This window comes from Anolis sagrei, chromosome 4, assembly GCF_037176765.1.
Source record: "Anolis sagrei isolate rAnoSag1 chromosome 4, rAnoSag1.mat, whole genome shotgun sequence".
Classification (NCBI taxonomy): Eukaryota; Metazoa; Chordata; class Lepidosauria; order Squamata; family Dactyloidae; genus Anolis; species Anolis sagrei.
Genome location: NC_090024.1, coordinates 6,103,608 through 6,175,696, shown reverse-complemented (window position 1 = coordinate 6,175,696; position 72,089 = coordinate 6,103,608). Strand labels below are relative to the sequence as shown.

The following is a 72,089-nucleotide window of genomic DNA, read 5'->3' as shown; positions in this document are numbered from 1 at the left end:
TGTTTTGGTGTGGTGAGATGTGTTCCACACTGGGCATGCATACTCAGCAGCAGAGTAGCACAGCGCAAGGGCAGATGTCTTCACTGTATCTGGTTGTGATCCCCAGGTTGTGCCAGTCAGCTTTCGTATGATATTGTTTCTAGCACCCACTTTTTGCTTGATGTTCAGGCAGTGCTTCTTGTAGAAGCACCCCACATAATATACACCCATTTATGTTTTGCAACGGCAACTTCTGGTGCTATACACCCCTGCCTTTAATAGTACTCTGAGCATCAGAAGACGTTGATTTGGCTCCTTGGGTGAAGCAATTGTAACAGTAATGCTTGGTGAGTTTCACCATGTTCCTCTGATCTTTCTTGGTCCTCAAAAGACCCTTTCCTGCAGGACCACCCACTCCAACCTGGAGGTGCTGGAGAACTGTACCTTCGTCTTCCTGGCCACCAAGCCTCACGTCCTCCCAACCGTCCTGGAAGAAATTGCCCCGGCGGTCACTCCCGAGCATGTCGTCATTTCCATGGCTGCCGGAGTTACGCTCGAGACCCTCGAAGAGGTGAGTCCCCCATCATCAAGGTCCCATTGATCTCTGATTGAAATTAGTAACGTGTACCTATATAAGCAACACTTGTACTGAACATACCCAACAGTCAGTGTCTTCTCTTTCTGTTGCTCCACAGGGTCTCCCTGCCGGGACCAAAGTGCTGCGGATCATCCCCAACCTCCCTTGCGTGGTCCAGTCGGGGGCCATCATTCTGTCCCGGGGAAGCTGTGTCGGGGAGAATGAGGTGGACGTCCTGAAGAAGCTCCTCTCTCCTTCGGGGCTCTGCGAAGAAGCTCCAGAGTCGTACATTGACATCCACACCGGTTTGAGTGGCAGTGGAGTGGCCTACGTGAGTGCCTTTTCCCTCTTGGGCCCTTGGTTGGCTTCTTGGAAATGGAAGAGACCAGGGACTTGGTGGAAACCATCTCATTCTGTGTTTGCTGTGCTTCCCAAACATTGGTCTTCAAGATGTTTTGAATTTCAACTCCCAGAAATTAAATAGTCTGGTTGCTGGAGAACCAGCTACTGGCTGCTAGAAATTGTGGGAGTTGATGTCCACAACACCTGGAGGACCGAAGTTTGCCCATGCCTGCTCTAAATCATAATCCAACTGTTGTGGGGGTAGAAGTAGAAGGGAGAGTAAAATACACACAACATCCCTGCCAGGTAAGCACATGAAATCCTCCTCTCACATCCTCCTCCAACTGTGTAGTGGGACAGACTGTCTCAAAGGCAAGCAGTTAATTCCAGTACAAAACACAGCAGAGTCCTAGTCACAGTTAGCAGAGATTTTATAGCCCAGTATAACGACAGGAACCACCTAAAATATAACGTGGCTCACCAAAAATATAAAGTTGTCAAAAGGAAGAGGGAGTATGGTTGGAAAACAGTTGTATGGATTTGAATTTCTCTTTAAATTAGTTGTTGAAATATATCCCACTGAAATATAACAATATCAGGGGAAATTAGATCAGAGAAGGGAATTTTTTTAGTAATTTAAAAGGTAGAAACTGGGAAATACTAAAACTGAGAGACTTTAAAATGATTCTTCAAATGAATTCCGCTGCTATCATTCCACTAATAATCAGGCTGAGGTAATATTGTGAGTTTGTTCTTTAACACACACTGGGCCACTATAGTTTCTTAGTGGCAGCTGTGAAACTGACTTTAATAATACTTTGACCACAAAGGTACACACACTGAGGCTGGTATAAGTTAATAACAGAACAAGAATGTTTATTGAACAAGCTTGAAATAATTCAGGTACAAATGCTTAATTGTTTCAGAAAGTTTCTGGCATGAAAAGCTTGTGGTTGCGTTAGAGTAAAAATCTTAAATACTTCTGGGTAACAAGTCTTCAAAGTTCCACCACAGAAAAGTACTTCAGGAAATTAATCTCTGACAGTAACTCCCAAAACTGAGCCTTAGGAATCTAGCCAAAAATACCCTGAACTAGACTTCCCTTGGAATTGAACAGTCTCCACAACACTGCTCCACAACAGTATTCTAGCTATCTACTAATAGTTCTTGTGGGTTTTTTCGGGCTATATGGCCATGTTCTAGAGGCATTTCTCCTGACGTTTCGCCTGCATCTATGGCAAGCATCTTCAGAGGGTGAGGTCTGCTGGAGCTGGGAAAAGAGGGGTTTATATATCTGTGGAATGACCAGGGTGAGACAAAAGGCTTTTGTAAGTGGGCTAGGTGTGAATCTTTTCAATTGACCACCTTGATTAGCATACAATGGGCTGACTGTGCCTGGAGCAAACTCTTCTTGAAAGGTGATTAGATGTCCCTGCCTGTTTTTCTCTCTGCTGTTTTAATTTTAGAATTTTTTAATACTGGTAGCCAGACTTTGTTCATTTTCATGGTTTCTTCCTTTCTGTTGAAATTGTCCACATGTTTGTGGATTTCAATGGCTTCTCTGTGTAGCCTGACATGGTGGTTGTGAGAGTGGTCCAGCATTTTTGTGTTCTCAAATAAAATGCTGTGTCCAGGTTGGTTCATCAGGTGCTCTGCTATGGCTGATTTCTCTGGTTGGAGTAGTCTGTAGTGCCTTTCATGTTCCTTGATGCGTGTCTGGGCGCTGCGTTTGGTGGTCCCTATGTAGACTTGTCCACAGCTGCATGGTATACGGTAGACTCCTGCAGAGGTGAGAGGATCCCTCTTGTCCTTTGCTGAACGGAGCATTTGTTGGATTTTCTTGGTGGGTTTGTAGATTGTTTGTATGTTGTGTTTCCTCATCAGCTTCCCTATGCGGTCAGTGGTTCCCTTGATGTATGGCAGGAACACTTTTCCTCTGGGTGGATCTTCATCTTTACTCTTGTGGCTTGTTCTTGGTCTTGCAGCTCTTCTGATGTCTGAGGTGGAGTCTCCAGTGGCCTGGAGAGCCCAGTTGAGGTGGTTCAGTTCCTCTTGGAGGAGGTGGGCTTCGCAGATTCTTTTTGCACGGTCTGCCAAGGCTTTAATGGTGCTTCTTTTTTGACTTGGGTGATGGTTGGAGTTTTTATGTAGATATCTATCTGTGTGTGTGGGTTTTCTGTAAACGGTGTGACCCAATTGTTGATCTGGTTTGCGGATGACTAGGACATCTAGAAAAGGCAGTCTTCCTTCCTTTTCTTTTTCCATGGTGAACTGGATGTTAGGGTGGATGCTGTTCAGATGTTCCAGGAACCTGTTGAGTTCTTCTTCTCCATGGCTCCAAATGGTGAAAGTGTCACCCATTTATGTTTTGCAAGGGCCTTTTGTCTCACCCTGGTCATTCCACAGATATATAAACCCCTCTTTTCCTAGTTCCAGCAGACCTCACTCTCTGAGGATGCTTGCCATAGATGCAGGCGAAACGTCAGGAGAAATGCCTCTAGAACATGGCCATATAGCCCGAAAAAACCCACAAGAACTGAGTGATTCCAGCCATGAAAGCCTTCGACAATATATCTACTAATAGCTACTCTGAATACCTCACAAAAGACTAACCCAATCTTCTTCTCAAAACCCATTCATTACACCAAGCCTCTGACCTTGTTCACGGTCTGAAAAAACATATTTGAGCTCTGGCTTTCATCCAGACTCCTTTGGTGGTTTATTCTTCAATTGTCCCATCAATATACAGAGATACTCGCAACCATAGCAAGACACTCACACAATGAGCATGGCAATGAATGCAGAGAGATCATAGCAAGCTATCTAAGATGGTTGGGAGCAATCATATGGCTAAGAGGACATTCACATACATGCCATTCTTCCTTCCAGGGAGGAAATAACTCAGCTGTCTCTTTAGAACTCTACAGTGGACTGTGCTGTGAGCACATGTCCTTTAGAATTGTATTTTTTCCACACACTGGAGATACATGCAATGCATTCCTTTCTAATACAGCATTTTTCTACCCGACACCAACATCCCCAACAAGTAAAACTCTGTTTTCATTGAAATTTTAGCTTTGACCATTTTTTCTTAACATTGTTGGGGTTCAGCCTGAGTTTGAACTTGAACCTGATTCTCTGTTTGTTCCTCCTGATGCTAATGAAAATATATTTACTGATGCTAGTGGAAATGTACCTCTTGATGCCAATGCTCCTGAAATTAGTGAGGAAGAAACTGCTGTAGGTTTGGAAAATGCCAATGTTCCTGAAATTAGTGAGGAAGGAACTTCTGTAGATTTGGGAAATGAAAGTACCAGTGTTCATGAGAATGTTTCAGAGGGAGACCTTGACCTTTCCCTCCCTTCTGCACCTGTTAACTGTAATGACAACAGAAGGGGCCAAATTTGGGAAGACAGAAGTAAATCACTCAGTTTGCGTTGATCCTCCCGAATTCAAGAATTAAAAACATTGGCTTCAAAACAGAAGGGTGGTTCATGGAACCAATTCTTGAGTTTTAATTGCAATACGCCGGGCTGATTGTCTCAGTTCAGGCATCGTTTCAGAATTGATGAAGACCTTGGCAGTTCTCCCGGTTCCCTGGCCATAGTTTAGGAAGATTTCTAGGATATCAAGTACGGTTAGTGGATTGCTAACAGGTTCCAGTATTTTCCCAGTGAGGCTTTTGGTTTTGCTTTGTCCATTTAAATTCATGTTTGCTGATTTGCTGTGGCTTTTGACTTGCATTTTTCCTTTATTTTGTAACCATTTTTCTTCAATAAAAAAGGATTGTTTTTCACAGCCAAGTGTGGTGGATAGTTATCTTAGGGCCTCGTTCCCTGCTCTGGATTGCAACAAACATATGTATTTGACTCCAGTATTTCTGGGCCTTTTTACAAGGTTTGTTCTCTGTTGTGCCGGAGTATAGAATGGGTTCTAAAGGTTTTAAGTTGCAGGAAGATAGATGTCAATTTAATTTTAAGAGCAACGTCTTGATAGTAAGAGTTGTTCAGCAATGGAACCAATTGACTATGAAGGTGGTGGGTCTCTTTCTCTGGACGTCATCCAGAATTGTCTGGGCATTTACTTGTTGGCGATACTGTGTGTTTTTATCAGTTTGTTGTGATTCTAGGAGGCTGAGTTCTCTCTCCCATTTTTGTCTCGTTCCATCCCAGGTTTACATGTTTGCCGAAGCGCTGGCAGAAGGTGCGGTGAAGATGGGAATGCCAGGTCAGCTGGCCAACAAGATTGCTGCTCAGACTCTCTTGGTACGATGCTCAAGTGGGGAGGGGATGATATTACTCAGATCCTTTTTCACATCTGCCTGATAGCTAGTCAATAATAAGTACCCAAGTCCCAAATTGTCAGAATAGCATTAGTAGCCTGCAGAATGCCTCAGCTCCTTTTACTCTCAGTGTGATAAAAACTCAAAAAATACACAAGTAATACACATCTAATCACCTCTCAACAAAAGATTGCTAATCAAGGTGGTCAGTTGAAACATTTACACCTAGCTCCAGCAGACAAGAGTCCTTTGTCCCACCCTAGTCATTCCACAGGTATATAAACCTTTTCCCTAGTTCCAACAGACCTCACTACTTCTGAGGATGCTTGCCATAGATGCAGGCAAAACGTCAGGAGAGAATGCTTCTAGAACATGGCCATATAGCCCGAAAAACCTACAACAACCCAGTGATTCCGGCCATGAAAGCCTTCAACAATACACAAGTATGTTGCTTTAAGTAGAAACAAAAATATAGTTCTATTCACTGTAGATCAAAAACACAAAGCAAAACAGAAGAATTGTTCTCACCAATACAACAGACATTATTTTTAGTGAGTCTTCTTCTTTATATGTCGATATGCAAACACATAACAAAATAATACAGTCTCTCTACTTATCAGTAGAATGTTCTTATCTTGCCACAAACAAGCAGTTTCCTTGGCACTCCAAACAGCTTCAGTCTTCAGTTTCAGGGCGTGCATAACCGCTCCCAGCAACAGCCAAAGGTGTCTTCTGCTCAAACAAGCCATCAAGTTAAGCCAAATGCAAAGGTCAAAGCGTGCAAACCTAGTGCCTTGTTATATGCTGAAGCAGATAGCACACCTAAATAACTTGTGGCAACTGTAACAGAAAAGGTTCAGATCCTCTCTGTGACTTAGAAAAAAAACCTGATGTAAACAAGCCCTATGAGGAGCAGCTTAAGGAGCTGGGCATGTCTAGCCTGAAGAAGAGAAGGCTGAGAGGGGATATGATAGCCATGTATAAATATGTGAGAGGAAGCCACAGGGAGGAGGGAGCAAGCTTGTTTTCTGCTTCCCTGGAGACTAGGACGCGAGGGAACAATGGCTTCAAACTACAAGAGAGGAGATTCCATCTGAACATGAGGAAGAACTTCCTGACTGTGAGAGCCGTTCAGCAGTGGAACTCTCTGCCCCGGAGTGTGGTGGAGGCTCCTTCTTTGGAAGCTTTTAAACAGAGGCTGGATGGCCATCTGTCAGGGGTGATTTGAATGCAATATTCCTGCTTCTTGGCAGAATGGGGATGGACTGGATGGCCCATGAGGTCTCTTCCAACTCTTTGATTCTATGATTCTATGAAACCTCTAATAGCAACAATCAACAGGGTAAGGGAGGGGGTGCCTTTATGTAGAATCACAGGCTTGTAAAACTAGAACTCCCACCGTTCTATTGCATTGAGCCATAATTCTCCAGTGTAGGTCAGGCATGGGCAAACTTTAGCCCTCCAGGTGTTTTGGACTTAAACTCCCACAATTCAAAAAACATAGTTTTATTCACTGTAGATCAAAAACACAAAGCAAAACAGAAGAATTGTTTTCACCAATACAACAAACATTATTTTTGGTGAGTCTTCTTCTTTACACGACGATATGCAAACACATAACAAAATAATACAGTCTCTCTACTTATCAGTAGAATGTCCTTATCTTGCCATAAACAAGCAGTTTCCTTGGCACTCCAAACAGCTTCAGTCTTTAGCTTCAGGACACTGCATAACCGCTCCCAGCAACAGCCAAAGGTGTCTTCCGCTCAAACAAGCCATCAAGTTAAGCCAAATGCAAAGGTCAAAGCTTGCAAACATAATAATAATAAATAATAATAAACTTTATTTATATCCCGCCACCATCTCCCCAATGGAGACTCAGGGCAGCTAACATGAGGCCAAGCCCAAGAATAATACACCAGAACAATTAAAAACAATTTTAAAAAAATTAAACACAAACAAAATACACCATGCAACAAAATGAAATAAACAATACAAAATAACAATAGAATGAATCACAGAGGGCGGGCCAAATGTACAGGATAAAATGTTAAAAACGTTAAAACCCTGGGTGAGGTAGGAAATAGGGAAAATGTAAAGGAGGAGCCCGAGACGGGGGAGCAGTGGGATTTTGGGCTTCATTGGGGTGGGGGAAAAGTGCATTGTGTAAGCAAACTGTAGATGGAAACTAACAAAAGGGTTGTGTGGTCACTCTCCGAAGGCACATCGGAAAAGCCAAGTTTTTTAACACTTTCTTAAAAGCTTCTAGGGTGGGAGCCTGCCTTGTTGTAACAGATAACACACCCAATTAACTTGTGGCAGCTGTAACGGAAAGGGTTCTCATCCTCCTTGATACATAGAAAAAGCCCGTTGTAAACCTCTAGTACCAATATAAATAGCTACTAGAGACAAGAGATCTCCCACCAAATTGGGAGGGATAGCCAATAGTCCAGAGGACAGGAGCAGAATTCAAAACGATCTTGACAGATTAGAGAGATGATTGGCCAAAACTAACAAAATGAAGTTCAACAGTGACAAATGCAAGATACTCCACTTTGGCAGAAAAAATGAAATGCAAAGATACAGAATGGGTGACGCCTGGCTCGAGAGCAGTACATGTGAAAAAGATCTTGGAGTCCTCGTGGACAACAAGTTAAACATGAGCCAACAATGTGATGTGGCGGCAAAAAAAGCCAATGGGATTTTGGCCTGCATCAATAGGAGCATAGTGTCTAGATCTAAGGAAGTAATGCTACCCCTCTATTCTGCTTTGGTTAGACCACACCTGGAATATTGTGTCCAATTCTGGGCACCACAATTCAAGAGAGATATTGACAAGCTGGAATGTGTCCATAGGAGGTCGACTAAAATGATCAAGGGTCTGGAGAACAAGCCCTATGAGGAGCGGCTTAAGGAGCTGGGCATGTTTAGCCTGAAGAAGAGAAGGCTCAGAGCAGATATGATAGCCATGTATAAATATGTGAGAGGAAGCCACAGGGAGGAGGGAGCAAGCTTGTTTTCTGCTTCCTTGGAGACTAGGACACAATGGAGCAATGGCTTCAAACTACAAGAGAGGAGATTCCATCTGAACATTAGGAAGAACTTCCTGACTGTGAGAGCCGTTCAGCAGTGGAACTCTCTGCCCCGGAGTGTGGTGGAGGCTCCTTCTTTGGAAGCTTTTAAGCAGAGGCTGGATGGCCATTTGTCAGGGGTGATTTGAATGCAATATTTCTGCTTCTTGGCAGAATGGGGTTGGACTGGATGGCCCATGAGGTCTCTTACAACTCTTTGATTCTATGATTCTATGATTATATTGAGTTTCTTGACCAGACAAACTGCACAGTGAGCACCCCACATTAGTCCAGCTTCTATTTTTAAGCTTTCATTTCCTGAGAATTTATTTTTATTTTTATTTTTTATTTATTTTATTTACGACTCAGAGCAGCTTACAAGATATATATACATATAATATATTACGTTATTAGCATAGTACAATATCAGTATTAAATATTACTATATTGTCCTATACCATTATATTGTAATATTATTAGTAATATTACATGTAATATAAAATATATAATTATAATATCATATTAGTAATAGTATCACTAATCTCAAGTCGCTCCTGACACGACCAAGTAGTAGTATTATATTGCATTACATTATCTATATAAATAAAAATGTAATGTTCGTTTGTGGGATTACCATAACTCAAAAACCACTGTATGAATTTCCGCCAAATTTGGCCACAAGACACCTACTAACCCAAGGAGTGACCATCACACACAAAAAATTAAATTTGTCATTTGGGAGTTGTAGTTGCTAGGATTTATAGTTCACCTATAATCAAAGATTATTCTGTACTCCACCAATGATGGAATTGAACCAAACTTGGCACACAGGCCTCCCATGACCACCAGAAAATACTAGCAGCATTTAGGGGGCATTGACCTTGAGTTTGGGAGTTGTAGTTCACCCACATCCAGAGAGCACTGTGGACTCAAACAATGATGGATCTGGACCAAACTTGGCACAAGCACTCAATACGCCTAAATATGAACACAGATGGAGTTTGGGGAAAATAGACCTTGACATTTGGGAGTTGTAGTCACTGGGATTCACAGTTCACCTAAAACCAAAGAGCTTTCTGAACCCCACAAACGACAGAATCGGGGCAAACTTCCCACACAGAACCCCCATGACCAACGGAAAATACTTAAGGCCATCCAATCCAACTCCCTTCACCAGGGCAAGAAAACGTAATCAAAGCCCTCCTGACAAAGAGCCATCCAGCCAGAGAAATAGATAGATAGATATAGATATATAGATATGATTCACACAAACACACAGATATAGTATCATAGATTTGAAAAGGGATTCCTAAAGAAGGACAATTATATGCTGCATATTCAGGAGTAGGCAAACCAGACACTCTCCACATCAACACTGAGAAAGAAACAACAAGAAATACTGTTTACTTACAAGCATAAAGGAATTACATATATTAGAAACCAACACTTTCTCATTATTTTATTCTCCAGATCACCAGACTGGGCCACAGCAACGCATGGCAGGGGACCGCTAGTATAATATATTATATGATTAGAGTAGTATAATATCAGTATTAAATATTACTATATTGTACTATACCATTATATTGTAATATTATTAGTAATATTACATGTAATATAAATATATAATAATGATAATTATGATATCATATTATTATTATTAGTAGTAGTTGTATTATATTGCATTACATTATAATATTATAAATATTATATGTATATACAATATATTAGAATAGCACAGGAGACAACTCTGGCCCAGGTTGCCATAAACCAGTGCTTCTCAACCTTCCTAATGCTGCGACCCCCGAATACAGTTCCCCATGTGGTGGTGACCCCCAACTATAACATTATTTTCATTACTATTTCATAACTGCAATTTTGCTACTGTTATGAACTGTTATGTAAATATCTGATATGCAGGATGTATTTTTATTCACTGGACAAAATTTGGCACAAATACCTGATATGCCCAAATTTGAACACTGGTGGGGCTGGGGAGGACTGATTTTGCCATTTGGGAGTTGTAGTTGCTGGGATCAAAGAGCATTCTGAACTCCACCAATGATGGAATTGAACCAAACTTGACACACAGAACTCCCTTGACAAGCAGAAAACAATGGAATGTGGGCATTGGCCTTGAGTTGTGGAGTTGTAGTTCATCTACATCCAGAGAGCACTGTGGACTCAAACAATGATGGATCTGGACCAAACTTGCCATGGATACTCAATATGCCCAAATGCAGAGTTTGGTAGAAATAGACTTTGACATTTGGGAAATGTACTTGCTGGGATTTATAGTTCACCTACAACCTAAGAGCATTCAGAACCCACCAATGATAGAATTGGGCCAAACTTCCCACACAGAACTCCCATGACCAACAGAAGATACTGTGTTTTCTGATGGTCTTTGGTGACCCCTCTGACACCTCGTGACCCCCCCAGGGGTCCCGACCCCCAGGTTGAGAAACACTGCCATAAACCATTAGCCCATTACATCATTATTTTATTGTGTGTCTTCAGATTCAGTACAGTTTCCAAGCTGCGTGCCATCCCTCACATGCCATTCAGGGTTTGCTTTTTTTACTTGCCGCATCACATTAACATTTATCTTTTCTTTCCTTCCAGGGAGCAGCCAAAATGATGCTTGAAACAGGGGAGCATCCGGCGGCTTTGAGGAGTGCGGTTTGCACGCCGGGAGGCACCACTATCCACGCTTTGCACGAATTGGAGAAAGGGGGTCTCCGAGCGACTGTCATGAATGCCGTGGAGGCGGCCACCAACCGGGCCCGTGAAATGGGCAAGCGATAAAGCGACAAGTGGCCACAACAAAACCATGTTAGCCTCCTGAGCATGAGATGGCCTCATTGTCAGTCCACCTTGCCTCCATGGCTCACATGGAACAAGAACTACTATAATTTCCTATGAAATGCAGCCTGGGGCAGGTGTTCTGATTCCATATTTCTTACAATATGGACTTTATAGGACTAGTTTCAACTCTTGGAGATCAGTTTGGATCCTCAACTCCCTGATTCTTGTTTATTTTGCAGGGAGTGAATTGTTCAACCAACTGCTTGTTATTAAATGCACCAATTTGTTAGGTGTTCACAATTTGAGCTTCCCTTTGTTTTGTTTTTTTATGTTATTTCATTTTCATACTTTTATGACATAAAGACAAAGGGAAAAAAGATGGGAAATAGTAAAAAATAATACGTTGTTCACGGAGTTTTGTTAGTAAATTAATTCTATACATGAGTCTGTTGTATCACTGGGTGTGTGAAGAGTGAGAGGGGGATTATACATATTCTTGACCATATGAAGGAGTTCCATCTATATAAATAAAAATGTAATGTTCGTTTGTGGGATTAACAGAACTCAAAAACCACTGGATGAATTATTATTATTTATTAAACTTTATTTGTACCCTGCTAGCATCTCCCGCATCTCGAAGCGGCTTACACAGGTGAGGCCTCAACAATACAACATAACAATACAACATAACTAGTCCAATGTGGGCTAGGCAAAACTACGGTGAGGTGGATCTGTAATTGGTTAAGTGGACGAACACAGAGAGTGCTCACTAATGCTTCCTCTTCATCTTGGAAAGAAGTGACAAGTGGAGTGCCATCAGCAGGGTTCCGTCCTGGGCCCGGTCCTGTTCAACATCTTTATTAATGACTTAGATGAAGGGCTAGAAGGCAGGATCATCAAGTTTGCAGACGACACCAAATTGGGAGGGATAGCCAATAGTCCAGAGGACAGGAGCAGAATTCAAAACGATCTTGACAGATTAGAGAGATGGGCCAAAACTAACAAAATGAAGTTCAACAGTGACAAATGCAAGATACTCCACTTTGGCAGAAAAAATGAAATGCAAAGATACAGAATGGGGGACAATGCCTGGCTCGAGAGCAGTACGTGTGAAAAAGATCTTGGAGTCCTCGTGGACAACAAGTTAAACATGAGCCAACAATGTGATGTGGCGGCAAAAAAAGCCAATGGGATTTTGGCCTGCATCAAGAGGAGCATAGTGTCTAGATCTAAGGAAGTAATGCTACCCCTCTATTCTGCTTTGGTTAGACCACATCTGGAATACTGTGTCCAATTCTGGGCACCACAATTCAAGAGAGATATTGACAAGCTGGAATGTGTCCAGAGGAGGGCGACTAAAATGACCAAGGGTCTGGAGAACAAGCCCTATGAGGAGCGGCTTAGGGAACTGGGCATGTTTAGCCTGAAGAAGAGAAGGCTGAGAGGAGATATGATAGCCATGTATAAATATGTGAGAGGAAGCCACAGGGAGGAGGGAGCAAGTTTTCTGCTTCCTTGGAGACTAGGACGCGGAACAATGGCTTCAAACTACAAGAGAGGAGATTCCATCTGAACATTAGGAAGAACTTCCTGACTGTGAGAGCCGTTCAGCAGTGGAACTCTCTGCCCCGGAGTGTGGTGGAGGCTCCTTCTTTAGAAGCTTTTAAACAGAGGCTGGATGGCCATCTGTCAGGGGTGATTTGAATGCAATATTCCTGCTTCTTGGCAGAATGGGGTTGGACTGGATGGCCCATGAGGTCTCTTCCAACTCTTTGATTCTATGATTCAAGCAAATCAAACAATTAAAACAAATTAAAGCAAAGTAAACAACAAGCACAGTACATTAAAACACAATACAACTGGGCCGGGCCAAAAGGTGGGTACAAGGATTAAAAGTGCTGATTTGACAGGAGGTGTATAAAGGGTTTCTAGGGCAAGTGCGATGTGCGGTGTGCAGCAATCATTGGTTCTGGTAAAGTGCTTGTGGGACTCGGTAGTGGAGATTTCCTAATCTGGGAAGGCGCATCGGAAAAGCCAGGTTTTTAAGTTCTTTCTGAAGATAGCCAATGAAGGGGCCTGTCTAAGGTCTCTGGGGAGGGTGTTCCAGAGTTGGGGGGCTACCACGAAGAAGGCCCTGTCCCGCGTCCCCACCAAGCGCGCTTGCGACGCCGGTGGGATCATGAACAAGGTCTCTTCAGATGACCGAAGAGAACGCGTGGGTTCGTAGATGGAAATGCGGTCACGCAGGTAGGCTGGTCCCAAACCGTTCAGGGCTTTGTAGGTAAGCACCTGCACCTTAAATTGGGCTCGGAATATAAACGGCAGCCAGTGGAGCTCCTTAAACAAGAGGGTTGACCTCTCTCTGTAAGGGGCCCCAGTTAGCATCCTGGCTGCTGATCGTTGGACCAGTTGGAGCTTCCGAGCTGTCTTCAAGGGCAGCCCCACGTAGAGCGCATTGCAGTAATCCAATCTGGAGGTGACCAAGGCATGGACCACTCCGGCCAGATCCGCCTTCGCGAGGTACGGTCGCAGTTGGCGCACAAGTCTCAGTTGTGCAAAGGCCCTCCCAGACGCCGCTAACACCTGAGCCTCAAGCGAGAGCGTTGAATCCAAGAGGACTCCCAAACTGCGGACCTGTGACTTCAGGGGGAGTGTTATCCCGTCCAGCACAGGTTGCCACCCTATACCCCGGTCAGGTTTACGATCGACCAGAAGGACCTCTGTCTTGTCGGGATTGATCTTCAACTTCAGAATTGACTCCAAATTTGGACACAAGACACCTAACAACCCAATGTATGTCCCTCACTTTAAAAAAATGATTTTGTCATTTCGGAGTTGTAGTTGCTGGGATTTATAGTTCACCTACAATCAAAGAACATTCGGAACCCCACCAACGATGGAATTGAACCAGACTTGGCACACAGAACTCCCCTGACAAACGGAATACTGGAAGGGTTTGGTGGGCAGTGTCCTTTGGTTTTGGAGTTGTAGTTCACCTACATCCAGAGATCACTATGGACTCAAACAATGATGGATCTGGACCAAACCTGGCAAGAATACTCAATCTGCTTAAATGTGAACACTGGTAGAGTTTGGGGAAATTAAACCTTGACACTTGAGAGTTGTAGTTGTTGGGATTTATAGTTCACCTACAATCAAAAAGCATTCTGAACTCCACCAACGATGGAATTGAACCAAACTTGGCACACAGGACTCCCATGGCCAAAAGAAAATACTGGAAAGGTTTGGTGGGCATTGACCTTGAGTTTGGGAGTTGTAGTTCACCTACATCCAGAGAGCACTGTGGACTCAAACAATGATGGATCTGGACCAAACTTGTCATGAATACTCAATATGCAATTCAGGGAGTAAACCATCATCCATAGGTGTCGCTATGCCATTCTCTGCATCAACAGGAGAAGTTCCAGCAGATTGGAGGAGGGCCAATGTGGTCCCAATCTTCAAGAAGGGAAAAAAGGATGACCCAAACAACTACCGTCCGGTCAGCCTCACATCAATAAGAGGCAAGATTCTGGAAAATATTGTTAAGGAAGTGGTCTGCAAACACTTAGAAACAAATGCGGTCATTGCTAATAGTCAACATGGATTTATCAAAGTCATGCCAGACTCATCTGATCTCTTTTTTCGATAGAGTTACAAGAGGCCTTCCTTCGACAAGGTCCCCCATGACCTTCTGGCAAGGAAACTAGTCCAATGTGGGCGAGGCAAAACTACGGTGAGGTGGATCTGGAATTGGTTAAATGGACGAACCCAGAGGGTGATTCTCCCCAAGGCTTCCTCTTCATCCTGGAAAGAAGTGACGAGTGGAGTGCCACAAGCAGGGTTCCGTCCTGGGCCCGGTCCTGTTCAACATCCTTATTAATGACTTAGATGAAGGGCTAGAAGGCAGGATCATCAAGTTTGCAGACGACACCAAATTGGGAGGGATAGCCAATACTCCAGAAGACAGGAGCAGGATTCAAAACGATCTTGACAGATTAGAGAGATGGGCCCAAACTAACAAAATGAAGTTCAACAGTGACAAATGCAAGATACTCCACTTTGGCAGGAAAAATGAAATGCAAAGATACAGAATGGGGGACAATGCCTGGCTCGAGAGCAGTACGTGTGAAAAAGATCTTGGAGTCCTCGTGGACAACAAGTTAAGCATGAGCCAACAATGTGATGTGGCGGCAAAAAAAGCCAATGGGATTTTGGCCTGCATCAAGAGGAGCCTAGTGTCTAGATCTAGGGAAGTCATGCTACCCGTCTATTCTGCTTTGGTTAGACCACACCTGGAATATTGTGTCCAATTCTGGGCACCACAATTCAAGAGAGATATTGACAAGCTGGAATGTGTCCAGAGGAGGGCGACTAAAATGATCAAGGGTCTGGAGAACAAGCCCTATGAGGAGCGGCTTAGGGAACTGGGCATGTTTAGCCTGAAGAAGAGAAGGCTGAGAGGAGACATGATAGCCATGTATAAATATGTGAGAGGAAGCCACAGGGAGGAGGAGGGAGCAAGCTTGTTTTCTGCTTCCTTGGAGACTAGGACGCAATGGAACAATGGCTTCAAACTACAAGAGAGGAGATTCCATCTGAACATGAGGAAGAACTTCCTGACTGTGAGAGCCGTTCAGCAGTGGAACTCTCTGCCCCGGAGTGTGGTGGAGGCTCCTTCTTTGGAGGCTTTTAAACAGAGGCTGGGTGGCCATCTGTCAGGGGTGATTTGAATGCAATATTCCTGCTTCTTGGCAGAATGGGGTTGGACTGGATGGCCCATGAGGTCTCTTCCAACTCTTTCATTCTATGATTCTATAACATCACTGACCAAACCATTGGTATCTTGAACCTCATTGACATCATTCCCCACATCCAAAGCACCCTGATCCTGAAACAATCACAGGCTGAATTCCCAACAGTAACAAATAAATAAATAAATAATGGACAAGCTTTGGACTAAGTCCCTGAATGCTTCTGCAAAGGTGTTTAGAGTGGATTGTACATCTTCTTCTGAATGCGCATAGACAACATTGTCATCAGTGTATTAGAGTTCTATGGTGAGGTGGTAACCCTCAGTGGGGTGAAGTCTCTGGATGCATAACTATCTCACAAAACTATCCCACAATTGATAAAGTGTTGAGCCATGGCAAATATGGTATCAATATGTTATCATTCACACTAGGATTTAGTTCCAGCTTTGAAGGAATCATGCAAAGATAGTCAACTAAACCCATCTTGCCTTCCCATTGGACATTCGATGCGCATGCTCTCTGTGGACTCTTAACCCCCCTCCCCTTTTATTGGAGTATTCCAGTCTATTGGACTCTTCCTGCCTTCCCATTGGACACTCACTGCGCATGCTCTTTGTGGACTCTTAACACCCCTCCCCGCGTTATTGGAGCATTCCATTCTATTGCCTTCTTCTTGCCATTCCATTGGATCGTTCCAAATAAACAAATCTAGAGGGGGGGAGTTGTTTTGCATTTTTACCTTTTAGATTCGTAAAAGCCAACGCCTTTTAATGAATTCCCTATTTAAATACTTATTCTACAACGCGAGGGAGGGATTCCGGTATTCTGGACGCGGGGACGTGTTCAGCTTAGATTTGTTCTCCCCCCTCCCATTGTTTTGGTCTCGCCCTTTCATGGGCGAGTCCATTATGAGGCAAAGAAAAAAGAAAACAGGATAAAATATAAAACCGGTACAAATGAATGTTATTATTTGAAATTGTTGATTTTTAGAGAAGCAAATAGGTTGTTTTAATGTCTCCCTCAGCGCCTAATCTTTCTCCTCCGCCTTTTTAAATATTCTGCCTCCCCTTTTTTTGAGTCAGAGATGGTTTCTCCCAAGAGGCCGCTTTTCCCAGAAGCCTTTGCGCGGCTCGTGCTGGCTCTCTTTCGCCTCAGGACCAGAAGCGGAGCGGTTCCCCTTCCTCATCTTCCCTCGTGTTATTATTTATCAGTGTTGTTGTTTTACAGACATCTCCTTTGCTGCTAACGCGTGAGTAGCGCCTTTCTCTTACTGAAGCCAAGGTTATATCTGGAAGGGAAAGAAAAAGTCTCTTAAAAGGGGCTTGGCCTTGTTCGCCCTCAAATGCAGGGGGACAGATAGAGGGACGCCCTTAAGTCATCGCCCTTTTAAGTCCACTTGATCAAATGGAATAGAGGGGTTTGGGGCTTTAGTGGGCCCCCCTGGCTCATAGTACACTTCAATTGTTAGTATTATATTGTATATAATATAATTGTATATAATATATTATATTGTATATAATATATTGTATATAATGTATATAATATAAGACCAGTTAGATATGATCTCACTAACATTCTTAGCAAATATACAGTGGAAGTGAAGAACAGATTTGAAGGACTAGATTTAGTAAACAGAGTCCCAGAAGAACTATGGACAGAAGTCCGAGACATTGTTCAGGAGGCGGCAACAAAGTACGTCCCAAAGAAAAAGAAAACCAAGAAGGCAAAATGGTTGTCTGCTGAGACACTGGAAGTAGCCCAAGAAAGGAGGAAAGCAAAAGGAAACAGTGATAAGGGGAGATATGCCCAGTTAAATGCGCAATTCCAGAGGTTAGCCAGAAGAGACAAGGAACTATTTTTAAATAAGCAATGCATGGAAGTGGAAGAAGACAACAGAATAGGAAGGACAAGAGACCTCTTCCAGAAAATTAGAAACATTGGAGGTAAATTTCAGGCAAAAATTGGTATGATAAGAAACAAAGATGGCAGGGACCTAACAGAAGCTGAAGAGATCAAGAGAAGATGGCGAGACTATACAGAAGATCTGTATAGGGAGGATAATAATATTGAGGATAGTTTTGATGGTGTGGTGAATGAATTAGAACCAGACATCCTGAGGAGTGAGGTTGAATGGGCCTTAAGAAGCATTGCTAACAACAAGGCAGCAGGAGACGACGGGATCCCAGCTGAACTGTTTAAAATCTTAAAAGATGATGCTGTCAAGGTGATGCATGCCATTTGCCAGCAAATATGGAAAACACAAGAATGGCCATCAGACTGGAAAAAATCAACTTATATCCCCATACCAAAAAAGGGAAATGCGAAAGACTGCTCCAACTTCCGTACAGTGGCCCTTATTTCTCATGCCAGTAAGGTAATGCTCAAGATCCTGCAAGGAAGACTCCAGCAATACATGGAGCGAGAGTTGCCAGATGTTCAAGCTGGGTTTAGAAAAGGCAGAGGAACCAGAGACCAGATTGCCAATATCCGGATGCTGGATAATGGAGAAAGGCAGGGAGTCTCAGAAAAACATCTATTTCTGCTTCATTGACTATTCTAAAGCCTTTGACTGTGTGGATCATAATAAATTATGGCAAGTTCTTGGTGGGATGAGCATCCCAAGCCCCCTTCCCTCTCTCCTGAGGAATCTGTACAAGGACCAAGTAGCAACAGTCAGAACTGACCACGGAACAACAGACGGGTTCAAGATTGGGAAAGGCGTCCGGCAAGGCTGCATACTCTCACCCAACCTTTTTAACGTGTATGCAGAACACATCATGCGAGGATGTGCGGGGCTTGAGGAATGCAAAGCTGGGGTGAAAATTGCTGGAAGAAACATTAACAACCTCAGATATGCAGATGACACCACTCTGATGGCCGAAAGCGAGGAGGAGCTGAGGAGCCTTCTAATCAAGGTGAAAGAAGAAAGCGCAAAAGCTGGGTTGCAGCTAAACGTCAAAAAAACCAAGATTATGGCCACAAGAATGATTGACAACTGGAAAATAGAGGGAGAAACCGTGGAGGCCGTGACAGACTTTGTATTTCTAGGTGCAAAGATTACTGCAGATGCAGACTGTGGCCAGGAAATCAGAAGACGCTTACTTCTTGGGAGGAGAGCAATATCCAGTCTCGACAAAATACTAAAGAGTAGAGACATCAGACTGGCAACAAAGATCCATTGCCTAGTCAAAGCCATGGTATTCCCTGTAGTAACCTGCGGATGTGAGAGCTGGACCTTAGGGAAGGCTGAGCGAAGGAAGAGAGATGCTTTTGAGCTGTGGTGCTGGAGGAAAGTGCTGAGAGTGCCTTGGACTGCGAGAAGATCCAACCAGTCCATCCTCCAGGAAATAAAGCCCGGCTGCTCATTGGAGGGAAGGAGACTAGAGACAAAGTTGAAGTCCTTTGGCCGCATCATGAGGAGACAGCAAAGCCTAGAGAAGACAATCATGCTGGGGAAAGTGGAAGGCAATATTGTATATATTGAGGGGCTCCCTACTGATTTTGCAGAAGACACGATTGAGCTGTTTCTTCCTAGCTCCCCTCTTCACTCTGTGGCCTGTATAAGTTCATTTATACCTGTAATGCATCTGGATGTGCCACTTTCATCTATAATGCACCTGGTTATTCCACCTATATCATACCTATGTGTGTCTCCTTTATAATACACTTGAGTGTGGTCTCTTGGCCCATTATGAACCTTTATGTAGCTCCTTTCTGTGCCTGGATATGTTATCTTTACCTACCATGCACCTCGATATGTCACTGTTACCTATCATGCACCTGGGTATGTTACCTCCGTCTATAATGCACTTGGATGCCAATCTATCAGGAGTGCTCCTCTCAACAGATGGGCCCCATCTACACTGATTACCTGCTTTAACTATCCAGATTACCTGCTTGGAACTGAGACCCCTTCCACACAGCTGAATAAAATCCACATTGAACTGGGTTATATGGCAGTGTGGACTCAAGGCCTTTCTACGCAACCATATAATCCATATAACCTAGAATATCTTGTTCTTGGTTTTGGTTTGTTTTTCCGCACTCCCACCTTTCTCCCTGGAAATACTCTTTGTACAATAAACTACAGAAATTACATTTGGAATATCAATCTTAATCTCGGTTTTTCCACTTCACATCTTAATACATTCTGTTAGTAATTCCTAACGGGATCTCACATACTCTTAATTATTATAACATTTTCTATTTTATCTATATTGTTCAGTTTGCAATTTATTATCTCCACATTTAACGTATTAACTATATAATTATACCAATTTGTCAGAATCTTTTTTTTTTTAATCTTTCCAACCTCTCAGCACACACTATTAATTGATCAAGTCCGGCTTCTTAAAGTACTTTCTGACTGTGGCCCCATCTGCACTGCCATATATAATCCAGATTATTTGCTTTGAACTGGAACATATTGCAATATAGACTCTCACAATCTAGTTCAAAGCAGATAATCTGGCAATGTAGAAGAGGCCTGAAATAGCTTTTCAGGAGTGTAAGTCTCTTTCCACACAGCTGTATACAATCAACATTGAACTGGATTATCTGGCTGTGTGGACTCAGATAATTCATTTCAGAGCAGTTATTGTGGATGATCTGACTTGATATTCTGCATTATATGACTGTGTGGAAAGGTCCTAATCTGCTGTTGCCTGGGTCTAAATATAGGTTGAGCATTCCTTAAGCAGGAATCCAAAGGTGATCCAAAATTGGAGCTCGGAAAGCATCACGTTTACTTTCTGAAGGTTCTGTGTAGACGAACTTTGCTTTATGCTCAGAGTTATTAAATATTGTGCATAAATTTAGTTTCAAGATACATTTATAAGGTACACAAGAAACAACCAAATTTAATCTTCAGATTTGGGTTCCACCTCCAAAATATTCTTTATGTACATACAAATATTCCAAAATCTAGAGGGGGGAGGCCTTCTGGTCCCAGGCATTTTAGGTTATTGCTATTCAACCTATATGGAAAAAGAAGAAGTGAAAGAGAAGCTGTGAAATTGCAGTGTAGTTCAGTGTAGACAAAATGCTGTCTCACAAATTTTGGCCCTCATCTGGCCTTTCTTATAGGGCTGATGTCAGACTTGGTGTAGTGTAATGCCATGCCGCAGCCTAATCCTTACTCAGCTGTTTGTGGAGGGTGGTAGCTGTATTATGTCTTCTGTCTGCAAAAGCAGCCTTTGGGCACTTCAAAGGGTATTATTACTATTATTAAACTTTGTTTATATCCTGCCACCATCTCCCCTCAGGGACTCGGGGCGGCTAACATGAGGCCAATCCCAACGAATACAGTAAACAAAATACATACAGCAAATAATAATTAAAATCAAAATCAAAATAAAAGTTTAAATAATGTACAGCAATAAAACAACATACAAACAATAAAAGGAAAATAACACAATGGAATATAACACAGAGTATGGAGTAAAATAAAATTAGGGATAAGGAGTTAATCAAAATGGGCTGGGCCAAGACAAAGATAAAAACGGGACATAGGACGGGATAGGATAACCTAAGTGATTTGACTGGTGGGAGGTATAGGAAGGACAAGCGATGGGGTTTAATTACTTGCTAGGAATAAGGTTCTATTTGGCACAAGCTGTTGTGTCCTGAAACCTCCATCTCAACTTGCTCTTTGTTAAGACATCACTGGGGAATTACTCATCAGTGTCCATATGTTTAATAATATTATTAATAATAATTCATTTCTAAGCTGCACCTCTTTCCCCGAAGGGACTTTTTTTTATTTCCCCACATCCTTCTCCCATTCTAATTACTGTGTAGTGTAAATAACAATAATAAATGTGTTTCTTAGCCATCTCCTAATGGCTCAAGGCTGAACACAACACTGTTGTATATTACCATCAATATATATATATATTACATATTACCATAAAATGCATACATGTGGTATGTGCCAATACAGGTAATGTGTCGAGCATTTGATGGACTGAACTCACCTTTCTCTGAACACAACACTGTTTTATATTACCATCAATATATATGTTACTTATTACCATATAATGCATACATTAAAATGCATTTCTGCAGTATGTGCCAATACAGGGAGCATTTGATGGACTGAACTCACCTTTCTCTGAACACAACACTGTTGTATATTACCATCAATATATATGTTACATATTACCATAAAATGCATACATTAAAACGCATTTATGTGGCATGTGCCAATACAGGTAATGTGTCGAGCATTACCTGTATTGAACTCACCTTTCTCTGAACACAACACTGTTTTCTATTACCATCAATATATATATTACATATTACCATAAAATGCATACATTAAACCACATTTCTGTGGTATTTGCCAATACAGGTGATGTGTCGAGCATTTGACGGACTGAAATCACCTTTCTCTGAACACAACACTGTTGTATATTACCATCAATATATATATTACATATTACCATAAAATGCATACATTAAAACGCATTTCCATGGTATGTGCCAATACAGGTAATGTGTCGAGCATTTGATGGACTGAACTCACCTTTCTCTGAACACAACACTGTTGTATATTACCATCAATATATATGTTACATATTACCATAAAATGCATACATTAAAACGCATTTATGTGGTATGTGTCGAGCATTTGACGGACTGGACTCACCTTTCTCTGCCAAACAAAACTTGTTAGTTCTGAACTAAGCCATCGAATTTACTGGATGATGTTTTTATTATAAATTAGCATACCTTAGCCTTTCCACTTTACATGTACAGTATGAATAAAAAGGGAAATGATACTGATACCGTATATGCTTTTTGCAGAATCAGTGGGACATTAACCTGATGTTTGGACCATTGATTTCCTAGAAAAGTACAGTGTAGATGCCAAGTTGTGGGTGGCCTTTATAGCTCTATACAGGACTCTGACTCAACTCTTCCTGCTCTAATTGTGACACTGCTGGCTTGTAGTCAAGTCTTTTCTGGATTGGTCTTTTCAGCAGATTTTGGAGCACAGCTTTGCTTAATCATCCCAAAAATGTACTAATTTCAGCAAAATTAGAAGCCAGTGATCTACCAGAAGCCTTTGTGATGCTCCCAAACAAGGCTTAGGGGCATTTAGTCATCAGCTGCATATTGTTTTACGGATAGCAGCTTTGTTCTCTACCATAATAGGCCTTTCCAGGATAGCCTTTCATGAATAATTTTAATCTTGGATTATATTGTATTTCATCCAGAAGACATATGTGAACTGTGTTTCAAGGGTTTTGTGTGCATTTATTTATTTATTTATTTGTTTGTTTACTGCGCTTATATACCGCAATTCTCAGCCCAGGGGCGACTCATTGCGGTGTACAACATAGAAAAACAAGTGCAAAATACAAGACATAGTGTAAAAATAATCCACAATTCATCATTATCAAAAACATCCTAATCAAAAACATCAACATTACTACAAAAGGCATTCCGTGTCGTCTCATCGTCAAACCCACAATCCGATATCATTTCTGTTGTTCCATTCCTATGGTCAAATTATAAATCATTGCACTTCTTGTTCAAATGCCTTCTTAAACAGCCAGGTCTTTAGTTTCCTGCGGAATATCAACAGGGAGGGAGCTAGCCTGATGACCACGGGAAGGGTGTTCCACAGCCGAGGCGCCACCACCGAGAAGGCCCTATCTCTCGTCCCCGCCAGCCGTGCCTGTGACGCAGGCGGGATCGAGAGCAGGGCCTCCCCGGAAGATCTCAAAGTCCTCATGGGCTCATAGGCCGAGAGGCGGTCAGTTAGGTATCTTGGGCCGGAACCGTTTAGGGCTTTATAGGCCAATGCCAGCACCTTGAATTGAGCCCGGTAGCAGATCGGCAGCCAGTGGAGCTGGTACAGCAGGGGGGTTGTATGCTCCCTGCGTCCCGCTCCTGTTAGTATCATGGCTGCCGCCCATTGGACCAGTTGGAGCTTCCGGGCCGTCTTCAAAGGCAAGCCCATGTAGAGAGCGTTGCAGTAGTCTAAACGGGATGTAACCAGAGCGTGTACTACCGTGGCCAAGTCAGACTTCCCGAGGTACGGGCGCAGCTGGCGCACAAGCCTAAGCTGTGCAAATGCTCCCCTGGTCACCGCCGAGACCTGGGGCTCCAGGCTCAGCGATGAATCCAGGATCACACCCAAGCTGCGAACCTGCGCCTTCAAGGGGAGTGCGACCCCATCCAGCACAGGCTGTAACCCTATACCCTGTTCGGCCTTGCGACTGACCAGGAGTACCTCTGTCTTGTCTGGTGTATGTATGCATATATAAGCACCAACTTCATTAGGTGGTCATTTGTGTACTCCCTGCAAGAGATGTTAGTGAAAGAAACTGAATCATTTTGAAGAAGCAGCCTTTGTTTATTGTACTGGCTTGCTGTGCATAATCTGCACAGTTTTTATTCTTACAATGACTGAAAGCCTGCTGTGGTCTTAACTCTTTATTCAATCTTGCTCCTCTAAAATCCAGCTTGTAAGTGATAATTGCGTGAGTGTATGTCAATAGTCTTGTGTTTATTTTTGCCCCATCTTTGTAATTCGAGTAGTTGCAGCATCTGTTGTGGCTATTAAAAAACTGCAGCATTGCTGCATTCCTTCCAGTCTAATCACAGAACCATTTTAAAGTATATGCAGTTTGTGCATATTTTCTGTTCTCCATTGTATGGTTTTGCTGTTGGTGCATCCTTTCGTCTTTTAAAGCTATACATTATTCTGTCTCTCTTCTCCACCAACCCTTTCCAGGTAATCTATTATAACTGACTCTTAATGTTGTATTATTTGATGCTTAAAGCCTTGAAAATGTGTGGGGTTGGGTATGTCTTTTCTTTCTCCTTCTGACAGGTGTTTTAATCTCACTGTGTTCTTTCTAGCTGCTTTTTAATCAGGACGAGAAAAATGAGAAGTGCTATGCTTACTTTTAAGCTCTTTTTTGTATTTATATTTGAATTACTGTATGTTACTTTTAAGCTTTTTTATTGTATTTCTATTTGAATTACTTCTAAGCTTGTTATTGTATTTATATTCGCATTATTATCTCATGTTTATTATTGTATGTTTAAATCGATATGTTAATTATTTAAATTCATATGTTATGTAGAATCATAGAATCCTAGAGTTGGAAGAGACCTCATGGGCCATCCAGTCCAACCCCCTGCCAAGAAGCAGGAATGTTGCATTCAAATCACCCCTGACAGATGGCCATCCAGCCTCTGTTTAAAAGCTTCCAAAGAAGGAGCTTCCACCACACTCCGGGGCAGAGAGTTCCACTGCTGAACGGCTCTCACAGTCAGGAAGTTCTTTCTCATGTTCAGATGGAATCTCCTTTCTTGTAGTTTGAAGCCATTGTTCCGTGTCCTAGTCTCCTGGGAAGCAGAGAACAAGCTTGCTCCCTCCTCCCTGTGGCTTCCTCTCACATATTTATACATGGCTATCATATCTCCTCTCAGCCTTCTCTTCTTCAGGCTAAACATGCCCAGCTCCTTAAGCCGCTACTCATAGGGCTTGTTCTCCAGACCCTGGATCATTTTAGTCGCCCTCCTCTGAACACATTCCAGCTTGTCAATATCTCTCTTGAATTGTGGTGCCCAGAATTGGACACAATATTCCACATTATTCCATATAATAATGTTTATTATTATATGTGTAATGCGGCATTGTATGCCATGGATTGTAAGCCACCCTGAGTCCCCCACTGGGGTGAGAAGGGTGGGGTATAAATGTAGTAGTAGAATAATAATAATAATAATAATAATAATATGTTCTCCCATATTATCACCTCCCATAGGAAGCCTCAGTGGTGCAATAGACTAAACCCTTGTGCCGGCACTTCCTTCCCACTAGGTCCAAAGTTTATCCCATTGAAAAGAATAGGGTTTACTCCTATCTGGTTTCATGTATCCACAAATAGTCTGGGAACATATTCCTAGGAAGTCATACTGTAATGTATTTCAAGTCTGCCAAAGAAGTCTGTAGTGCCAATGCAATAAGCCATATTTCATTGCATAATTGTCGCCATACATAATAGCCCCCCTTTTTGGCCTCCACAAATTGTTTTTTCCCCCTTTTCTTTCATTGGATAATAGTCACATTTAAAAAACACCCAGAAATAGATCCCTCTGGGTTCCTTCCCTCTTCCCAAGTCCTTGTCTCTCGAAGGTAAGACAGATGAAAAAAACAAACCCAAAAGCAGCAAAACTAAGGCACTTTTTTTTCATCATGTAATCAATGCAACTCCTCCCCCCTTTTTGGCTAAAAAGGGGGTATTTTGTGATGTTATACGGTATACCTTTTACTGTTGTATACCTTTCACTGTTGAGTTTTGCATACTTATGTGAAAAAGTTTAGTATGACACGCCAGATTTGCTGTGCCAGTCACCCATAATGTATTCCTAGAGGTTCACACATTCCAAAAGCTTGCATAATTTCTGTATGCATGAGCAGTCATCTCTTAACAGCTGTTTTCAGGCATGCATTTATGAGGACAGGCCTAACTAAGTGAACTATCAAGCATGGTAGCCAGCATTCATTTCTGAGATTTTGGGCTTGTTTATTTATTTATTTAAAAGTTTTGTATACCGACCTTCTCACCTGTCTTGAGGGACTCAGACCGGTTTCCAACCATAATATCACATACAATCAATAAAACATCATAATGCATATTACAATAAAACATTAAGACAGCAATTACAGTCAATAACTATAATGGTCAGTTGTCATACTAAAATCATTACTCATAATCCTCCATCCATATCTCAGGGTGTTGGCTCACTCGTCGAATGCCTGTCTCCATAACCAAGTCTTCACCTGTTTTCTAAATGTCAGGATAGAAGGGGCGGTTCTGATCTCCAGTGGGAGAGAGTTCCAGACTTGAGGGGCCACCACCGAGAAGGCCCTGTCCCTCATCCCCACCAGACGTGCTTGCGAGGCGGGTGGGACCGAGAGCAGGGCCTCTCCAGACGATCAACAAACATTTTGTGTGCAGCAGCTCTTTTGAGATCTCTTTTTAAAATCATGGCATGACTTATGAAATTTCACTTGCTAGACTTCAAAATTGCAAATAAGTCTTCAGCAATCCTTCTGGGCATCTAGCCATATTATCATAAATCTGTCATCCAGCTCTTTTTGCTTTAATTAAGAGCTGAAAGACAGCGTTTTGATAATAGGGCAATAGATTCTTTTGCTTTAACAGCCTGGTGAAAGAGAACTTAATAACTTACAGAGACAGCATAAAAAGACAAACGCCCCTTGACTTGAATTTTTAACATTTCAGTAGTAAATTTAAAAAGTAATGTTGAATTTAAATAATCGTCTCTTGTATTTATTTATTTATTTATTATTTACTTTACTTATATACCGCTGTTCTCAGCCTGAAGGCGACTCACAGCGGTTCACAACAAATAAGAACATTGTTATTATGCTACATGAAAGTAATCACAAATCTATATAAATAAAAATGTAATGTTTATTTATGGGATTAACATAACTCAAAAACCACTGGATGAATTGTCACCAAATTTGGACACAATACACCTATTAGGCCAACAAGTGACCATCACTCATAAAAACAGTGAAAAACATAGCAGAAGAGACTTAAAAACCCAAAAAGTACATTAAAACATAAGCGCAAAACCGCATATATACACAAACATACATATATACACATATACACAACCAAATTTGGACACAATACACCTATTAGGCCAACAAGTGACCATCACTCATAAAAACAGTGAAAAACACAGCAGAAGACACGTAAAAACCCCAAAATACATTAAAACGTAAGCGCAAAACCGCATATATACACAAACATACATATGTACACATATACACAACCAAATTTGGACACAATACACCTATTAGGCCATCACTCATAAAAACAGTGAAAAACATAGCAGAAGAAACTTAAAAACCCAAAAAGTACATTAAAATGTAAGCGCAAAACCGCATATATTCACAAACATACATATATACACATATACACGCACACATATACGCATGTATACGCACACAAAAGACATATAAACAGACTGGGCCACAGCAACACGTGGCAGGGGACTGCTAGTACAATATAAAATTATTAGTGTGTAAATGATATTTTTGACCCATGTGTGTGTTTGATGTTATTTCATAGCTAGATTGTTAGGAGTTGTAGTAATTCTAAATCTTCTAATAATAAACTATATATAACATTTTAGAAAAAACAATGCAAAGCCAGAGAGTGAAAACAAATAAAATATATTTACAAACAATTTTAATAATTACGTAACTATAGTTACTTTTTGAAACACATGGGTAAAAATAAACTTGATTTTACTAAAATTGATTTTAAAATTCTCAATCATTTCAAACTGCAAACAGAAAACTGTCCTTGAAGAATGATCAGATATGCTAATACTTTGCAACTGGACAGCAACATCTATGGCCTTTAATTATACGTTTAAGTTGAAACAGTGCCTTTACCATGTAAGGAAGTTAATAATTGCAAATTTTTTTGTAACTTCTCTACGCTGCAGGCAAGAGCCATCTTCTTGCATGACAGCTTATTCAGCAAGAAGAATGTGTATCAGCAGATTTTTCATGAGTTAAAAAGCACTTTCTTGAAGTGATATGATTGATTTCTGCTTCCTGCATTTTAATTAGCATTGTCTAGTTAAATTTTAAGGATCGGTATTGCTAAGTAGTAGAGTTTGGCCACTCCAGACCTTTGGGTGGTTTTACTCTTTGGATGGTGCATCTCTGTAAACAAAATGTTCTTACTTCGCTTATCTTTCTTTCTTTCTTAATGCTATCATAGGAACTAAAAAAGTAAGTACCTACTCTCAGAAATCTTTCTCTTTCTCGCTTGACCAGTTTGTAGTAAAAATTTGAGTCCTAAGATGAGTATTAGGTCTTGTTTGCAAAGCAATTCATATCTGTGTTAACTTGTACAGTTGGCCTTCCGTATCCATAAGTTCTGATTCACGGATTCAGCCAACTACGGCTCGAAATATATTCAGGAGGCAAAATGCAAACATCTCGTTCGAGATGTGAACCATTTTATGTAAGGACTTGAACATTCAGAAATTTAGGTATCCACATGGTGTCCTGGAACTCAACTTTAATGAATACAGAGGGCCCATTGTATGTATTAATCTTGCAATTATGCCAGATATATTGATGCTGAAGATGTTGGTATTTTTTCTTTTCTTGTCTGCCCCTTCCCAAGGGCTTGCAGCAGATTTAAAAACTACCTACAAAACAATCCTATGCTATCCTCTGAAAGTGTTCATCACCATAACTTAGGCAGTCCTCTAGTCCACTCTTACCTAGTAGTTACTGAATAGCCTCTAGACCAACGTCTGTAGAGTCTGGGAGGACACTGTGACTGGTATCATCAAAGGAGTAGGTAGGATTCAAACCTTAGGTGCCACTGAGCAAATGATGATTAAAACCTTTAAAACATAAGCTATTCAGTCAGCATCTTGGGATTAAAAACACTTGGAGTAGTGTGGGTTGCATTCTTAAAAATACGTTGGCTATTTCTCCTGGTACAAAATGCTGGCATCATTTAATACTACCCTTAGTTGACTATCTTAAACACACTGTACACTATCCTTTCAAAAAGTGGCTTGCCAGATACAGTAATACTAGTTGGCTTAAACTAAGGGCCCTTCCACGCAGTCCTATAACCCAGAATATCAAAGCAGAAAATCCCATAATATCTGTTTTGAACTGGGTTATCTTATTCCACACTACCGTATATTCGAGTTCAAAGCAGATAATGTGGGATTTTATTCAGCTGTGAAGAAGGGGCCTTATTCAAGCACTTAGTCCAGTTTGTCCCATCACAAAAAAAACATAAAGCATAAAAGCATAAATGTAGACTTCATTCTTACGGTCCCAAGCTTTTTCTTCCAGAGTTTGTAATACGGATATATTTTGCATGTAATGCAAAAAATTAATGGACAGAATCCAGTGCATTGTTGAGAAAATATTATTGCAAACCCCATTTTCTAATCTCAAAATGCTTTGCTGTAATGATCTGTCTTTCTAATATGGCCAGAACTGGATCATATAATAGAAGAATATAACTTATTCCTAGATGCAGTTAATTTGATGTGTTTGGAAGTGGTTAACATTGGTTAACATCCTACCTGTCTCTACTTGCTCTGCCAGAGATATGGTTTAAATCCTTAATATTTGAAATTATAATAATAATAAATAATAAAACTTTATTTATACCCTGCTACTATCTCCCCAAGGGACTCGGTGCAGCTTACATGAGGCCAAGCCCACAGTACATAATAACAAAAGCAATAACGAAAACAATCAATACAACACAATTAATATAAATCACATAAACAGTAAACAGTAACACACAAGTATTTAAAAACATATGGCTAGGCCAAATGTAATAGATTAAATTTTTTAAAAATAACGCTGGGCATGAACAAGGTAGGATATGACTGGTATAGGGCTTCCAAGGAGAGATGAGGGAACGCAGTCAGTCCTAAATCAGTGGTAAATTGCATTTAGAAGGCATATTACTGAGAGTTTTCCTTATTTTGGGAAGGCACACTGGAACAACCATGTTTTACTTTTAATTGTAAGCTGCTTTGAGTCTCCTTCAGGAGAGGTAAAGTTGGGTAATAATAATAATAATAATAATAATTATTATTATTATTATTATTCATCCAGCCTTGGTGTCCAAAATTCCCCAGTATCAATCTGTTCCCTAAACTTGGTTATTGTTCCTCATGCAAGTTTTTAATGCCTTGGACAGACTGTACTCCCTTTTAAATAATGCATTATTTAAAATATTTTCAAACTAGGAAATTGATGAGATAGTATACATGACAAGTGCTTAGCATGTCATGCTGAGACTGTGAATATTGCTTGCAGCTGTACTCACTGCATGCACAAGGGAATGGGCATAAAATAATCTGTAGTATTTATTTATTTATAGTATTTATATTCCGGCCTTCTCATCCCAAAGGGGACTAAGAGTGGATCACAATGCACACATACACGGCAAACATTCAATGCCGTTTGCAAACATATAGACAGGTAATTCAGCATTTTTTCCAACTTCGGCTCCTGGAGGTTGCTCAGTTCCGGCCACAGGGAGGAGCTGTCGCTTCATCCACTATGACACCGAGCTTTTGATCGTAGTATTTCCTCTTTACTCTTTGATCTCCAGCTTTTTTATGGTGTCATAAATTAACCTCCCCGCTTTAAACGGTCTCTAATTTCTCTACTCACAGCTCAGCTGTTTTTGAACTGCTTAGGTGAGCAGTAAGCTGGGCTATTAACAGTTGGGGAACTCAAACTCTACTCGGGTTTTAAACTTGCCACCTTCTGGTCAGCAGTGATTTATTGCTGCTAGTGATTAACCAGCTGTGCTACGGCCTGGCCCCAGTAGAACCAAGAAAGAATTCCTTTGTGTCACTCACATTCCTCCCGGTAGGTGACATTGTGATGTCATTTCTATTTGCTTGTGACAGTTCTTTGTAGATCTCACCCAAGGGCATCTCACAGGATCAAACTCATACAACTCCCAAGACTTCCAACACCTTAACTATGAATTCAGAATATGTAGGTTTTCAATGGGAGTAACACTGAGATTCAAGTAATTTCTTCCCAAATTTTTGAAAAAGTCACCAATCGTAAGTAAGGAAAAATTAATAAAATGCTTGTAAGAAAATGTAACATTTCCCTTAAAAACTTGCTTTGGAGGGTACATAGTTTCAGTTAATATTAGAATTTAATTTTAATGGTAATTACATATTCATTGTCTTCTTCTCTGATAACCACTAGAACTTAATACTGTAATCAATAACAAGTTTAAATGCTTAATTGAAGAAGGTATGTTTTATTATTAACATGTAAGTGGAAGCTTATTTCTCCTTAAAGGAGACAAGACTTAATTACACCAACCAGCCATTCACTCATATTTAAATTTAAGATCAGTTTTCTACCTTTGGAGGTTTACAGTTGCTAATAATTAATATTTATGTGCAGTACACTCTCTCAGAAGAATTATAAGACCCTTAAATTCTGAATTTATTATGTGATAACTACCGTATATACCCGAGTATAAGCCGACCCGAATATAAGCCGAGACACCTAATTTTACCACAAAAATCTGGGAGAATGTATTGACTCGAGTGTAAGCCGAGGGTGGGAAATGCAGCAGCTACTGGTAAATTTCAAAATAAAAATAGATACCAATAAAATTATATTAATTTAGGCATCAGTAGGTTAAATGTTTTTGAATATTTACATAAAACTGTAATTCAAGATAAGACTGTCCAACTCTGATTAAACCATTATTCTAACCATCTTCAATGTCAATATGCTTAGATGTCTTCCAATAATAATAGAGTAAAATAATAATAAAGTAAAATAATAAATGTAATAATAACGATATAGTAAAATAATAAATGTAACAATAATAAATAGAGTAAAATAATAAATGTAATAATAACAACAATAATAATAAAATAATAAATGTAATAATAATAAAAATAACAACAACAAAGTAAAATAATAAATAATATTGGCTCGAGTATAAGCCAGGGGAGACTTTTTCAGCCTAAAAAAGGACTGAAAAACTAGGCTCATACTCAAGTATATACAGTAAGTATGTTGACCAATTTAATTCTGATTCCGGTTGGATATTTGACAATACCTGCTAAACTGAAAACCACAAGAACCGATGAGGCATAATGTATTGTCGAAGGCTTTCATGGTTCATTTTCATTTTGTTCATTCCATGAAAATGAATAAAATCTGGCTACCAGTATTAAAAAACTCAAAAATTACAACAGCCAAAACAATAAAAAGTAAACAATCAGGCACATCTAATCACCTCTCAACAAAAGATTGCCCCAGGCACTACCAGGCCATCAAATGCCTGGCAGTGCCTGGTCAGTTGAAACATTCACACCTAGCTCCAACAGATAAGAGTCCTTTGTCCCACCCTGGTCATTCCACAGATATATAAACCCATTTTCCTGCTTCTAGCAGACCTCACTACCTCTGAGGATGCTTGCCATAGATGCAGGTGAAACGTCAGGAGAAAATGCCTCTAGAACATGGCCATATAACCTGAAAAAACCTACAACAACCCACTAATGAGGCATAATTTGAGCCTTTGGATAAAAGGTCTGTCAAATAACATTACAGAAGACAAGATGGTTCTGTTTAGGGTTTGGCCAATATCTATTGATACGTTAGGAAATCAGTGAGTTAAAATTTACATTGGCAGGGTTCGCATTAGCTTCTCACCCTAACTCTGGCTTGAAATAAGATATATTGCTTGGCAGACGATCTGATGGCATTCCATGTGTGCCAGTAAACAGGGATTTCCTATAGTCAGAGGCTTATATCCAGCTGTTCATTCTAATTAAAGTGGACACATTCAACTAAGGTTTGCTTTGTAAATCAGCATTTGCATAATTTCAGTATTTTGTCTTAGGGTGCATCCACACTGTAGAATTAATGAGTGTGACACTATTTTAACTGCCGTAGCTCAAATACAATTTGGAAGGCCAAAAACCTTGTAAAGCTATAACACTTATGATTCAGTAGCATTGAACTGTTGTTGGTGAACTGCATTAATTCTGCAGTGTAGATTCACCCTCAATAGGTTTTCTCTAATTGGGACCAACTTGGATTATGATAGGGAACACAAGCCACAATTCAGATTTCCTTATTAAATTTACTATAGTCTGCATTCCAAAATATATTTGCTAAATTATTCTATGGTCGTGGTTCTCAACCTGTGGGTCCCCAGGTGTTTTGGCCTACACCTCCCAGAAAGTCCACCAGTTAAGATTTCTGGGAGTTGAAGGCCAAAACATCTGGGAACCCACAGGTTGAGAACCACTGTTCTATGGTGATTAGATTTTTCCTTATTATGCAATTGCAGCAAAGCAGTTGTAATGTACTAGGCAGTGGAAAATAACAACTTCTTTGCTGTAGTTTGCAAAACAGCATAACCAAACCAGTTATGGTTCTTTGGTTTTAGGTTCTTTGCATCTCGCTAATTTTAATAGGGCTGTGAATAGAAGTAATTGAGGGAACCTGGGGGGTCTTGAAGTGGCTAATACCGACTTCATGTTATTCGTGTGTCTTAATTATTTCTGCATCTGTATTGTGCTTGTCTCTTAATGCTGCCTCCTGTTTGAAAGATGAGGACACGAAAGCTGCTTTATGCGACAGAGAAATTTTGGGTGGACAAGCATTTGTACGACGAGGCGGAGAGGCTCCACTATGAACGGGAAGCGACTTTAGCAGCCGCTGCTGCAGGAACGCACCAAGAGGTGGTGGCTGTGAATGGGTTTTGCCATGAAGAGACAGGTGAGGAAGACCTGAAAGAAGAGCCGCCAAGGGCAGGAAATAGGAGGAAGCAGAAGAAAAGGAAGTTCTCCCCCAAAGCCAAGCCTTCAGAGGCAAAAGTAGATTTTGTCCTGACTGGGTTGCTAGCTGACCGTGTGTGGTTCGAGAAACCTCTGTACGACCAGGCAGAAGCTACCTTTGGGAAGAAGCTGGCTGAAGCTTTTCCACAAGAACCTCCTGAGAAGCCACTTGCTGAACAGTCTGCTTTGGTCCCCTGGTCAGAAGCAGAGTTCATCCAAGGCATTGATGAGCCACAGAAAACCTTGGCTATCCTACGTTGCAATCATGGCAGTCTGATGGCCTGCCACCACATTATTCAGGACATTTGGGTCAATAAGTTCAACTTTGACGAAGCTGAGGAGAAGTTTGTCAAAGGATGCCAGACGCTGGCTCTGCCGCGCTTCCTAGAGCTTCCTTCTGTGCCTTCGCACACTATCATCGGACAGAAAACACCCGATGAAGGCTACGCAACGGGCCTACCTACGCCTTCAACGCCAGCCCAGTCCATGGATGTTGTGGCTCAACCTAACGCTTCCTTTGCTGCTCCAAGTTTCTCTGATGCTACAAACCAGACAGTGAATGGGAAACCACAGGTGTCAAGCTTGCAAGCCTTGGTCTCCGAAGTGTGGCTGGAGAAGCCGATCTACGATGATGCAGAGAGATGCTTCTATGCAAACATGTTTGATGGGCACCCTCCAGGAAAGGTGAGAGTGCAGGAGCGAGAGGGACCAGAGTCTTCGAAGAAATCCCGTAAAGACAAAAGGAGCCGTAACGTAGGGAAGCAGACAGGAAACAAAAGGGGGAACACAGCCACCTCTTCTATTACACCTCAAAATCCTCCCCTCTCCTCAGCTACCTGGTACTTCATGCACAAGGACAGCGAGTCTCCGTGGTTCAGCAAACCCACATACGATAATGCAGAAGCGCAGTACTATGCCTCCAAAGCATCAGAGCTGGCAAGTGAGCAAGCGAGCACCAGAATATCCGGAACGATGCTAGGAGAGTCGTCACAACATACTACCAAGGCTTCGAGTGAACCAGAGTCTAATATTAAGTAGGAAAAGTTTGTTCTGGGGTAAATTCTCAAACCTAATGGGCCAGAAAGAGGTGGACAAGTTTCTTTGTATGTGTGTGTGTTTCCATTATAGAAGGTAGCCAGCAAGTTAGAATATAAGCCCATGTTTTTGTATTCTTTGCCAGGATGAGAATGGGGAGATCCTTTTATTAATTGAGCTTTCTTGGTTGTCGTTAGGTCCTTAGTACCACTTCAGGTTAAAAAACCCATTGTTTGTGAAGGACATGTTTTATTGCACAGACTTTAGGAAAGCATGTTAAAACAGTGTTATCTTTACATTTGTTTACTTGTTTAAGAGGATTAGCACGTTTCTATTTAGGCAGTATTCTGTCAGTTCATGTATCCCTAGTCATCACAAACAGTTCTTAGTTATTTCGAGAAAAAGTATATTCAGAAGTGGTTCTCAAGTAAAGGATATTGTGTTTTTATAGTGGTTTTTTGAGTGGAAGATATGTTTTGCTAGTGTTAGATAAATTGTAAGGGTCTGAGTTATATGTGAATGAACGAAACCCATTCAGCTCTTTCTTAAATTTACTTGTTTTCTTTTTATTCTATGCTGCTGTTTTTCTAGTTTAAATTTTTCAGCAGCATATTTCAAGTCTTGGTGCTCCATGTCAGTTTCTCCTATTGTCCTCTTCAGTTCTTTTATGTGGTGAACCCTTTCATCCTCTTGATTGAAAGCAACCAGGTAGTCATCTGCTGCATTCTGTACGTCCCATTTCCAAGCTTGTGAAAGAGTATCATACATGCTCTTGACTATGAATTCATTGCTGCAACCAGGTTATAGGTGTCTTTACTTCCTTTCTTAGACCCAGAGGTTTGCTCCACAAGGATCTTGTGGTTTTCATTTGCTTGCTTTATCACCAACCATCACGTACCAGAATGAAGATCAGGGATTGGGTGGGGAGGGGTCTGTCATGCTTTTCTTTTGCAGTTCACCATGAAATTCACTCTGCATCTTGGTTTTGCATTACACTAAGCAAGGGAATACTGTTTTTCTTGGCAATTTTGGAATGCTTCCATAACCTTTGTTGCATACTTAGCCATGCAACATCGCTTGTGACATGCTGTCCCTAGACGTGGTATCAGTACTCTCTTCTGGAATTGGTGGGTTTGTGTTTGTTTCATTTTTAGGAAGGAGTAGGAAGTGTCAGAGAAGCCATGTCTCTTTGTGGCAAATCCTTGTAACTTAATGGTTGTGTTATGGAGTGTGTAACTTGTCAGATAGCCAGTGTTTGTCTGAGATTGGTTTAAAGTAATTGAAAAGGGCACTTGCTTATTTTACTCTGTGATGGAAAAAGAGATCCCCAGAGCTAAGTGAACGAGCAGCATGTTACTAATCCCATTTACACACGCCTTCCCCCCTGGGGTGATGTAAGAGGACCAACCAGCTGTTACCGGAAGTGGCCCAAAAGGGAGGAGGGAGGGAGACCTTGTTTGTCTGACCTTGCTCTAGTTACTATGCTTAATGATTCCTCTGTATTTATTTAGCCCTTCTCTCTTTGCAGAAAAATGGCTGCCAACTTCCTCATGCACGAGAAGATCTGGTTCGATAAGTTCAAATACGATGATGCTGAGAAGAAATACTATGAACAGATGAACGGTCCAGCTTGCAACTCTTCAGGCCAGCAGGTAAGATGCTAGCCTCCTGTGGTTTCAGCAACAGGCTCTTTTGCAAGCCACAGTGCTTCTAACCTAAATGGCAGGGCAGTGGAGGTTCTCCCTGCATGCTTGTCCAGATTAAATCTCATCCCATCCATTGCTGAATATAGGAGGAATCATACTAAATCAGACCAATGATCTGTTTAGTCTCAGTTTCAAAAACGATATGGCTCTGGGAGGTCTAGGAACAGAACCAGAGAACTAGAGGTGCACACTTCCTATACTGCTTGCCATTTAGTTGCTAGTACCCACTGGCATATAGCATCAGAAACTGGCTGGTGGCCCTAGGAAATGCAAAATAGTGCCCTAAGTATCCCATATAGGTTTTCAGAATTAGTGCAAGTATACTTTTGCAGGGTACTTTTAGGATTATGGGGCATTCGATGAGATCTCAGACATTCAGTTCTCTTAAATTATGTCCCAAGACACCAGAGCATCAAAAGTGTAGAGGCCTTCCATCTGCATTATGTTTGAGCAGAGAGGAGCTTCTCGGTCTTTCTAGAAGTGAACTGGTCAATGTAATAAAATGGGAACATTCCTCTCTGCGTTCTTACAACTTTAATGATAGCACTAAAGGAAAAGGGGGATAAGGAAAGACTGGGGTCAACCTATCCTTTCATTCTTCATGATCCACACTGTCAAAGGCTTTGCCAGTTGTCCTGAGACATAACCACAACATGGAGGAAAAGAATGGACCCACCTCCCCCTTTTTATCACTCTCCAATGTATTATGACAGTTTTATATAGCTTCTTCATGTGACCTGTCCAAATCACTTCTTCTGGAGAGTTGTAACGTTTCCTAACAAGGTGTAGTTTCCCACTTTAAGGAAAAATCATCCTAAGGTATTTTCAGCTTATTGCCTTTCTAAACCTGTTTATATTTGGAGTTGTGTGTTCTTTAGGTTTATTCTTGAAAACCCAATTATTTGTTTGTTTGTATCCTGTCCTTTTTTAAAAAAAATTGGAACTTGAGGAGGCTTACAATTTGAAAAGAATTGTAGGAGTGCTAACCAGAGTGTAATGAAGCATAATAAACTCATCTTGTATAGTTGCATTCAATAGTCATGGCTAAACTTTCTAAGAAATAGGTCACTGCAGATACTTGAACCTGTATTCCTGTATTCGTTCCTCTAGGTCAGGGGTCCTCAAACCTTTTAAACAGAGGGCCAGGTCACAGTCCCTCAAACTGTTGGAGGGCCGGGTTATAATTTGGAAAAAAAAAACATGAATTCCTATGCACACTGCACGTATCTTATTTGTAGTGCATACACACACACACATTCAATACAATACAATAATTAAAATGAACAACAATTTTAACAAATATGAAGTTATTAGTATTTCAGTGGGAAGTGTGGGCCTGCTTTTGGGTGATGAGATAGGATTGTTGTTGTTGTGTGCTTTCCAATCTTTTCAGACTTAGGTTGACCCTGAGTGAGGGCCGGGTAAATGACCTTGGAGGTCTGCATCCAGCCCCTGGGCCTTAGTTTGAGGACCCCTGCTCTAGGTAAATGATAGATATCAGAAAAATTATTGTGAATCCACTTATTGAAGGTGACCTGAAAGGAGGGAAGAAGTGAAAAAAAATGTAAACATACATGATATTTCATAACTTTGCTGTTTATGAACAAAGGCACTGGGTAAGGTATCATTTGCCAGATGCTAGCACATTATTCTTTCTTTTTTCATCAAGAAGCTTGTTTCAAAAGCTGTATTTTCATTTGCTTCCATCAAAGCTCAGAAAAGGCGGGGGAGAGGTCTCCTTATGTAGTCTCCAAATTAGCCCATGTTGAAACTAAAGGTCCAGCAAAACCCTGGCTTAAAAGCAACAGTTCGGTTTTGAAACTGTTGAGTGGCTTCCTGCATGGAGCATGCCCTTGTGTCACTAGAATGTCTGACCATGATGTCTTTCCCTGGGTTAGAAAAGGTGTAAATGATGACTAAAACTTCTAAGCTTGGAATGCAAAAAGGCTTCTAATTTAAATGTGATGCTGCAGAGCTTTCTATGTAATCCCTGAACAGTAGTGGCTATGTTGAGTTCTTCCCATTCCACTAAAAAAAATTGTGAAAAGAAGTTTCCTCCCAGAAGCAATGGAATCTTTTAGAGAGATGGAGCATAAGAGAAGTATTCCATTTTACTTCAGCAACGAAGAAGAACTCCAGTATCTTCTAATCACAGACTGGCTCAGGCTTCTTCTGAAAAATGCCTCTTTAACAAAGAAAGTAGAAGAAAATACTGAATTTTTGCCATTATCTGTGTGTAAACCGCTTTGAGTCCCCCTAGGGGTGAGAAAAGCGGTATATAAATACTGTAAATAATAAATAAATTAAAAAATAAATAGTTCTTCAAACACATTCAACAATCATGCTCATTGGCCTCCAACCTGGAAACAAAATTGGCCTGTTTAAAAAGATGTTGGTGCAAGCCAGTATTGATTAAACTGGTGCTCTCCAGTGCAGACATTTTAAAGGATCATTCTTTTATCAATTGTTTACCACGAGAGAATACACCTTCAGGATCCACCAGTCAGCACTTCTCTTGGATGTGAATACACCACATACCATTGCTCTTTCCTTCCTTCCTGGCATAAGCTTGGTAACATCCACCTAAGGACAGGGATTCCTTAATGCAGTTTTCACTGTCGGTGTGTAGTAGATTCCTGAAATTTTTGTGATTGTACAGAAATTTGTCCTTTAGTCTTCATTAGTTGGACAAACAGAAGAGTAGGATTTGTTCAAACAATATTAGTAGAGCCATCCTTCAACTATACTTCTTCAGAGAGGTGATTGAGAAACCGTTTGCACTTTGTAAGTGAGAGATAGGTTAGGTGTAATACCAGATGGGTGGACGGACTGTATCATGATAAAACTGGTCAAGTTCCTAGAGCAGCAGTTCCCAAACGTTTTCAGTCATGGAACACATGGAACTAACAAAATGAAGTTCAACAGGGACAAATGCAAGATAGTCCACTTAGGCAGAAAAAACGAAATGCAAAGATACAGAATGGGGGACGATGCCTGGCTCGAGAGCAGTACGTGTGAAAAAGATCTTGGAGTCCTCGTGGACAACAAGTTAAACATGAGCCAGGAATGTGATGTGGTGGCAAAAAAAAAAGCCAATGGGATTTTGTCCTGCATCAATAGGAGCATAGTATTTAGATCCAGGGAAGTCATGCTACTCCTCTATTCTGCCTTGGTTAGACCACACCTGGAATATTGTGTCCAATTCTGGGCACCACAATTCAAGAGAGATATTGACAAACTGGAGTGTGTCCAGAGGAGGGCGACTAAAATGATCAAGGGTCTGGAGAACAAGCCCTATGAGGAGCAGCTTAAGGAGCTGGGCATGTTTAGCCTGAAGAAGAGAAGGCTGAGATATGATAGCCATGTATAAATATGTGAGAGGAAGCCATAGGGAGGAGGGAGCAAGCTTGTTTTCTGCTTCCCTGGAGACTAGGACGCGGAACAATGGCTTCAAGCTACAAGAGAGGAGATTCCATCTGAACATTAGGAAGAACTTCCTGACTGTGAGAGCCATTCAGCAGTGGAACTCTCTGCCCTGGAGTGTGGTGGAGGCTCCTTCTTTGGAGGTTTTTAAACAGAGGCTAGATAGCCACCTGTCAGGGATGCTTTGAATGCAATATTCCTGCTTCTTGGCCGAATGGGGTTGGACTGGATGGCCCATGAGGTCTCTTCCAATTCTATGATTCAGAAGACTTTTTTTCTCTTTGGAAACCCTGTCCCTGATTTTCCAGTGGAACCCTTACTTTGTGTCTAAGCATTGTGGATCCACAGATTATTTCTCCTTTCATCTACTTCTGTTACTTGAGTGTTTTGTATAATGTAGTAGATTTAGAAATAAAGAGATTCAAGTTCTGTTTTTGAAGCAAAGGTACACTAAATCTCTAACACAACACTTCCCAACAAAGGATTCCCCCAGGCAGGAAGCAGCCAGGTTTGAAGCTGCAGGGCTATTCAATGCTAATCAAGGTGGCCACATTCACGCTTGCCTCAAACAGAGTTCTTTCTCCCACCCTGGACATTTCACAGAGAGATAAACCCCACTTGCTTGTTTCTTACAAAACTCAAAACATTTGGGGATGCCTGCCTTAGATGTGGGTGAAACGTTAGGAGAGAATGCTTCTGGAACATGGCCAGATAGCACGGAAAATTCACAGCAACACGGCGATACCGGCCATAAAAACTCATGAAGTCCATGGAATACAGTTTGGGAACAGCTGTTCTAGAGAATTCTGTAAGGGTGTCATTTGAATACCATAGCCCCATACAGTGCAGAATACATTAATTTTCAGGATATAACAACATGTTGTACACTAAAGGATACAAACCCCACCATGGTCAAATAAACTAGCATGTCATCATAAGAATCATGGTTCCAAGGACCAATGTCCTAAATAGAACATTGCCCAAAATAATGTTCTTTTTGCATCATTTGGATAGTAAAATGTATGTATGTATTTATTTACTATATTCATATTCCGCCTTTCTCACCTTTGGGTTGGGGTGGGTGAGCTCAAGGCAGTTTCCAACATATTAATAGCAAAAATTCAATGCCAACATAATAATAATAATAATTATTATTATTATTATTTATTTATTTATTTATTTATAGCCCGCTACCATCTCCCCAAGGGACTCGGTGCAGCTTACATGAGGCCGAGCCCACAATACATCAAGATAATAAAAACAATAACAAGTAATACAAAACTAAAATAAAACTAAAATAAAACAACAGAAAATAAGCAATAAACATTAACAGTAACACAACGACGTTTAAAAACCTATGACTGGGTCAAATGTAATAATTAAAATTTAAAAATAATGCTGAGCATGAACATGTGAAATATGACTAGGATAGAGTTTTCAGAGAGGGATGGGCATGCAGACACTCCTAGATCAATAATAAAGTGCATTTAGAGGACATACAGCAAACATACACATAGAAAGGGGAAAATCATAATAACTAAACACTAGCATATAACTGTAAATGAAAATCATTAAAACCATTAAACATAAGGCATAAACAACATTTAAACATTAAGACAAAGCATTGAAAACATCTAGTACATGTTAAAAACATCGAGTATATGTAACATAGTCTATACTAGGCCCTGATATTGCTGCGTCTGACAGAATATAATGAAAAGTGTGTTTCATTTTTCAGCTTTGTATATTTTAATTCAAGCCTGATAGCACAGTATGCAAGGGAGACAGCATGGTGTAGTGGTTAAGACTCTGGAGAGCAGGATTCAGATCCCTCTCGACCATAGAAACCCACGGGGTGACATTGTGGAAATCATACTTGCTCAGCCTCAGAGAAATACAAAGGCAACCCCCTCTGGACAGATCTTGCCAGGAAACCCATATGTTTGCTGTAAAACAAAGCACAGGAGGAAAATAATTTTGCTAGTACAGAGTTTGCATGTGTTCTGTCTGTGGAAGTAAGCTTTATTGATGAACGCATGGATGTGACTAGGGCTGGTTATTGTGCAAATAGTTGCAGAGGAAGGTGGATGGTTGGAGTTTCCCATTGCTTCATGCCTGGATCTCCTCCTCTTGTTGAGAAGTCATTTTAAAACACAGTAAACATGTTTGGCAGCATGGCCACCGTATTCAATATATGACTTTTCTTGCTTGTGACCTCTTTTCATAGCTAACTGTTGGGCACAGTTAAACATTCCTCTTCCCTTTATGTGACCCACCCTCAGTAATGTCTCCTGTATCTGTATGTGTCTTTTTAAAAATACACTTGGTTCTTTCTGCACTGTTTGCAGGAGAACGGAGCCAGCACGATCCTCCGCGACATTGCCAGAGCCAGGGAGAATATCCAGAAGTCGCTGGCCGGAGTGAGTACCTGGGCGCTCTCCCACCAGCTGGCTAACTGCATTCATTTTTCCTAGCTGTGGCATATCTCACACATCTCCCCCCTCTCCCTGAGCTGTGATTGATCTTCTCATAGTTTCTGTGTGTGTGTATGTCGCTTTTTGTAACCATAAATTAGCAAGGGGCTGGATGCAGCGCAATCACTTTGGTCATGCTATTGGTATTCTCTTTGGTGGAGACCTGTGTAACATCTTCCACTTTTGCGGAGTAATTTTAAATGTTTAAAGGTGTGATCATTTCCCATTCTATGTAAGGAGAATTGGGTTGGTTTCGCTATAAATATGAACTCTAAATATTCCTGCAGTTAGCTCGAGCTAGATCTCCCAAGTTTTGGATCTTGTAAACAATCAGTTGCACTTCCTCCAAAGACCCTGAACTGATTTCTGCTGTGGTATCACCCCGTGTTAATTCCCAGCAATTGAAATGCATCGTTGTGCTCACAGACTACTTCATGTGTTAGGCTGTCCTACAAACCATTGCTTCGGAAAGCAAACTTTAAAAAAAAAAGAATTAGCATAGTTTTGTGAGGAATGATATATACTTCATTGCGTGGCAGGCGGCTTTGTGCACTCCTGATATTTTGGACGGAACAATCAAAAGCCCCAGGCAGTTTGGCCAATAGTCAAGGATGAGATAGTCCAAATTATCTGGAGGAAACCAGGTCACCTGCTCATGTCTTATTTCTCAGAGAGACTCTTCTCCTCATCTGTTTATAGAAGGGAGGTGGACACCTCCTCCAATTCAGATATTCGGAGAGTAGCCACATAATTTTATGTAGTGCCCCCTCAACGTTCGTGTCGTCCCCGTCCCCCCCACATACGAAGGTTTGTTTATTTTCCTGTCTCTCTCTGAGTTCTCCCTTACAATTAGTTCTGCCCCCTTATCTCACCCAGTTTTTAAATCATTTTATGTACATGCGGCCCGCTCTTTGTCATTTGTTTGGTGTCTATGCTCTCTATATATTGTTTTATATGTTTTGATGTGTTCATTTTAATGTTACGGTGTTTATTTTACTGCAATTTGTATTTCTATATTGAATTTGTTGTTCGGACTTGGTCCCGTGTAATCCACTCCCAGTCCCTGTTAGGGAAATGGTGGCAGGGTATAAAGTTATTATTATTATTATTATTATTATTATTATTATTATTAAATTACTTGCTGTAGCTTGAGCATCTAAGAGTCTCTGTTTTCATTGCTTCAAGGCAGGTTCTGCAATAGTCCTGTCGTATTGTACCAGTGTCACTCCAGCAATACATTTGCCTGTACTTCTTCCTTGCTTCTTTCATGTCAGAATACTTCTGATTGGACATAAATTAATAACTGGCACTAGACATTTTGGGACACAAAAATTCAACAAGTGTGAGGGATTGTGTGTACCCAAACCTAACTGCTGCTGAGAGTCATACAACTGTGCAAACAATTACGGCTTGCCAAAGTTGAGGCAAATAATAAGTAACTGGCATCTGGGCTTCCTTGCCCAGAAATCTCTGACCAGCAAGGACAGCAGAACAGGAGGCTGTAAACTAGTCCGACTCTACAGTGAAGCCATACATACAACACAAGCTTAAAACTGAGCCAAGTAAGGCAGGTTATCAGATAAGGTCCCCAAACATAAATGAATGTGACTGTAGTTTAGGAACTTGGAACATAAGTGTCTTAAACATTGAGTCACTTGAGCAAAGTTTGCTCAAAATTTGAAATATGATGAACTTGTTTTATGTAATGTTTCATATTTTGTTTTGAGTTCTGGTTTTTGCAGTCGTGTGTGTGTGTGTGTGTATGTATGTATGTATTTGTATATCTCATTACATATTGTTTTGACTTAATAGCATTTTTGTATCGTACTCGTGCTAGTTAGCTATTAAGAGGAAACATTATGAGTAAATAACCTGTCCAAAAGTGCCTGGAAAGCTGCTGTTGGCAGTTATTCTTCTATTGATCACTGCAGTTCTATAATCTATATAAATAAAAGTGTAATGTTTGTTTGTGGGATTAACATAACTCAAAAACCACTGGATGAATTGACACCAGATTTGGACACAAGACACCTATCAGGCCAACAAGTGACCGCCACTCATAAAAACACTGAAAAATACAGCAGAAGGGACTTAAAAAGCCAAAAAAAAATGTATTACAATGCATGCACAAAACCACACACAGACTCACACACATGCAAACACATGTATATTCACATATACACAAATATATACACATGCATATACACACACAAAGCACATATACACAGACTGGGCCACAGCAATGGCTAGTAAGATAATATAGGGAATAGTGAAAGAGGAAAACACAGACTTTGCCTATTAAGTTGGTTTTCCTGTTAAATGGCTGTCTGTGTCCTGTCTTGCAATAGGTTGTCCTTTCCGAAGATGCATTTTGTTCTAGAGCAATGGTTCTCAACCTGTGGGTCTCCAGATGTTTCAGCCTCCAACACCCAGAAATCCTAATAGCTGGTAAACTGGCTGGGATTTCTGGTAGTTGTAGGCCAAAACACTTGGGGACCCACAGGTTGAGAACCAATGTTCTGTTCTAGAGAAATCTATTGTGTCAGTTTGATTGTTGGTCAGTAACCGTCCACATGCATAGTTGCATTTAAAAGAATGTTGGAACAAAAGCCATTTATTTATTCATTAATGAAAATATTTATATCCTACCCTGCATTGTGGGATTTGAGGAAGGCATATACAATTTAAAGCACTTCCAGATCAGAACTGTAAGTAGTTTAAACAGGATAAAAACATATTGAACAAGACAACAGTTAAAACAAATTAAAAGGCCACAATTTTAAACTCCATTCATGTATCTTTTGAAGATGAAGCTTTAATAAAAGCATCTTTTGACTTGTCGATGGAAGGAAACCCATGTTGGTTCTTATGGGTTTTTTCGGGCTATATGGCCATGTTCTAGAGGCATTTTCTCCTGACATTTCGCCTGCATCTATGGCAAGCATCCTCAGAGGTAGTGAGGACCTCCTCACTACCATCCTCAGAGGTAGTGAGGATGCTTGCCATAGATGCAGGTGAAATGTCAGGAGAAAATGCCTCTAAAAAATGGCCATAGAGCTCGAAAAAACCCACAAGAACCTAGTGATTCCAGCCATGAAAGCCTTCGACAATACATCAGACCCATGTTGGCTGCGGTCAGATTTCTAGATGGAAGAAAACCAGCCATCTGTAGCTCCAACTTCAGCCAGTGTCGGTTTTCTTCCATCATCAAGGCGAAATATGACTTTTTATTAAAGGAAAGGATGTTCTATAATTGGGGCACCACAACTGAGAGTAGTGAAGACTCTGCGAACAAGATTGATGCATATATGTGTTTTTTCGTCCTTGCTTTGGTTCCTGAGTAAGGGTAGTAATTAATGATTCAGCAGGAGACACTGATGGGATGTGGCCTCAGTAATACTGTTGTAACACAGCTGGAGCATGTAGTAATGCTGCTCTTTTTAGTGCCATTGCCATTTGGGTTACTGCTATGAATCTTCAGAAAAGAGCCGATGATTGTGGATTATAGTGGAAGCTCCTTCATTAATATCTGGGGTGGGAGGATCCTTACTAAGGGATGTAATATTGCAATTGGTATCCCTGCATGTAATGTAATGTCTGTGCTTGCTATTAGTAAGAATAGTTTTTGGACAGCTGTGTTTGCAATACTCGTCTGGCTTCATTTAATTTCTGCTCAGGTTTTTGCAGTTCAGCAAACAACGTGTGAATTCAGGAGGGGGTTGAATTGACCTTTTCTACTCAAGGGACCAATTTGGGGAATGGCTGGTAGATGTTGCTGAACGTCTACCCGAGAGGCAGAAAAATGTGGGGCAAGATCTTGTGTAACTTTGGCATGTGGATTCATGGACATTTCAAACAGAATTATGACTTCCACAAGAACCTAAAATATGAATTATGATGGTGTCAGTTTAACTTAAGGCATCCTAACTCACAGCTCTGTGTAAGCCACCTTGGACCCCATTACGAGAAGAAAGTAGAATATAAATTAAATAACAGGTTGTTAGCTCTGGTGTTGAAGAAATTAGACAGGAATTCTCACTTTGCTTCAGTGTCATAGGTCAATGTTGGAGATTGGTACCAAAAAGGAATCTATCTATTGTCTCCAAATCTTCTGACACAGAGGCTGAAACCGCTGTCTGTTTTTTAAACCAAGACACTGTATTTTGATTCTCCTGCATTAAATCTTGAATGTACAACATTTGAGTTAGTTAAGGTTTCCGATACAAGTATTTCTCAAATTACACTTTGTTATTTAGTCCAGTAGGTGTGGTATCTCAACAAGTGAGGAATTGAAAGTGGTGTCAGTTGATGCACAGGTATCGAATTTATTTATTTACAGCATTTATATTCCACCCTTCTTACCCCAAAGGGGATTCAGGGCAGATCACAGAATACATACACAGTATTATTTATCGTGTCAGGGGCAGACCAAACAGTTGCATTGCATTTTAAACGAACAAACAAACAAAACACAAAGTTTGCAAGCTTAGTAGTTAATTAAATGTCCTTTGACCAGTAGCTGGCCACTTGGAGTGCCTCTGGTGTTGTTGCAAGAAGGTCCTCCATTGTGCCTGTGGCAGGGCTCAGGTTGCATTGCAGCAGGTGGTCTGTAGTTTGCTCTTCTCCACACTCGCATGTCGTGGATTCCACTTTGTAGCCCCATTTCTTAAGGTTGGCTCTGCATCTCGTGGTTCCAGTAAACATTCAATGCCATTAGACATACAGGACAGACAAACAGAGATGTGTGTCTGCATTTTTCCAACTTTGGTGTCCTGGAGGTTATGCCTGATTCCAGCCACAGGAGGGTGCTGTCGCTCTATCCTCTGTGACGATAAGCCTTTTGATTATGGACTTTCCTCCTATTCTTTGATTGCTGGCTTTTTTATGGTGCCGTAAAATACCTCCCCACTTAAGCAGTGCCTAATTTCTCACAGCTGTTTTCGAACTGCTTAGGTTACAATATTTATTTATTTATTTATTTACTTGCAACATTTTTATCCTGCCCATTTCAGCCCAAAGGCAACTCGGGATGGCGTAGAGATCGGCAACAATTAGACGCCATATAGAAAGTTATGCTGAAGGTCGGGTTCTCAATCTGACCTGGGCTCGAACTGCCAATCTTTCAGTTGGGAAAGATCTATTGCTGCTGGTGACTAACCAGCTGTGCTAAAGCCCCCCCCCCCCCCCCCCCCATCGAAAGATGAACTAGTGACAAATAGTGCATACGTTTTGTTTTGGCACACATTATACAGCTCCCTTTATTTTTTGTTTTGCTCCATTCAGCTATTACCCTTCCAAGGTAGCATCTTTGTCGAAGTGCAAATATAGTTGAATTGTCATGTAAGATGATTATCACATGTCATGGCAAGCTTGAGCTGAAAATTTGGTTCTCTGTGGCTGGAGAAGGAAGACAGCATTTCCTTAGGGGATCTGCTTTTCAAACTGCATAAACAACTTTTAAAACACTGCCTGGGGTTATTTACTTGTAGTGTGCGTTTCATAGTAAAATCAGCATCCCGCCCAAACTTGCCTTCAGCAGGTACACCTAAAATAATTAGTCTGGCAGTTTGATCTTAACTGAATGTTAAGTTGCACATTAAGAACAATTAGTCATTCTTCTCTCTTCCTTTTTAATATTGTTGTTATAAGCACCTGGTTAGTTGACTCAGAGCTCTGTAAGCAACACTAGGAGGCATCCTTGCCCTCATCTTTTTCTTTGCCCTAAATATTGAACTTCAACTTAATTTGCGTAGAATCACAGAATTGTAGATCTGAAAGGAACCCAATCGGTCTCCACTGCCATCAGAGGAAATTCACAGCTAAAGCAGAGGCCTAACCACTTTCTGTTTTAAAAATTTCCACAAAAATGAGCCTGTTACTTTCCAACCAGAAAGTCTTTGTATGTAAGTGGCCAGTGTATGTACCAAGCTGTTCACAATTGAGGATTTTGGGTTTTCCTCTAATTGACCCTGAGGCTGCTGGATATCTGTCATCTTGCAGTAAACTTTTGATAGATTTTTTTTAAAACCAGGAGCAAATGTCATGGAAATATATCCCTGTGTTTCAGAAAGTAGATGGTGCATGCTTTTTAGTTTTCTTTGCAAATCCTGTTTTTCTTTTCTGTCCCCCATTGTACTCTGATTTCCATTGCAGTGTTTTTAATGTCCTTTGTAGAGCTGGCATTCCTGTTCTGCTTGAGAACGGGAAAATCTTCCAGAATCTCTTTCACACAATTTATTTTCCAGCCGACTTATTTTGTTGTCATGTTCCCAGTGTTCAAGCGGCAACATGTCAGTCTTCCTTAAAAGGATTTTCCAAAAGAAGAATGCAATACATGTGGCAACTTTGACCTAATGGTACTTTTCCTGATATTGTGAAAATTACACTTTTAGAATACTAGTTAAACTGCCCAGCCAGCATTGCCACTTATAGTCTTGCAATTGTAGGTCAGAAAAAGAGAAAATTTCCATACCATGGCTGGTTGGTTGTTTTGTTTGCTGGTTTTAAAGGAAGGATGTTCTGAATCCCTGATACTGTATGTTTAAACCAAGCAGGCTCAATGAGAAATAGAAATATTGGTGAAATTATTGTAATAATTCAAGAATCGCAAAGACAACAGAAAAATTTAGAACATTTATTTATTTATTTATCATATCAGAAGCAAACCAAGGGTACAGTTGTGATTTATTTTTTAAAAAAGTTTAAAAACTTGGCATTACATTAAATGTCCTTTGACAAGTAGCTGGCCACTTTGAGTGCCTCTGGTGTTATTATAAGAAGGTCCTCCATTGTACATAGGCAGGGCTCAGTCTGCATTGTAGTAGATGTTCTGTGGTTTGCTCTTCTCCACACTTGCATGTTGTGGACTCCACTGTGTGGCCCCATTGCTGAAGGTTGGCTCTGCATCTCGTGATGCCAGAGCACAGTCTGTTCAGCGCCTTCCAAGTTGCCCAGTTTTCTGTGGGCCCAGAAGGAGTCTCATTCCGTATCAGCCATGGCTTGAGGTTCCAGGTTTTTGCCTGCCACTTTTGGACTCTTGCTTGCTGAGATGTTCCTATGAGTATCTCTGTAGATCTTAGAAAACTTTTTCTTGATTTAAGGTGTTGACATGCTGGCTGATAGCCAAACAGAGGACGGACCAGAGATGTCACTGCCTTGGTCCTTTCATTATTGACTACTACTTCCCGGCGGATGTCAGTTGGTGCAATACCGGCTAAACAGTATAATTTCTCCAGTGGTGTGGGGCGTAGACATCCTGTGATAACGCGTCATGTCTCATTAAGAGCCACGTTCACTGTTTTAGCGTGGTGAGATGTGTTCCACACTGGGCATGCATACTCAGCAGCAGAGTAGCAAAGCCCAAGGACAGATGTCTTTAGTGTATCTGGGTGTGATCCCTCTGGGGATGTAGAACAGTAAGAACCAAGAGATTATAGACAGAAACATGAGCGTGCAGGCAAGAAAGGAAGGTGACCTCAACATACAATTGTGACAATCCCATTTTGGGTTCTGACCCATTCTTTCAGAAGCTCTAACTTAAGCTGTTTAAATACATAAAATACAAGTTTATAAATAACTCTGTACTCACTTGTCAAGGCATATATTAGCTTGAGAGCGTTGGTTTTGCAGTTTTGTCAGACTCTTATGCCGTTTCTAGTATGTATAATGTCTACTGGATTTCTCTAGCCATATTGTGTCTTGAGTTATTCAGGCTGTTCTGAAAGCAAAAATGTTTCTGGCAGTTAAGTCTAGGCAGATGGCATTTATTATGACAATAGTAAAGGAAAAGAGACTAAACTTTAGGAAAAACTCAAGAGGTTTTAAAATAGGCCGGGTGGCCATCATTTGGGAAGGCTTTGGTTGTAGATTCCTGTGTGTTAGAATGGATTTGGATTGGATGGTCTTGATGTCTCTTTCAGCTATAATTTTATGACTTAATGGCTCCATTGAGATGTACAAAATCAGCTGAGCGTAGTGTAGAAATATTTTGCATCCATAGCAGTGAAGAGTATGCTATATATGAGCTTATTTATTTATTTATTTGCGACATTGATATACCACCCCTCTCACCCCAAAGGGGACTCATGGTAGGAAACAGGAGAGAAAATATGCAGACTGCTCTAATAAGGTGGTTGCAGGTAATACATCTCATTTAAAAGGGTAGATACGCAAAAGAAAGTTACCTAACTTTGGTAGAAGAGTTCCTAATTCTGATTCTCATTTCTGTGTGTAAGGCATCTTGAGGTTAAGGTGCCTGAGCTGCTCTTTTCTCTATCAAAGTAGTAAAACACTAAAGATTTCTGATAAAAGGGAGAAGTGACCCTTACAAACATGATACAAAAACACTTTGAGCTACTTATATCTAGGAAACAGGTGAGACGAAGACAACAGTCCTGCACCACTAGGTTCGTTCTGTCTGTAGTTGCTCCACATAGCAGTGTTGATGTGTCTTTTCTTCCAACACATAGAATCTCACCTGTCAAGTGTTGCTCATTCACTTTTACCTGGAATGGAGTGATTTGCTGTCCCAACTCAGCTAAATTGGCCCAGGGTTGATCTTGCTCCAGTTGAGGAAAACTGCACTTTGGAGCTGTAACTATGATTTGCAGTGTATGCTCTGATTGCTGTCTGACCCTCATCAGATTCTTCTACTTAAGCTTTTCTTCACTTAGGCATGTTTTTTCCCTGCATGGAGGCTTGAGTACTGCGCTTGCTTGTGCAATGCTGCATGAGTGAATCCATATAAAGAGAGTACACTTTTTTTACCCCCCAAATTGCTCTTGCCCCTTGCAGCTCAAGACAGTTTTGCACAATACTTCCGAAGCCCCTCCTGTTCGACGCAAGAAGCACTCGGGTCGTGCGACTGTAAGTCGCTTGTGGCTGTAAGGAGGTGGGAGGGGGGGGTCAGTGTCGCACGTTGGCCTCTCTGTCGTGTCTGTTAGGATCCGCCTGTGAGCGAGCGCTTGTGCTCATCCCCAACCCTTTCCTCCTGTTCCCAATACTGTCATCAAGCTGCTTTGCAAAATTTGCACCCTGCATTTGTCAACTCTTCAGTTGTGCACCTGAATGTATTAAATCATTGTGTTTGGTGATGTACAGGCATCTTTTAAGCATTGCATCTCAAGTAGAGAAAATAAACTTTCCTCACAGAGAGAGAAAGAAATCTATGCTATTCAAGCAACAAGAAAGACTTCATGCACACTTCCACCTGTGCGTGGCATAAATGTGATTTGGTTCCAGACAGGGCACAAAAGAGAGCTGATTAGAGGCTTTTGTTCGTCCAGTACAATGTTGGACTTTTGTATTGGAACAGCCAGGGCGATCTTAAAAGGAAAGGAAGCTTCGCAGTTTGCCATACAGTGCAGAATGGACTGGGACTGTTATCCTACTGTATTGATGGGCATGACCTCATGTAAGCTGGCCCAAGTCCCCTTTAGAGATGGTGGCGGGGCATAAATAAAGATTATTATTATTATTATTATTATTATTATTATTATTTGAAACACAACAAGATGAGTCCTCAGCAGAAAAGATCACTCTGCTGGCTGTTGTATTGGATCCCACATCGGACACTTCCCAAGTATCTAGGACTGTGTGATGTAATAATAATAATAATAATAATAATAATAATAATAACTTTATTTATACCCCGCTACCATCTCCCCAAGGGACTTGGTGCGGCTTACATGAGGCCGAGCCCACAATACAACAATGCAGACTACACAGAGAAGCCATTGAAATCCACAAGCATGTGGACAATTTCAACAGAAAGGAGGAAACCATGAAAATGAACAAAATCTGGCTACCAGTATTAAAAAACTCAAAAATTACAACAGCAAAACAACAGAGGGGAAACAAACAGGCACATAAAATCACTCTCAACAAAAGATTCCCCCCAGGCCCTTCCAAGCCATTGAATGCTAATCAAGGTGATCAGCTCAAACATTCACAGCTAGCTCCAGCAGACAAAAGTCCTTTGTCTGACCCTGGTCATTCCACAGATATATAAACCCATTTTTCCTACTTCCGACAGACCTCACTACCTCTGAGGATGCTTGCCATAGATGCAGGCGAAACGTCAGGAGAAAAATTGCCTCCAGAACATGGCCATATAGCCCAGAAAAACCTACAACAACCCAATACAAGCAATAACAACAACAATACAAAGCAATTAAAATAAATCTCATACACAGATTGTATCGGCGAATAATTCATGCAGATCCCAGTAAAGGTGGCCTTCTGCAACTGGCAGGTGGTAATTTTGTCAGCACCGATTGTGTTTAAGTGCAGGCCAAGGTGTTGAGGCACTGCACCCACTAGGACCACCTTGACTGGTTTGTGCCAGAGTCTTTGCAGTTCGACCTTTAAATCCTCATATCGTGCCAGCTTATTATTATTATTATTATTATTATTATTATTACACTTGTGATTCCAGTTATTTAGAGAACAGATACTCTTGCTATTTTGAGAAGAATTGATCTGTTCTAGTCCTGTAAAGAAGGCACCTTTCTTAGAATTTGATTTGCAATGTGTATGGATCTGGCATTTTGTTTTTCAAAGCAAGAGGTAGGATCCTTTTCCTGTGCAACACACATCCATATCAAAATACATACCAGCCACATAGAATGTCACCTGTAAAGTGCTGGAAGGTGCCATACAGTTGAGGCAATTCAGCAGTTACCTGTTTTCTTTCTGTATTTTCTTACTTCTTCAAAATTCAGGAAACTGAGGAAACCAAACCAGGGCACACCAGGTCCACCGTGAGCTCGTTGGAAATAAGGCTACCAAGCTTTAGGCATTTTTGTCGCAAACGATCTCGTTAAATACGCTTTCCCCCATTTGCTCCTTGTTTGTTTCCATCCTGTTGCTTCCGGTTTTGTCTAAAAAGTGTGTCTCTTGTCTATAAATTGCCAGCCACTTTCTCATCTGCAATCTCCTTCCTGCTTTCCGTTGCAGAGTGCCAGCAGTTCTTCTTCTGCAGGACCTGCTGGGGACCAGGGGGAGCTGATCACTAGGATTGCACACCTTGAGGCAGAGAACCAAAGTCTTCACAGCGGTGAGTGGAAAAACCTTGCCATGGGTCGAATGTGCTGGTGAATTATTTCTATTCTCTTAGATGTTACACATTGCTTGCAGCTTAAGGGACCAGGGCTTCATGACTGATATTCATAGAATCATAGAATCCTAGAGTTGGAAGAGACCTCATGGGCCATCCAGTTCAACCCCCTGCCAAGAAGCAGGAATATTGCATTCAAATCACCCTTGACAGATGGCCATCCAGCCCCTGTTTAAAGAAGGAGCCTCCACCACACTCCGGGGCAGAGAGTTCCACTGCTGAACGGCTCTCACAGCCATGAAGTTCTTCCTCATGTTCAGATGGAATCTCCTCTCTTGTAGTTTGAAGCCATTGTTCCATTGCGTCCTAGTCTCCAGGGAAGCAGAAAACAAGCTTGCTCCCTCCTCCCTGTGGCTTCCTCTCACATATTTATACATGGCTATCATATCTCCTCTCAGCCTTCTCTTCTTCAGGCTAAACATGCCCAGCTCCTTAAGCCGCTCCTCATAGGGCTTGTTCTCCAGACCCTTGATCATTTTAGTCGCCCTCTTCTGGACACATTCCAGCTTGTCAATATCTCTCTTGAATTGTGGTGCCCAGAATTGGACACAATATTCCAGGTGTGGTCTATCCAAAGCGGAATAGAGGGGTAGCATTCCTATCCTCTTTGTCAGCCTTATTATAGAAGCTGGAAATGGATCCAGTCTTCAGTATCCTTGAATTCTGTGCCGACAGATTTAACCATCCAGGGCTTGAAAATATATTTTTAAAATTCCAAAACTAGCTTCAATTTCATTATTTTATTCCAGGGACACAATTTTACCACATCGTTGCATAAAAGAGACTTGAGCACCCACAGATTTTGGTCCTGGAACAAAACCCCAGCAGATAGTAAAGGCCAAATTCATGATCGCAGGGATGGTTTTGATTTTGATATGTAATTATATATCCTTACAGTGAGGAAGTTATTCATTTCCTTCACAACTGCTGTTCTAAGCTTATAGACTCTTTTGACTTCTTAATTGCAGCCTCCTTTTTTATTATAAACTACTGCCACGCATTGCTGTGGCCCACATGGGGGTTCTGTGTGGGAGGTTTGTCCCAATTCTATCATTGGTTAGGGTCAGAATGCTCTGTGATTATAGGTGAACTATAAATCCCAGCAACTACAACTCCCAAATGTCAAGATTCTATTTCCCCCAAACTCCACCAGTGTTCACATTTGGGTATATTGAGTGTTTTTGTAGAGTTTGGTCCAGATCCATCATTGGATCTGGACCAGGTGAACTACAACTTCAAAACCAAAGGACACTGCCCACCAAACCCTTCCAGTATTTTCTGTTGGTCATGGGAGAACTGTGTGCCAAGTTTGGTTCAATTCCATCGTTGGTGGGGTTCAGAATGCTCTTTGATTGTAGGTGAACTATAAATCTCAGCAACTACAACTCCTAAATGAAAAAAATCATTTTTTTGAGCGAAGGACATACATTGGGTTGTTAAGTGTCTTGTGTCCAAATTTGGTGTCAATTCGTCTAGTGCAATGGTTCTCAACCTGGGGTCCCAGATGTTTTTGGCCTTCAACTCCCAGAAATCCTAACAGCTGGTAAACTAGCTGGGATTTCTGGGAGTTGTAGGCCAAAACACCTGGAGACCCACAGGTTGAGAACCACTGGTCTAGTGGTTTTTGAGTTCTGTTAATCCCACAAACGAACATTTTTATTTATATAGATGACTGGGCCAAGGTACAGTAAGTGGACAGACTCCAGTGTTGAGTGCATCCAAATAGTTCCAAACTTTTGGAAGCTAAGGTGATCCTACCTTGAGTTTTTCATGGGAAGATTTTTTAAGAGGACCCTTGTCATTGCCTTCTTTTGAGGAGGAGAGAGTGTGACTTTCCCATGGTCAACTGTTGGGTTTCCGGGCTAAACAAGGACTCAAACCTTGGTCTCCCAGCAGTCAAGTCCAAAGCACCACACCATGCCAGCATACAGTACAGTCCAATGCAGTGTCTAGGCAGAAGGAAAGCCAAATGTTCCTATGTTGTCATTCATTCATACATACTTATTTACCTTGTCTCTTCACGTCCTCAGTGGTTGTGGACCTGCAGCTTGCCATCTCCAGACTAGAATGTCGCCTGAATGTGCTGGAAAAAGCATCTGCTCATCATCCCTCCCCACCACCACCGACACAGGTAAAGCTGTGCTTGCATTTGACATGTGATGCACTGTATTCATTTATAAACATACAACTCCCCTGCTGTACCAGCTCCACTGGCTGCCGATCTGCTACCGGGCTCAATTCAAGGTGCTGGTTTTGGCCTTTAAAGCCCTAAATGGTTCCGGCCCAAGATACCTAACTGACCGCCTCTCGGCCTATGAGCCCACGAGGACTTTGAGATCTTCCGGGGAGGCCCTGCTCTCGATCCCGCCTGCGTCACAGGCATGGCTGGCGGGGACGAGAGATAGGGCCTTCTCGGTGGTGGCTCCTCGGCTGTGGAACACCCTTCCCGTGGTCATCAGGCTAGCCCCCTCCCTGTTGACTTTCCGCAGGAAGTTAAAGACCTGGCTATTTAAGAAAGCATTTGACCAAGAAGTGCATTGACTGGCTATTTGACCATAGGAATGGAACAACGGAAATGATATCGGATTGTGTGCTGACGATGAGACGATTTGGAATGTAGTAGAAATTTTGTAGTAATGTTGATGTTTTACTAAGATGTTTTCGGATAATGATGATTTGTAGATTGTTTTGCACTATGTTTTGTAAATTGCACTTGTTTTCATGTTGTACACCGCAATGAGTCGTCCTCGGGCTGAGAATTGCGGTATATAAGCGTAGTAAATAAATAAATAAATATAAACAAACATGCTGAGATGCTTAAGAGCCCTGCCTGCATTATAGGTCTCCAAAGAGGAGCGTTATTGGCCATCCAGCTTTAGCAAGGAGGTTCTTATTTAAGTCCCCCATAGTGCATAAATACATGAGCTGAAATCTGGTTGTTGACCTTAACATAAATTAATCCCTGGGTTGTTGTAGGTTTTTTCAGGCTATATGGCCATGTTTTAGAGTCATTCTCTCCTGATGTTTTGCCTGCATCTATAGCAAGCATCCTCAGAGGTTGTGAGGTCTGTTGGAACTAGGAAAATAGGTTTATATATCTGTGGAATGACCAGGGTGGGACAAAGGACTCTTGTCTGTTTCAACTGATTACCTTGATTAGCATTTGATGACCTGGCAGTTGTTTGGTGTAGCTTGTTAGTGCCTGGGGCAGTCTTTCGTTGAGAGGTGATTAGATGTCCCTGATTGTTCCCTCTGTTGTTTTGCTGTTGTAATTTTAGAGTTTTTAAATACTGGTAGCCAGATTTTCTTCATTTTCATGGTTTCTTCCTTTCTGTTGAAGTTGTCCACATGCTTCTTGTGTATTTCAATGGCTTCTCTGTGTAGTCTGACATGGTGGTTGTTGGTGTGGTCCAGCATTTCTGTGTTCTCAAATAAAATGCTTTGTCCAGGTTGGTTCATCAGATGCTCTGCTATGGCTGACTTCCCTGATTGAGTCAGTCTGCAGTGCCTTTCGTGTTCCTTGATTTGTGTCTGGGTGCTGTGTTTGGTGGTCCCTATGTAATTAATCCCGTTGATTTAATAGTTCTACTCCAGTTGAAAGAAGTTGAAAGAAGGAACTAGCGGAAGTCATTTCGGAACCATTGGCAACCATCTTTGAGAGTTCTTGGAGAACGGGAGAAGTTCCAGCAGATTGGAGGAGGGCCAATGTGGTCCCAATCTTCAAGAAGGGAAAAAAGGACGACCCAAACAACTACCGTCCGGTCAGCCTCACGTCGATACCGGGCAAGATTCTGGAAAAGATTGTTAAGGAAGTGGTCTGCAAACACTTAGAAACAAATGCAGTCATCGCTAATAGTCAACATGGATTTATCAAAAACAAGTCATGCCAGACTAATCTGATCTCTTTCTTCGATAGAGCTACAAGCTGGGTAGATGCGGGGAATGCCGTGGATGTAGCGTACCTGGATTTCAGTAAGGCCTTCGACAAGGTCCCCCATGACCTTCTGGCAAGGAAACTAGTCCAATGTGGGCTAGGCAAAACTACGGTGAGGTGGATCTGTAATTGGTTAAGTGGACGAACACAGAGAGTGCTCACTAATGCTTCCTCTTCATCTTGGAAAGAAGTGACGAGCGGAGTGCCGCAGGGCTCCGTCCTGGGCCCGGTCCTGTTCAACATCTTTATTAATGACTTAGATGAAGGGCTAGAAGGCATGATCATCAAGTTTGCAGACGACACCAAATTGGGAGGGATAGCCAATAGTCCAGAGGACAGGAGCAGAATTCAAAACGATCTTGACAGATTAGAGAGATGGGCCAAAACTAACAAAATGAAGTTCAACAGTGACAAATGCAAGATACTCCACTTTGGCAGAAAAAATGAAATGCAAAGATACAGAATGGGGGACGCCTGGCTCGAGAGCAGTACGTGTGAAAAAGATCTTGGAGTCCTGGTGGACAACAAGTTAAACATGAGCCAACAATGTGATGTGGCGGCAAAAAAAGCCAATGGGATTTTGGCCTGCATCAATAGAAGCATAGTGTCTAGATCTAAGGAAGTAATGCTGCCCCTCTATTCTGCTTTGGTTAGACCACATCTGGAATATTGTGTCCAATTCTGGGCACCACAATTCAAGAGAGATGTTGACAAGCTGGAAAGTGTCCAGAGGAGGGCGACTAAAATGATCAAGGGTCTGGAGAACAAGCCCTATGAGGAGCGGCTTAGGGAACTGGGCATGTTTAGCCTGAAGAAGAGAAGGCTGAGAGGAGATATGATAGCCATGTATAAATATGTGAGAGGAAGCCACAGGGAGGAGGGAGCAAGCTTGTTTTCTGCTTCCTTGGAGACTAGGACGCGGAACAATGGCTTCAAACTACAAGAGAGGAGATTCCATCTGAACATTAGGAAGAACTTCCTGACTGTGAGAGCCGTTCAGCAGTGGAACTCCCTGCCCCGGAGTGTGGTGGAGGCTCCTTCTTTGGAAGCTTTTAAGCAGAGGCTGGATGGCCATTTGTCAGGGGTGATTTGAATGCAATATTCCTGCTTCTTGGCAGGGGGTTGGACTGGATGACCCATGAGGTCTCTTCCAACTCTATGATTCTATGATTCTATGATTCTATGATTCTAAGTTACTGGATTTATGCTCAATCTTTCAGAGTTAATTTCAGCCAGGTAAATAAGACCATACTGAGAGCCCTGCAGGTAAATTAATGTCCCTTTCTCCAATTGTTTTCCAATTTGCCCTTCTTGCACACTGACTTGTCATGGAACCTGTGATGGAAACGGAATCTGGTACATCTTCCAGAGCTTTCCCTTCAGGTTTTATCATTTCTTTATGGGAGCTAAGACTTGGTCCTGCAACACCTCCCTGTCACTGTGCATTGCAAAGAAGGAGTGGTAACATCTTGTCTCCTGTATATGTCATCAGTCAGGGACCCCTCCTCCCAGCACCAATCAAATACTAATAATAATATAATTATATTACAATATAATTGGTATAGTACAATATAGCAATATTTAAAACTGATATTGGACTATGCTAATAATATAATATATTGTATGTATGTATGTATGTGTGTGTGTGTGTGTGTGTGTGTGTATATATATATATACACACACACACACACCTTGCAAGCCGCTCTGAGTCCCCTTCGGGGTGAGAAGGGCGGCATAGAAATGTCATAAATCTATATATATGTGTGTGTGTGTGCGCACGCGCTCTGTGCATACTGAGTACCTTAAAAACAAAATAACCAATGAACGAAATCACACCAAATTTGGCAGCAAAACTTCTCACAACAAAAGGAGTGACCATCACTCAAAAAATTATGATTTTTTTCATTTGGGAGTTGTAGTTGCTGGGATTTATAGTTCACCTACAATAAAAGAGCATTCTGGACTCCACCAATGATGGAATTGAACCAAACTTGGCACACAGAACTCCCTTGACCAACAGAAAATACTGGAAGGGTTTGTTGGGCAGTGTCCTTTGGTTTTGGAGTTGTAGTTCATCTACATCCAGAGATCACTGTGGACTCAAACAATGATGTATCTGGACCAAACTCTACACGAATACTCAATATGCCCAAATGTGAACACTGGTGGAGTTTGGGGAAAATAGAATCTTGATATTTGGGAGTTGTAGTTGCTGGGATTTATAGTTCACCTACAATCACAGAGCATTCTGACCCCCACCAATTATAGAATTGGGCCAAACCTCCCACACAGAACATCCATGTGGGCCACAGCAACGCATGGCAGGGGACAGCTAGTAAATAATTTATATTACATATAATACCTCTCTTTCTCAGGAGGTTTTTGACAGAGACTCGATAGCCGTCTGTCAGGAGGGTTTTGATTCTGTGTTTCTACATAGCAAAACAGGGTTACACAGGATAGTCCTTCCAACTCATATGGTTCGATTATGATTTCGTCAGGATATCCTTAGTGGAATTTCTCACAATGGACTGTGCTTCTGCTGTGCACACAGGAATATCTGCTTCTCCCATTGCCTTCAGCAATTCCTTTTGCTTTCCCTTATTTATTGGGTTTCTTTTATGTATTTTCTCCTTGAAGCACGTCACCCCCATGAGGAAGGTGGAACCACAGGCTGCTCCGTCAAAGAAAGTCAATCCGCCTTCAGCTTCGGCCGTTGCAGAGGAAGACGAGGACGACGACATCGACCTGTTTGGAAGTGACGAGGAGGAGGACCAGGAAGCAGCCCGAATTCGGGAAGAGCGACTAAAGCAGTATGCGGAGAAGAAATCCAAGAAGCCAGGCCTGATTGCCAAGTCCTCCATTCTCTTGGATGTCAAGCCTGTAAGTTTGTCTCTGATCAAGGCAGGGAATGAATTAGGGTGGGGGGCAGAAACCAAACCTCAGCAGATACCAAGCTCTTTTGTGTGAAGTACTTGTACAGTTAAGTTAGCAAAATGTTCTTCCTGATTGTTTGATATCTGGGTCTCATTCCTTTCCTGCGCCTCTCCTGATCTTCAGTGAGGAAATTGGAAATAGAGGCTGGAACCCTATTCCTAGTCCAAGAAAAAGAGTAAATTCACTGAACCAGTGAGAACTATTATTATGTGTTGGTTCACATTCAGTCATTACAGCCAGGGCTATTGTACTTGTGACTCCAATTAAGATTTGGCCATCTATATAAATAAAAATGTAATTTTCGTTTGTGGGATTAACATAAATCAAAAAGCACTGGACGAATTGACACCACATTTGGACCCAAGACACCTCTCAGGCCAACAAGTGGCCTGAAAAACACAGAGGAAAGGACTTAAAAAGCAAAACTAAAAACAAAAATACATTACAACGCATGCACAAAACCACACATATATACACAAACGCACACATACACACATGCATATACATACACAAAACACATACACAGAAAGGGAAGGAAGGAAGGAGGGAGGGGGAAGGAGAGAAGGAAGGAAAGAAAGAAAAAAGGGTAGAGAAAGAAGGAGAGAGAAGGAAGGAGAGAAAGAAGGAGGGAAGGAGAGAAAGAGGGAAAGAAACAAGGGTAGAGAAGGTGAGAAGGACGGAGAGAAAGAGGGAAAGAAGAAGAGAAAAGGAGGGAAAGAAAGAACGAAGGGTAGAGAAGGAGGGAGAGAAAGGGGGAAAGAAGGAGAGAAGGAAAGAAAGGAAGGAAGGAAGGAAGGAAGGTAGAGAAGGAGAGAAGGAAATAAAAAAGTGAAAGAGAAAAGGAAGGAGAGAAGGAACGAAAGAGAAAGAGGGAGGGAAGGAAAGAAACAAGGAAGGATGGAACCAAAGAGCAAAGGAAGTGAGAAAAGAAACAGGTAGAGAAGGAAGAAAGAAGAAGGGGATTCAAAGCGGCTTACAAGATATAATATACATACAATATATTATATTATTAGCATAGTACAATATCAGTATTATATATTACTATATTGTACTATACCATTATATTGTAATATTATTAGTAATATTACATGTAATATAAAATATATAATTATTACATTGTATTAGTAGTAGTAGTTAGTATATTGTATTCTATTTTTAAAGTGCTTTTTGCACTACAAATAAGATATGTGCAGTGTGCATAGGAATTCATTCATATATTTTTTTTCAAATTACAATCTGGCCGTCCCAACAGTTTGCGGGACTGTGACCTGGCCCTCTGCTTAAAAAGTTTGAGGACCCCTGCTTTATATGGTCTCAGGATCTGGCTGATTTAAATGTGGAATTCTAACTACTTTGTGAACAAACTGATGGCTCTTTTAATTCTTTGCTAGTTTAAGAAAGTGATTTAGGCGCAAACTGTGATGGGTTTTTGGACTGTACGAAATAGCAGCTTGAGAAGCTGGTTTCTTGCCCCAGGAGAATACACCAAACTGACAATTTAAGTTCACAAAGCAGAAACCTCACTGGCCCATCGCCATGTTATTTGTACCTTTGACTTGCCTTCAGCTCAGAATTGAACTGACTTGATTGTGCCTTTGTACTCATACACACCAGTTCAGGTGTGGTTTTGCAGGGAGGTTTTACATCAAGGAGCTTTATAGAAACTTAATTGGAAGGCAGGAAAAAGGTCCAAAACCTTTATGGAATTGCTAACTAGACTGGTTTTAGTTGGAGAATCAACTAAGTCACATATCAAGATTTTTGCTAACTAGATTGGACAACTGGTTTTAGTTGGAGAATCAACCAAGTCACCTGTGAAGATTTTTTCCCATAGAGTTTTCATCAGTAAGGAATACTTGGATCAGTTGTTTCTTCTGAAATTTTATCTGGATAAGGCATGGGCAAACTTGGGCTCTGCAGGGGTTTTGCTGTATAAGTACACCTTAATGTTGTTTATTTGATTGTCCATGATTTGATGTGTTTTATGTTTTTCTTGGCATTGAATTTTTGCCAAATTTTGTTGTAAACAGCCCTGAGTCCATTTTGGGTGATGGGGTGGGATAGAAAAAAAGTTGTTGTTGTTGTTGTTGTTGTTATTATTATTATATATTTTGATATTATTATATTATTTGATCACTCTGCTGGCTTCTGAATTGTATCACACATCAGGCACTTCCCAGGTGTCTAGGACTGTGTGATGTATCAGCGAATAATGTGTGCAGATCCGAGTTGGGTAGCTTTTTGCAGCTGACAGATGGTAATTTTGTCAGCGCTGATTGTTTTTAAGTGCAGGCCAAGGTCTCAAGGCACTGCACTCAGTGTGCCGATCACTGCTGGGACCACCCTCACTGACATAATAATAACAACTATTATATATTATATATTGTTGTTATTATTATTATATTATTTGATCACTCTGTCGGCTTCTGTATTGGATCACACATCGGACACTTCCCAAGTGTCTAGGACTGTGTGATATATCGGCGATTAATGCATGCAGATCCGAGTTGGGTGGCCTTTTGCAGCTGCCGATTGTTTTTAAGTGCAGGCCAAGGTCTTGAGGCCTTCACTCAGTGTACCGATCACCACTGGGACCACCCTCACTGACATAACAACAACAATAACAATTATTATTATTATTTCAGACTTCAACTTGCACAATTCCTAACAGCACCGACTGTTAGGAATTGTTAGAGTTGAAGTCCAAAACCCTAGAGGGCCCAAGTTTGCAATGCCTGATCTAGAGCAGCTGGTATTTACTAGTGGCCTCTTATCCAAGGACTAACCAGGGCCAACTCTGTGTTACTTACGGGATCAGGTGTCTTTAGGACAGTGCTTCTCAACCTGTGGGGCCGCAGGTGTTTTGGCTTACAACTCCAAGAAATGCTAGCCAGTTCACCAGCTGTTGTGATTTCTAGGGGTGGAAGGCCAAAACATTGGGGATCCTCGCTCACCCTTTCCTCTCTGCTTTTTTCCCAGTGGGATGATGAGACAGACATGGCCAAGATGGAAGAATGTGTCCGATCCGTTCAGATGGACGGCTTGGTCTGGGGAGCCTCCAAACTGGTCCCAGTAGGCTATGGAATCAAGAAGCTCCAAATCCAATGTGTAGTGGAGGACGACAAAGTGGGGACAGATATCCTAGAGGAAGAGATCACCAAGTTCGAAGACTATGTAAGTCACCTGGGAAGTGCCAGGATCACGTTGAGTGTTTTCAATAGTCACTTATTTCAGCTGTGACAGATCTATGGGGGTCACTTTTCTCTTGCTGGGGCTCTCTAAAGGCAAATTGTCTTCCTTTAGAAGTACATCCTGCTCAAATGTTCATTTAGCTTTCCAAGCTTTCAGCAAATACTCCATTGCTCTATTTAAACACATTTGGGGGGGGGGGGGTAGTTGTTATGATAGAACAGAAACGAAAATCTTACAGCTTTGCAGATGATATTGAGTTGAAAGTCCTAACAACCCACAGTTGACATAATAAATTGTGAGAAATGCTGGGAATTGTCATCACAGGCTATCCCTCGTAGGCGAATATGATTGCCTTATTTATTTATTTTATTTATTTATTTCGGGTATTTTTACCCCACCTTCTCAACCCCCTGGGGGGGACTCAGGGCGGCTTCCAGCCGGCACATATTTGATGCCTACAATTAAACACAATAAAATACAGAACAAACAGTAATTATAAATAATTAAAACATTAAGTTAATACAATAAAATCTACTAGAAAAGAAGCCAGCCTGGTGGCTATCATTTCGCCGAGTTCTGTAATTAGTGAGTCCATTCAGCTTATCATAATCCGTTTCCAAAGCTCTTGTCAGTCTGCCAGATTACCCAAATGCCTGGTCCCATATCCATGTTTTTAATTTCCTTCTAAAAGAGAGGAGGGATGACGATGATCTATTTCCCCGGGGAGTGAATTCCACAGGCGGTGGGCCACCACCGAGAAGGCCCTGTCCCTCGTCCCCACCAGACTCGCTAATGTAATAATAACAGTGGAACCCCCGGTGGCGCAGTGGGTTAAAGCGCTGAGCTGCTGAGCTTGTTGACCAAAAGGTCGCAGGTTCGAATCCGGGGAGCAGCGTGAACTTTTGCTGTCAGCCCCTGCTTCTGCCAACTTAGCAATTCGAAAACATGCAGATGTGAGTAGATCAGTAGGTACCCCTCTGGCAGAAAGGTCACAGCGTTCCATGCAGTTATGCCAGCCACATAACCTTGGAGGTGTCTGGACAACACCGGCTCCCCGGCTTAGAAATGGAGATGAGCACCACACCCCAGAGTCGGACACGACTGGACTTAACGTCAGGGGAATTATTAATTTTTTTTATTATTAACTTTATTTGTACCCCGCTAGCATCTCCCGAAGGACTCGATGCGGCTTAGAAAGGCCAAGGCCAAAACCTTTACCTATCTTTACCCTAATAATAACAGTAATTATAGAGTAAAATAATAAATGTAATAATAATAACAATAATGAATAAAGTAAATTAATAAATGTAATAATAGAGTAAAATAATAAATGTAATAATAAAAATAATATATGTAATAATAACAATAATAGAGTAAAATAATAAATATAACGGCGCTCCATGGAAGTGTCTGTGGACAACACCAGCTCTTCGGCTTAGAAATGAAGATGAGCACCACACCCCAGAGTCGGACATGACTTGTCGTGACCCACAGAACACAGAATGTCTTAAACAGCAGTTGAGGTGCAAAATAGTAGTATTTTAATGCAAAACAAACTAAATGAGGCACTTTAAAAGTCAGTGCAAACAGATGTTTTCAAACAGTAACACAAAATGCTAGATAAGCAGGCTTGAATTGCAGCCAAGAAATAACAAGAGATACGATGAACTAGGAGCAGAATACAAAACAAAACAGTCTTTAAGGGTTGCAAGGCATGGAGCAAAATCCAGTAGGCAAATGCGTAGTCAGTCAGTTCCAAGGGTCAAGAAGCCAGATGTACACTCACGAGCGAAGGTTCCAAGGTCTTCTCCTACTACTAGTAGTAGGTATGGTGTCAGAATGCTGACTCACAACATGACTGGACTTAATGTCAGGGGACAACCTTTACCTTTTAATAAATATAATAATAATAAATGTAATAGAAATAATAAATGTAATAGAAATAATAATAATAATAATAATAATAATAATAATAGTAAAATAATAAATAACTTTGACTCAAGTAGAAGCCAAGGGGGGCATCTCCTCCTATGAACCGGTGCGAACTCTTAAGATCTTCCAGGGAAGCCCTCCTTTCACTCTCATCACCATCACAAGAACGGTTGGTGGGGACGAGAGAGAGGGCCTTCTCGGTGGTGGCCGCCTGCCTCTGGAACGCCCTTCCAAGGGAAATAAGACAGGCCCCATCCCTCTCCTCCTTTCGTAAGAGCTTGAAGACCTGGTGGTTTCAACAAGCCTTTGAGAATGACCAGTTCTAGTCCAACCCAAACATTGTTGAATGTGGCCTACTTCCTACCTATTACCCCGGTCATCCCTCTAATAGGCCCTGGAAATGAGCAGCCACAAACCCATACCTGCTATCGCCGTTAGCCTGTTATAGCACTGTACTTAATTCCCAGCCCCTCATATTTTGAGTTTGCACTAGCCTTGGCCCGGCTTTTTAATTGCTCTGAATAGGCAGGATTATTTTTACATGTACATGTGTTGTTGTGGTAATTGTATGCTTATGTTGTTTTGTGAATTTTATGTTATGTTGTTTACTTTTGGTGATGTTACTTGGGAACCGCCCTGAGTCCCCCTCGGGGAGATAGAGCGGTATATAAACAAAGTTTTATTATTATATTATTATTTTTCAGCTTTATAAAAAGGCTGAAAAACTCTGCTTATACTCAAGTATATACTTATTTTATTTATTTATTTAAAAGTTTTGTATACTGGCCTTCTCACCTCTCTTGAGGGACTCAGACCGGTTTCCAACCATAATATCACATACAATCAATAAAACATCATAATGCATATTACAGTAAAACATTAAAACAGCAATTACAATCAATAACTATAATGGTCAGTCGTCACACTAAAATCGTTGTTCATCATCCTCCATCCACATCTCAGGGTGTTGACTCACTCGTCGAATGCCTGTCTCCATAACCAAGTCTTCACCTGTTTCCTAAATGTCAGGATAGACGGGGCGGTTCTGACCTCCAGTGGGAGAGAGTTCCAGAGTCGAGGGGCCACCACCGAGAAGGCCCTGTCCCTCGTCCCCACCAGACTCGCTAATGAGGCCGGTGGGACCGAGAGCAGGTCCTCTCCAGACGATCTTAATAATCTTGATGGTTCGTAGGGGAGAATACGTTCGGAGAGGTAAACAGGGCCGGAGTCGTTTAGGGCCTTATAGGTTAACACCAGCACTTTGAATTGTGCTCGGAAGCTAATTGGTAGCCAGTGGAGCTGGTGTAACAGCGGAGTGGTGTGCTCCCTGTACCCAGCACCCGTTAGTAGCCTGGCTGCCGAGCGTTGGACTAGCTGCAGCTTCCGGGCAGTCTTCAGAGGCAACCCCACGTAGAGAGCGTTGCAGTAGTCGGGCATATACGGTATGCCTCCTCTTTCTTAATGCCATTAGACCTGAATCTTACTGGTTAGCTTCAACTAGAGTAAATGCATTAGCTTGCTGGTAAATGTTAAGTCAACAGGTCAGGAAATCCAGTTGGTTCAAAGTAGGTTTTGGACCTCGGAACACCCCACAAGTAAAAGCGAATCTTTTCTCACCGGCCTTTTTCTCTCTTTATGTCTTTCAGGTGCAGAGTGTTGACATAGCTGCTTTCAACAAGATCTAGCAGCAAACCTTTACACTTTTTAAAGTTAATAAAAGGTCAAGAGTTGGAAGAGCAATGATGTGTGACAGCTGTTTCCTTAACCCAGGCATGGGCAAACTTGGTCCCTCCAGGCGTTTTGGACTTCAGCTCTCACCATTCCTAACAGCCAGTAGGGTGGGAGTTGAAGTCCAAAACACCTGGAGGGACCAAGTTCGCCCATGTCCTTAACCCTTGGAGATAGTCTTAGTAGGTACTAATTGGAAAAGCAACATGGCTTGGATGTGAATTCTTGAAGGACTTACTACAAGCATAATTGCAAAGCTATTAGAGAGAGTAGTAAAAGACCTTGGGAAAAATACCAGTGTGGCTGAACAAAAAGCTTTAGTGAAGGGCAAATGATAGAAAAGACATGCAGAAGAAAGGAAAAAAGGAAAATTTCACCAATTACGAGATGTATTCCACGCTGCAGCAGAGTAGCACAGCTCAAGGGCAGATGTCTTCACTGTGTCTGGTTGTGATCCCCAGGTTGTGCCAGTCAGCTTTCGTACGATATTATTTCTAGCACCCACTTTTTGCTTGATGGTCAAGCAGTACTTGTTATAATCAGCATGGTCTGGAATGACTCCCTGGTATTTTTGTGTGCTGCAATACTCCAGAGGGATTCCTTCCCAGGAGATCCTTAGAGTTCGAGATGCTTGTCTGTTCTTAAGCTGAAAAGCACACGTCTCCATTTTAGATTAATTAGGAATCAGCTGTTTTTCCCCTGTAATGGGCAGTAAGAGCACCTAAAGCTTCAGAGAGCTTCAAACTACAAGAGAGGAGATTCCATCTGAACATTAGGAAGAACTTCCTGACTGTGAGAGCCGTTCAGCAGTGGAACTCTCTGCCCCGGAGTGTGGTGGAGGCTCCTTCTTTGGAAGCTTTTAAGCAGAGGCTGGATGGCCATCTGTCAGGGGTGATTTGAATGCAATATTCCTGCTTCTTGGCAGGGGGTTGGACTGGATGGCCCATGAGGTCTCTTCCAACTCTTTGATTTTATGATTCTATTCAACCATTTCAAAGCTCCCTGGAAACAGCTTCCTAAGATTGACAGATACTCGTGGGAACACCTCAGCAAGCAAGAGTCCAAAAGTGGCAGGCTAAAACCCAGAACCTAAATCAGTGACTGAGGCCAGATGAGAAACTCTGCCTTGGGCACACAGAAGATTGGGCCACCTGGAAGATGCTGAGCTGCAGAGCCAACCTTAAGAAATGGGGCCACAAAGTGGACTCCACGACATGTGCGTGTGGAGAAGAGCAAACCGCAGACCACCTACTACAATGCAATCTTAGCCCTGCGACATGCACAATGGAGGACCTTCTCACAGCGACACCAGAGGCACCCCAAGTGGCCAGTTTCTTGTCAAATGATATTTAGCATAATCCCAATTTTTAAAGCTTTGTTTGCATTTTTACATTTTAACTGTTCCCTCAATTCACTGCTGACACGATAAATAAATAAATACCAATTACAAATGCGGGAAACTTAACTTGTACTTTCAGGACTGTGATCAGGAAAGCTAATGCTCTTAAGCCAAAACCTTTTCCTAGTGCCGGTATTTTTGAACAAAAGAAATAGAATCCTAGAGTTGGAAGAGACCTGGTGGGCCATCCAGTCCAACCCCATTCTGCCAAGAAGCAGGAAAATCGCATTCAAAGCCCCCCTGACAGATGGCCATCCAGCCTCTGTTTAAAAGCCTCCACCACACTCCTGGCCAGAGAGTTCCACTGCTGAACAGTTCTCACAGGAAGTTCTTTGTAATGTTCAGGTGGAATCTCCTTTCTTTCCTGTAGTTGAAGCCATTGCTCCATTGAGTCCTAGTCCCCAGCGCAGCAGAAAACAAGCTTGCTCCCTGTGACTTCCCCTCACATCTTGATCCCTGGTCCTCATCATGTCTCCTCTCAGCCTTCTCTTCTCTAGGTTAAACATGCCCAGCTCTTTAAACCGCTCCTCATGTGGCTTGTTCTCCAAACCCTTCATCCTTTTGAGTCGCCCTCCTTTCGACACATTCCAGCTTGTTAACATCATAGAATCATAGAATCAAAGAGCCTCCACCACACTCCGGGGCAGAGAGTTCCACTGCTGAACGGCTCTCACAGTCAGGAAGTTCTTAGAATCCTAGAGTTGGAAGAGACCTCATGGGCCATCCAGTCCAACCCCATTCTGCCAAGAAGCAGGAATATTGCATTCAAATCACCCCTGACAGATGGCCACCCAGCCTCTGCTTAACAGCTTCCAAAGAAGGAGCCTCCACCACACTCCGGGGCAGAGAGTTCCACTGCTGAACGGCTCTCACAGTCAGGAAGTTCTTCCTCATGTTCCGATGGAATCTCCTCTCTTGTAGTTTGAAGCCATTGTTTCGCGTCCTAGTCTGCAAGGAAGCAGAAAACAAGCTTGCTCCCTCCTCCCTGTGGCTTCCTCTCACATATTTATACATGGCTATCATATCTCCTCTCAGCCTTCTTTTCTTCAGGCTAAACATGCCCAGTTCCCTAAGCCGCTCCTCATAGGGCTTGTTCTCCAGACCCTTGATCATTTTAGTCGCCCTCCTCTGGACACATTCCAGCTTGTCAATATCTCTCTTGAATTGTGGTGCCCAGAATTGGACACAATATTCCAGGTGTGGTCTAACCAAAGCGGAATTGAGCATGGGGAGCATGACTTCCTTAGATCTAGACACTATGCTCCTATTGATGCAGGCCAAAATCCCATTGGCTTTTTTTGGCATCTCCCTTCAGTTGTGCCCAGAATTGGACACAGTGTGATTCCAAGGAAAGTGGTCAGACCAAGGCAGAATAGAGGAGTAGCCCGACTTCCCTGGATCTAGGCATTATACTCCTATTTATGTTAGGTTTCCCTTCAGCTAGGATAATGAAGTGTTAACAGGTGACAATAAGTAGGTGAAAGTGCTTAGCTCTGACTCTCTCATCTACTCGGAAAAAAAGAATTGCACAATCCTTCAGAGGAGAGCTTGGACGTTTGCGAGGTTGACAAACTTCCCCTCCAGTAGAGAAGGCTGAAAATCAATTTTGATGACTGTGTACTTCCATAATTCAACCCTGGAAATTATTAAGTCAAAGAAGTCAGGTTTCTATGGGTACAAGTATCCCTGTGCAGTTTTGTTGACGCCGGCATCTTTGCTCAGATCACTTCTTTGGGTCGTTCTATAAGTTTACCATTGACACGAAACTCAGGCCAAGTTGTATTTTTTCACCCTGTCCTTTGAAATATGTATGCAGAACATAAAATACATCGTGCAGGATTAGGGTGAAAATCAGGAGGTGGAACATCAGCAATGGGCACCCTGTTATTTGCAGAAAAGAGCAAAGACTTGGAACAACTACTGAGGAAAATGAAGGAACAAAGTGAAAGAACAGAGCTGCAGCTGAATTACAAGAAGGAAAATAATGGCCAACTTTGAGATACATAAAGCAGATAATGAAGACTGAACTCATGAAAGCTCTGCTGTTTCCTGACTCAGCCACTCACCGAAATAATGACTGGCTAAGAAATCTGAAGAAGACTTTTAAGACTTGGAAAGGCAGCTACAAAGGAACTGGATAAGGTTTTCAAGTGTAAAGAACTATATCGCCAGGTCACAATATTTCTGGTTTCTCTGTTACAGGTAGGAAGAATCATAGAATCCTAGAGTTGGAAGAGACCTCATGGGCCATCCAGTCCAACTCCATTCTGCCAAGAAGCAGGAATATTGCTCACTACCTCTGAGGATGCTTGCCATAGATGCAGGCAAAACGTCAGGAGAAAATACCTCTAGACCAGTGGTTCTCAACCTGGGGTCCCCAGATGTTTTTGGCCTACAACTCCCAGAAATCCCAACAGCTGATAAACTGGCTGAGATTTCTGGGAGTTGTAGGCCAAAAACATCCGGGGAACCCAGGTTGAGAACCACTGCTCTAGACCATGGCCATATAACCCAAAAAAACCTACAACAACCCAGGAATATTTCTTTCAAAGCACCCCTGACAGATGGCCATCCAACCTCTGTTTAAAAGCTTCCAAAGAAGGAGCCTCCACCACACTCCGGGGCAGAGAGTTCCACTGCTGAACGGCTCTCACAGTCAGGAAGTTCTTCCTAATGTTCAGATGGAATCTCCTCTCTTGTAGTTTGAAGCCATTGCTCCATTGCGTTCTAGTCTCCAGGGAAGCAGAAAACAAGCTTGCTCCCTCATCCCTGTGACTTCCTTTCACATATTTTTATTTATTTATTTGCAGCATTTCTATATCGCTTTTCTCACTCCTGGGGGGACTCAAAGTGGTTTACACATAACTGACAAAACTTCAGTGCCATACATTGGACACTGACACGATGCTAAACCATAACAACCACAATAATAAACCACAATTAAACATAAATCATAATTAGACAGTACATAAGCAATCATTAAAACAATAAATAA

The 72,089-nt window shown here is 41.6% G+C and overlaps 2 protein-coding genes across 8 annotated transcripts in view; both read left to right on the top strand.

The window, feature by feature from the left end:
• The window catches only part of PYCR3 (pyrroline-5-carboxylate reductase 3), a 22,505-nt gene extending 11,002 nt beyond the window's left edge, over positions 1–11,503 (top strand). For both annotated transcript variants that reach the window (XM_060775974.2, XM_060775973.2), the window contains 4 exons: positions 371–550; positions 675–887; positions 5,071–5,163; positions 10,877–11,503. In XM_060775974.2, the coding sequence (XP_060631957.2) occupies positions 371–550; positions 675–887; positions 5,071–5,163; positions 10,877–11,059 (669 nt within the window). In that variant the 3' untranslated portion in view covers positions 11,060–11,503. The remainder of the gene's footprint in view (positions 1–370; positions 551–674; positions 888–5,070; positions 5,164–10,876) is intronic.
• Positions 11,504–16,934: 5,431 nt separating this feature from the next.
• EEF1D (eukaryotic translation elongation factor 1 delta) lies at positions 16,935–67,707 on the top strand. Of its 6 annotated transcripts, XM_060775975.2 has the most exons (9): positions 33,991–35,252; positions 36,782–36,905; positions 42,731–42,802; positions 51,650–51,721; positions 53,813–53,912; positions 56,003–56,103; positions 60,547–60,789; positions 63,823–64,017; positions 67,614–67,707. In XM_060775975.2, exons 1-9 carry the CDS (start codon positions 33,991–33,993, stop codon positions 67,650–67,652), a joined length of 2,208 nt encoding a protein of 735 aa, XP_060631958.2. In that variant the 3' UTR covers positions 67,653–67,707. The 6 variants fall into 6 exon arrangements, with proteins under 6 accessions (XP_067323340.1, XP_067323341.1, XP_060631958.2 ...); XM_067467239.1 differs by lacking the exons at positions 33,991–35,252; positions 51,650–51,721 and adding an exon at positions 16,935–17,062; XM_060775977.2 differs by lacking the exon at positions 42,731–42,802.
• The last annotated feature ends 4,382 nt before the right edge of the window (positions 67,708–72,089 follow it).

Excerpts from the sequence above, each read along its gene's own strand:
- EEF1D (XM_060775975.2), top strand. The coding sequence starts at position 33,991 with ATGAGGACACGAAAGCTGCTTTATGCGACAGAGAAATTTTGGGTGGAC. Across the intron at positions 35,253-36,781 it reads GAACCAGAGTCTAATATTAA|AAAAATGGCTGCCAACTTCC; the intron begins GTAGGAAAAGTT and ends CTCTCTTTGCAG. Across the intron at positions 60,790-63,822 it reads TTCTCTTGGATGTCAAGCCT|TGGGATGATGAGACAGACAT; the intron begins GTAAGTTTGTCT and ends CTTTTTTCCCAG.